Source organism: Drosophila erecta, unplaced genomic scaffold (assembly GCF_003286155.1).
Source record: "Drosophila erecta strain 14021-0224.00,06,07 unplaced genomic scaffold, DereRS2 tig00000055-arrow-pilon, whole genome shotgun sequence".
NCBI lineage: Eukaryota > Metazoa > Arthropoda > Insecta > Diptera > Drosophilidae > Drosophila > Drosophila erecta.
In genome coordinates this window covers 20,986,861-21,058,746 of record NW_020825200.1, presented here as the reverse complement: position 1 = coordinate 21,058,746, position 71,886 = coordinate 20,986,861, and the positions used below count along the sequence as shown (strand labels likewise).

The 71,886-nt window shown below is 38.9% G+C and overlaps 5 protein-coding genes and 1 non-coding gene across 6 annotated transcripts; 4 read left to right on the top strand and 2 right to left on the bottom strand.

Moving 5' to 3' along the window:
- Nucleotides 1-20,444: 20,444 nt before the first annotated feature.
- Nucleotides 20,445-22,018, top strand: LOC6542054 (glutamate-rich WD repeat-containing protein 1). Its single transcript, XM_001970775.3, has one exon. It carries the CDS (start codon nt 20,577-20,579, stop codon nt 21,951-21,953), a length of 1,377 nt encoding a protein of 458 aa, XP_001970811.1. The 5' UTR covers nt 20,445-20,576; the 3' UTR covers nt 21,954-22,018.
- A 934-nt stretch (nt 22,019-22,952) lies between these two features.
- On the top strand, nt 22,953-23,387 carry LOC6542518. The gene is made up of 2 exons (XM_001970774.3): nt 22,953-23,148; nt 23,224-23,387. The coding sequence occupies exons 1-2, from the start codon at nt 23,087-23,089 to the stop codon at nt 23,318-23,320; spliced, it is 159 nt and encodes a 52-aa protein (XP_001970810.1). The 5' UTR covers nt 22,953-23,086; the 3' UTR covers nt 23,321-23,387.
- A 5-nt stretch (nt 23,388-23,392) lies between these two features.
- LOC6542312 (mitochondrial intermediate peptidase) lies at nt 23,393-25,796 on the bottom strand. The gene is made up of 3 exons (XM_001970773.3): nt 25,494-25,796; nt 24,900-25,429; nt 23,393-24,849 (listed from the first exon to the last, which is right to left on the bottom strand). The coding sequence occupies exons 1-3, from the start codon at nt 25,626-25,628 to the stop codon at nt 23,415-23,417; spliced, it is 2,100 nt and encodes a 699-aa protein (XP_001970809.1). The 5' UTR covers nt 25,629-25,796; the 3' UTR covers nt 23,393-23,414.
- A 1,094-nt stretch (nt 25,797-26,890) lies between these two features.
- On the top strand, nt 26,891-40,633 carry LOC6542620 (nuclear pore membrane glycoprotein 210). The gene is made up of 19 exons (XM_001970772.3): nt 26,891-27,118; nt 27,190-28,249; nt 30,103-31,470; nt 31,534-32,284; nt 32,346-32,663; nt 33,121-33,252; nt 33,315-33,514; nt 33,575-33,838; nt 34,043-34,168; nt 34,287-34,392; nt 34,715-34,836; nt 34,891-34,989; nt 35,047-35,280; nt 35,353-35,499; nt 36,660-36,812; nt 38,497-38,632; nt 38,942-38,992; nt 40,049-40,123; nt 40,192-40,633. Exons 1-19 carry the CDS (start codon nt 26,961-26,963, stop codon nt 40,323-40,325), a joined length of 5,634 nt encoding a protein of 1,877 aa, XP_001970808.2. The 5' UTR covers nt 26,891-26,960; the 3' UTR covers nt 40,326-40,633.
- LOC113564155 lies at nt 32,698-32,837 on the top strand. Its single transcript, XR_003407829.1, has one exon.
- Nucleotides 40,634-42,408: 1,775 nt separating the features above from the next.
- On the bottom strand, nt 42,409-51,193 carry LOC6542628 (zinc transporter 8). The gene is made up of 11 exons (XM_001970771.3): nt 50,596-51,193; nt 49,048-49,110; nt 47,663-48,061; nt 47,454-47,591; nt 47,177-47,339; nt 46,805-46,958; nt 44,737-44,988; nt 44,145-44,271; nt 42,943-43,112; nt 42,809-42,879; nt 42,409-42,753 (listed from the first exon to the last, which is right to left on the bottom strand). The coding sequence occupies exons 3-11, from the start codon at nt 47,951-47,953 to the stop codon at nt 42,644-42,646; spliced, it is 1,476 nt and encodes a 491-aa protein (XP_001970807.1). The 5' UTR covers nt 47,954-48,061; nt 49,048-49,110; nt 50,596-51,193; the 3' UTR covers nt 42,409-42,643.
- Between the last annotated feature and the right edge of the window lie 20,693 nt (nt 51,194-71,886).

Sequence of the window (71,886 nt, the reverse complement as noted above, 5' to 3'; positions counted from 1 at the left end):
CGTGTCCCATGACGTGAACACCATTATTATTTCTATTGCTTATGACTTTTATGCACATGCCCACTCATAAGCCTAGAGACATTTGTCATTGCTGGTCCGGCGAATCCATTGTTGTTGATTGTTGAGCCCGACTCTATTCACACTTTCTTTTGGACCGAGTCGGCCAGACCTGGGCATTATTGTGATTTACTTGAACCGCTTTATCGCCGTAATCACAACAAAGTTGTGCGACAAATACAGATGTGGGGACAAACAATAAGAGCGGGAGTTGCGGATGGCAGACAGCTGCTTGGCTCCCAAACAACTAGAAAGTTATTAATCGGAGCTTGATATCATTCCGGGACTCTGACCGGAAGACGGTACGCTGTGGGGTATTCGTTTAGGTCAACTAATTGGGACGTGTTTACACACTATCACAGTGACACGGTCTAAATCTGCGATGCAAATGGGTTTCCTTGCCAATGGCACGCTCGATCATTGAGACATCAAACACAAGTTGACGAAAAGCGAGTATGACGTTTATTTAATTCGGAGTAATGATTTCATCGCTCACCGTGTAATCGATAAGCATCTACAGCAGGGTGCACGGAGGCAAACATAGCCCAGGAAGGGCGAGCACTTGAGATAATCGCCTTAGGGTTGTTTTGGTAGCGGGTGCTACCAGGAGACTGCTACCAGGCTGTTTTACTTTCGCCCCGTTCACCATAAACGATCCTGTAATTCTCGTTGGGCGCGCGCTCGCGATTGTTCTTTATGTGGGCACCCAGGCAGCAGGAGCAGGAGCAGGAGCAGGAGCAGGAGCATGACCAGGACAAAGGCCATTGTTGTTCACGTCGATTATTATCGCGGCAATAAGCAAAACTATTGCCGACACATGTATCCGTTTATTTGTCATGACTTTTTCCCTTATCAGCCGAACCTCGAGTTGTTGTCCCTGGAGTAGTCCCAAAGGCGCTTGAGGGGTGAAGCTACAGTGTCCACCCTCCCAGTGGCAAGCTTTGACATATTGTCTGCTAATCAGTTCCGCCGCAAAAGGTTCGCAACCCGCCCGATGAAATCCTTTAGTACTCCCTTCGGAATACCACAGCCCAAACGAGCAGTCGCTGCAGAGCCACACCGCATAATTTCAATTAGGGTTGTTTGGTCTTTTATACACAAACCCTCAAAATTGAACTCCATCCCAGGAAACAGTTCATATGGCACGGGCGGAGGTTTTGAGCGTTTTAAGGAATATAATCGCCGTGATAACTTCATTTGAAGCTGTGTTCCCAACAGTCCTAGAACGAAAACGCATCCCCGATCCCGTCGTAATGAAGCAAATCAAGTAGTGACCACTTCATTAGTGCAATGTGCAATGAAAAGTTGTAAACAAAGCAACTGTTCACCCTTATACTATACATACAACGGGAGACGCTTGCGTAAAACAGGTAAGCATAGTATATCGGCATGTGACGTGTAAAGTAACTCCTACAACTAACATTTTTTTATATCACCCCGACGCGTGCAGTAATAATAATTTGTATGACAGCGTTGCAAGAAATATTACCCAGCCTTGGGGACAGATAAAGGCAGTTTCTTGTGATTCCGGTACCGCGTACTCGTTCATGTTGTCATTAGAACAAATAGCCAATCTGCTCAATGCGCACAGTCGCATCATAATCTTCGCTTCGAGCATAGGATGATTGTCACAAATTAGAACCCAAGGGACGAAATTATAAAAAATAAAACCAAATTTGGTAACATAGGAAAATGAACAGACCATGGTTCTAGTTCACAGCTTTATGTAATGGCCTTTTGCGTTTGTGCCTGTTCTATTCAATTCCTATGCCAGGACTTCTTTGATTTGACCCTGAAAGAAGAAACCAGTCCGTCTGAAAGGGTTTGTATGAGTCAGAATAAGCAGAAATGCGGTCTGTTGGTCGGTATACTAGATTAGTATAGAAGAAGACTAGTATGTAACAACTAGAAGGTAGCGCTTGCGACTCTATAAAGTAAACATCAGGATCACTACCCAGTCGATATGGCCATGTCCCTATGTCTGGCTGTCCATATGAACGCCTTGATCTCAGGAACTGTCATATTCGTTATTTAATTCTGTCGGGTTCGTTTTTCGCATATCAATATAAACTTTTAAATGTGGCATACTCGCAGATACCCCTCGCAGATCACTTTATGATCAAAAACAAATGAAATTAATAAAAATTAATATTTTCAAAATTTATTCCGACTTTATCCGACTTATATTCTATATGTAAAAGAAAGAAGATTTTTCGAAAAGTTGTATGCAGATAGCTTTAATTCTGAGATACTAGACTGCCTTGAAACAGACAGACAGACATGTCTAGATCATGTCTACTTTATATGACAGGATTTAAATCCTATTCACCTTCCGAAAAAGCAACAATGTCGCGGTTACATTGAGCAAATCCTTTCACCAATCGATATTCTATAAGAAGGAAGCGCTTCCGACCATAGCCGAGTCGAACTGAGCATGTCCGTATGTCCGCCTGTCCGTCCGTCCGTATGAACGCCGCGATCTCAGGAACTTTAAGAGCTTGAAAGATAAGATTAAGCATACAGATTCCAGAAACATAGACGCAGCGCAAGTTTTTTGCCACGCCCACTCTAACACACTATTTTTTTGCAAATCTATAGAAATGTACAAGATATATTCAAAAATAAAAAATATCACATTTTACAAATGTGTGGTCGTGACAGTTTTGGGCGGTTTGTGGCGTTGGAAAATTTTTTTTGGCAAATTTACAAGACATAAAAAAATTAAAAAATTTCACAACTTTTTTTTAACGTGTGGGCGTGACAGTTTTGTGCGGTTTGTGGGCGTTGGAGTGGGCGTGGCAAAAAGTTTTTTTTGGCAAATCTTTAGATCCGTCTATGTGAATATATATACTTTATATGTATTTCAAAGAATGTAGTATACCCCTTTACGCTACTAGTAATTCTAAAAATTTTTTTCAAAGTGTGGGCGTGATAGTTTTGAACGGCTTGTGCGCGTAAGAGTGGGCGTACAACATTTTTCAAGTGTGGGCGTGGCAATATTTGGAAACAAACTTGCGCTGCGCCTATGTTTCTGGAAGTTACTGAGATCGAGGCGTTCATACGGATAGAAGGACAGACGGACGGACAGATAGACATGGCCAGTTCGACTCGTCTATTGGTGCTGATTAAGAATATATATTTTATATGGTCGGAAACGCTTTCTTCTGCATGTTACATACTTTTCAACGAATCTATTATACACATGTACTCTACGAGTAATGGGTATACAAATTTCAACTGGTCTTCAGATTTATTAACAAATACAAACAAAAACAAATTTCAAAGCAATCTAATCCCAGTTTTCTTTTTTGTTAAATTAAATTATTTTATAGCCCAGAAAGAGTAATACCGAAACACATTTTTTCGAAGGGTGAACTTATTTTGTTCCTAATCGAGGCTCAACCTTATTGCCACTAAAATTTGCGTCATTAAAATAAATATGTTTGCCGCTTGAGTGGTATGTGCCCTGGATTGGTAACTGGGGTGGATCCTGACGACTGCTGGGGCATTTGGATTACTGAGTGGTGTCAAATGACACGGCCTGCGTGCTTTAATCCGTGGAAATACCTGCGGCGATGCTGGTTACCAGACCTCCCCCCCCAAACTACGTCAAGGTTATTATACGGTCGCATGCTGGGCCCTAAGGGTGGCGTGTCCAGGATGGCGGCTCGGCTCGGCTCGGCTTGTGCGAAAATTTGTAGAAGTCAAAATCTATCTTTTCAGCAAACAAAAGCCCTAGCGAGGAGTTTGAGTTCAGGTGGCTCATGTTTGCGGAAGCACTTGGGGTGCTTAGCACTGTGCTCTGCGGGTGGGTGGGAGACTCGGCGGCTAGTGACTCAAAAACATGATAGCCCGATTGACGAGAATATTTTGTACACGAGCTCAGACAGGGATTGTGTACTCGTGTTTTTGCAGTTCTCGGCTCTTGATTATGTAAAATCCCGTGCACGTGCTCAAAGCAAAGATTTTTTCAATGAGAACAAGCCGCACGTGTGCCCAAGCCAGCGTGTGCAGCATACGTTGCATTGGCCCACCGCAGCCCTCTGCTCTGTAAAACCGACCCTCGACCCTCGACCCTCCACCTACCGAACCCCCCGGAGACAGGGCTATCAACCGAGATCGGACTTAAGCTCGACGGGGAGTTTGCTTACAGTGCCGTCTGGCTTTTATTCTATTACACAAGTTTATTACGAAAATCCGCCATAATAAACGTGCGTCCGTCAAGTCAAAGAAAGTCCCTCCCACCAATCCGCCCTCCCTCGGCTTTACCCACCTCCGCGTTTCCCATTCCAGGAGCAGTCCAAGTCGTGGTTGCCAGCTAGCGAATTTCAGTATTAGGCAGTCATTAGAGCAGAACGAGCAAGCGGAGCCGAGCTGCGAGGACGAGTAGTTTGGGATACGGCTTGATGTTTGGCGTACGGTGTACGGCACTACGCTATATGGGTGACTGTGAGAGTCTGAGTGCCAAGCAGAGCTCTGCTGGCTGCCTGTTTCGTGTCAAAAGTGTGTAATAAAGCGAAACGCTCCCGCAAATTGAGCCACGCTACTTGAACCTTCAATTATGTGGCCATTGCAGCCTCAGGCTCTCCGCCGTATTTAGGCCTTACACCTCCACCTCCGATTCGACTTGGTCCTTGTGGCCCAGTGCAACATACGTCAGTACTTACCCCGTGGCATTTGCTGCCGATATGCACGCTTTAATTGGAGGGCCTTTGCGTTGTTGGGTGCTTATCAGTGCTGTTTTGCAGATGATTAAATTAAAATAAATCAACTAAAAGGCGTCTGCGATCTTACAGTCCGGTTGCTACAGCTACGTGGCATCAGGTGCACCGCCATTCCATTCAAGAGTTGATGATGAAGAGCGATCAGTACCGCCCAAATGCCCACGACCTAAGCTGACATCGAGGGTATTATCCTCCTGAGTAACGACAGGGAGCAGTGACCCAAGCTGACAAATAAGTTGGTGGAAAATGAAAACGCTGACAAATTTGATAAATGTTTAAATGTTGTCTTTATGTGCTTTGGCAAGTAGAATTGACGGGCCGCATAGAAACTGAGATCTAGGCTTCCGTACAGTCGGAAAGAACATCCTATACTTGCTAATCCAACCAATTCTTCTTTTCGTGGCTAAAAATGGACGTAGAAACAGGACTTAAGAAATTTGATAAACGCGATTGAGCCTCCCGGGAAGACCACGCCAAGAAACTAAATGCTTATCTAGCCGGTTTGATTTCATTGATGGGTTTGCAAATCATATAAATATACATATGCTCTTGATCGGTATCAACAGTATCCAGCATCGGTATCAATATCCATTAATATCCAGCAATAGAAATTAAATAATAAATTTGGATAAACCCGTTAGTCAGCTAGTGGAAGTCAGAACGAGAAAGTTCAATATTCTTTTTGGCATATCAATAGAAATTGACACAAAAATAATATAATGGAAAAAATCAAACATTTTCAAAAGTATGGGCGTGGGAGTTTTAGGCTGTTTGTGGGCGTTAGAGTAGGCGTAGCCAAAATTTTTTTGGAGAGACAAATAATTGAATGAAAAAATCTAAACACATTTTTCGGGGGCCGTGTTGTTGGCATACCGATAAAAATTTGCAAGACAAATAATATAATGAAAATAATCAAAACACTTAAATTTTTGGCGTGGCAGTTTTGGGCGGTTTGTGGTCATTACAGTGGGCGTGGCAACATTTGGAAACAAACTTGTGGTGCGTCTATGTCTCTGGAAGGTGTATGCCTAATCTGTACTTTCCACCTTCTATAGTTTCTGAGATCCGGACGTTCATACGAAGAGGCGGACATAGCCAGTTCGACGCCGCTATTGATCCCGATCAAGAATATATGTATGTACTTTATATGGTCGGAAATGCTTTCTTCCGCCTGTTTTATACTTTTCAACGAATCTAGAATAACCTTTTACTGTACGAGTAGCGGTATAACAAGGGAGTTCGATATATATAGCAGAGTTCTTCGACTAACAGATATCGGATGCACATTTAAGGGGAGTGAAATGGGAGATAGAAATTACTCTATCCCAGATTGCACACGAGCGCCACCTAGCAGTGATTACGTACCGTGTGTGCCTTAAAATCGGTATTTATTAAAAACTAAAGAAAGGTAGTTATTCGGTCAGTTTCTAGTGTTGACCGTCAGGATCAATAATTGAGTCGATCTGGCCATGTATGTACGTCTGTCTGTCAGCCTGTTCGTCCGTCTGCCTCAGGAACTCCAAAAGGATATTCTAGATCAGGATCAATAGCCGAGTCGACTGGCCATGTCCGTATGAACGCCTCGATCTCAGGAACTACAAAAGCTAGAATGTTGAGATTAAGCATGCAGCTTCCAGAGACATATACGCAGCGCAAGTTTGTTTCCAAATGTTGCCACGCCCACTCTAACGCCCACAAACTGCGACGCCCACACTTTTGAAAAATGTGATTTTTTTGTAAATTTTTTTATATATTTTGTAAATTTCTACAGATTTTCCAAAAAACTTTTTGCCACGTCCACTCAACACCCACAAACCGCCAAAAACTATTACAGCCACACGCTTAAGCAATTTTAAAGTTTTTTTTAATTTTATTAATTTGTTCGCAATTTTTACCGATATTCCAGAAAATTTTGAAATTTCTTTTTTACACATCCACTAGCTGAGTAACGGGTATCTGATGGTCGGGGAACTTGATTATAGCATCTTGTTTTTTATTGAATATTGTGTGAAACCAGCGATCGCGAAGATAAAAACGAGATAAAAACACATGCATCGGAAGCAAAAAAACAGAAGTGGATAATAGACGTTCACGGCGACGAACGGGGAATGGTCCAAACTGCATAAAAGAATTATAATTAAAATTTATATCGCGCTCAAAATATATTATATAAGCGTAGTAGTCTTTTTTTAATATTATACGAAATAGTGTGCAAAACTTATTCGATGAATCAAAATAAAATTTTGGGCAGTCTATTTATTGTATTGTAGTGACGTAGGAACATCCTTAACATATACCCTTAGTTCTAGAGTAAAAGGGTATACAAGATTCTTTGAAAAGTAAGTAAGAGGTAGAAGACAGCGAGCCGAGTCGATCTGGCCTTGTCTGTGTGTCCGTCTGTCCGTCCGTGTCTCCTTCTGTCTGTCCTTATGAACGTCGAGATCTCAGGAACTATGAAGGCTAGAAAGTTCAGATTAGACACTCAGATTCCAGATATATACCCGCAAGCTTGTTTCCAAATGTTACCACGCTCACTCTAACGCCCACAAGCCGCCAAAGCTGCCACCCCTAAAATTTTCAAAATGTTTTGGTTTTCCTAATTTTTATATTTGTCTTGCCAATTTCTATTGGCATGCCAAAATTTTCTTGCCACGCCCCCACTTTGAATAATGTGTTGAATTCTTTTCAATCTATTATTTCTCTTTCCAATTTCTAACGATATGCAAACAAATTTTGCCAACGCCTACTCTAAAGCCCACAAGAAGCTCATAATCCACCCACCCATACTTTTGAATTTTGTTAAATTATACCCTTTACTCGTAGAACTAAAGGGTATACTAGATTCGTTAAAGAGTATGATGTAACAGGCAGAAGGAAGAGTTTAGGACCATATAAAGTATATATATGTATGCTTGTTCAGAATCAATAGCCGAGTCGAACTGGCCATGTCCTTATGACCGCCCGTCCGTCCGTCTGTCCGTATGAACGCCTCGATCTCAGGAACTACAAAAGCTAGAATGGTGAGATTAAGCATGCAGCTTCCAAAGACATAGGCGCACCGCAAATGGTGCCACGCCCACTCTAACGCCCACAAACCGCACAAAGCTGCCACGGCCACATATTTTAAAAATGTAATATTTTTTTACCTTTTTATTAGTCTTGTAATTTTTATCGATTTGCCGAAAAACTTTTTGCAACGCCCACTCTACCTCCCACAAACCGCCCAAAACTGCCACGCCCACATTTTTGAAAAATGTTTGGATTTTTTTATTAGTCTTATAAATTTTTATCGATTTGCCAAAAATAGTTTTACCACGCCCACTATACCGCCCACAGGTCGCTTAAAACTATCACGCCCACACTTTGAACAATTTTTTTTTCATTTCTTAATTTTATTCGTAATTTCTACCGATATTCCAGAAAATTATGGCTGAGTAAAACTGAGTGAAAACTGGATGAGTAAGGGGTATCTGATAGTCGGGGAACTCGACTATAGCATTCTATCTTTTTTCATTATTTTTGTAGCCAATTTTAATCGATAAAAAGAATGTTGAACTTTCTCTTTTCCACTTCCACTAGCTGAGTAACGAGTATCTGATAGTCGAGGAACTCGGCTATAGCGTTCTATGTTGTTTTTTTTTTATCAATTTTGTTTTAGTAAATAAGGGTATATAAGCTTTGGCTTCTTTTCTCTTGCTATCGTCTTGCCAACAAACTTGATATTTCTCCATAGCCGAGTAACGAGCTTCTAATCGGCGAGGAAATCGACTATAGCGCTTTTCTTGTTTTCTCAAAAGATTTTAATATTTACAATCAGAAATTATCCGTTCACAAAAGCGAGCCAAGATCAAAACATTATTAGATCTCTTAAGTTCAGACCTAAAAGTTTTGGGAAAGGAGTGTCCCTATAAGGAAGTCACTTAAAAATATTCGGAAAGATAAATATTTATCTGCCCACACAATCATTATCTATTGCAGCGTGCTCAAACGTAAGCTGGGAGAGTCTTTCTCACCATCAGTCTCCCACACCATCACTTGTTATAATTTAACTACCATAGCAGACTTACACTTTTTCGCATATTCTTCTAGTGCGCTTTGTTACTACATATGTGTTATTGCTATTGTTGCTATGCTTCGTTTTCTATGATCTTAGGGTTAGGTATCATAACATGTTGAGTATATTTTATCTTATATAAAAAGGCGACAAGATTGCCAGCGTAAGCTGTCAAAATTTATACATATTCTTAAAGGTAAGATAACAGTTACCTAAACCTGCGCCAACATTGGGGTGTTAATTGTTTTTGATTGGAAGAAAGGGTCTTTGTGAATAAAATAGTTGTCTTCATCCCACCTTCTTCCTAATTGATAGCGAAGGCACAAAGGATTATATTAATCGGAAAACCGAACCTTTTAATTTGAAAGACTTCGTGTTTTCGTTTCCTTACATAGTTGATTTTCATTGATTTATTGATTGACTTGCCGCGCGGCATTAAGTGCGCGCCACTTGAAATTCGGAGCAATGTTGCTTACTGGGATTGAATCAGAAGCCTAGAGTCGCAGCTCGAGACCAAGCCTAGAAAATGGATTCCCAACCAAAGACGAACCCTGTCCCCCAGCAGGCAACCCCAGGGAAAACTATGTTTGGCTTGAGAAAAATTCACCACCCCTTCCCCGCCTGGAACCCAGTCTGCTGGTTGCGTCGTGTCGCTGCGCAATAGCGAAACATAAACAGCAACATCAAATAGAGAGCGAGACTGCAGAACATCTACGGCCAGGGGCTGAGTACGCAGAACTCTCGTGGCAGTCGTCGTCACCACGCCCCATTATGCGATTGGTCCTTGCGGCGTGTAGAAAAGAATAAGCGTAAGATTTTTGTGTGAAAAAATGATCAGAATATGAGAGCAAGCCTTCGACTTTTTCGGCGACAAGGGGTGGCACTGGGTCTGCGATTTGGCCCCTGCACTGGGTGGACGTGGGTGCGGAGCGGGAGGAGGCTGGCCAACTGAAGGCCGTGAGACGTGTGAAGTAACAGTGCGAATGGCAGAAGTTTCGCCCCATTGCCGTAGGTCACAGTACAAACAGTACATACAGGGTGCCGGCCAAGGAGCGAGAACGAATAAGCTGAGCCATACACCACACCGATGTGGAACAATAACAATTCAGCGCTTTGCGTAAAAACGCAACTAATGGCAAGCAGCAACGGTACCCTGCCCATCGATTAAAATAGTTTCCAGCCAGCAACGCGGCTTCCATACAGGTGTATGGATACCTCGTATACGTCAACGCCCCACTTACCCCCATTAAGGAACCAAGACTGCGACAGTATTGCGGGTGGCAGCAACCCCTGCCTCAAGCACTCGACTCATTCCCTTTATCCTTTGTGTGCACCCATTGTTCTTGTCTTCGTTTTGCTTACTAGAAATATTATTTATTGTTTGCTACCTCCACTTCATTTCCGTACGATCTGAAGTATTTACATTTGCTTGAGAGCTTTTTCCAAGGTGGAGAGGCTTCCGAAAATGCTCAACAATAACGAATATGAAATGGGGAAGCCGTGCGAATCGAATCACATGGAAAGTTGAAGTGGACTAAACTATAGGTTTATATAATACACAATAATGAAATAAGGCGGTGAACATGTACACGCAGTATTGAGTTGGGATTATGCAAATTCTTTGGAATCCGTTTCGGATTTCGAACCTGGCTTAGATAGAAACTTATGTGGGTTTTAAGACATATAATAACTGTATAATAATGCCGATCCTTACTTTAAGAAGCTTTTTAATCTAATGGCTCTAGTATTGAAGCTACAAATACAACACCTTGATGAAGGGAATATACTTAATGACGAATCACTGTTTCGAGTTCCCCGACTATCACATACCCGTTACTTAGGTAGTGGAAGTGCGAAAGAGAAATTTCAGCATTTTCTGGAATATCATTAAAAATGGGCAAAATATAGATCAAAATTTACAAAAGTAATAAATAATTGAAAAATATAATAAAAAAAATTTGGAAAGTGTGGGCGTGGCAGTTTTAGGCGGCTTGTGGGCGTTACAGTGCGCGTGGTAACAATTGGAAACACAGCTTGAGCTGCGTCTATATCTGTGGAAGCTGCAAGCCTAATCTCAATATTCAAGCTTTTATAGCTTATGAGATAGAGGCGTTCATGCGGACAGACATTCATAGGGACATAGGGAGATCGACTCGATTGATCCTGATCAAGAATATATACACATCTTCAACAAATCTAGTATACCCTTTTACTGTACGATTAACAGGTATACAAATTGGATTGGGAGTAATATTTTTCCAGTGTAGCTAAAAATACGCATTGGATAAACCTTAAAATGGTCTATTTTAGTGTTCTTGGATCATTTTAAGGTTAGCCGCATCTATTAATATATACATTTTTAATGCTCATACAAAAATTATTAGAATATAACGTACGAAATGAGTAAATTTAGGATAGTGATTTATTAGTGGCTTATTGTCACAACAGTTGCGATCATAACTTTCCCAAGAACTACTTTTATTACAGATATGTTACCAAATATTATAAAAACTAGATAGATTGCAATACAGTTTATTTTACATGTTACAATTACCTCATCTCGTCAAAAAGTGTTTAATATCAGTTGGAAACAACTTGCAAAAGTGATTTCTCTGATATGTAATATATACTTAGTTATTGAAAGAGATTATGGAATTATTTAGTTGTTTTTCCCGCTAAGTCGTAACACAGAATTTTTTTCCTTGAGCGGTATAATGATGGAAACATTTCAGACAGAACGACAGAAAAAAATGTAATTTTTTTTTAAACTGTTACCAATTTTTGATGTATGTTTTTGAGTATTTGCTAGAAAGCCTTTCTAGCGCTTAAGTTCCCAAGATCTCGATGTTTATACGCACAAAGGGTTAAGCCAGATGGACTCAACTAAATATCCTAATGAAGAACAAATTTTCCTTAAAAACTCGAAATCCTTTCAGCTGTTACAGTTTGTGGTCTCGTTATAAGTAATTATTTAGAGTTGGTATCAAGCATGCTTAGAAATATCAAGATATTCTATGCAAGTTTTTCGTGTCCGCTTCAGAACGCTTATTAAAAATTGTTAAATGTAGTGACAGTGGGTATCCGACAGTCGAATGACTCTACTATAGCGGTATTTCTTATTTTTAATCAGTTGGTGTGCACAATCGCGCATTGCACGCGATTAAAACGGCGAGAGCATGTGAAAAGTAATTAGCAATGTAAATGAAATACTGCGCATTCAGTGCAGAGTAAGTGGGTAGGTAGTTGGTCGCATTGCCCAAGTTGACCATGTCGGGAGTCAGATGGAAGCAGAGATGAGCAGAACAGGAGCCCAGGAAGCATTGACACCGACTTCGCAGTATGCCAGCCTTATTAGGGGAAGGGGCGCTTTGGGGCGCCCAAATGAATAAGCAGCAACCAGGTGAGCGAGGCTAAAAATCGTATCGGCAAACAAATTCATTGCGTTTTACACAATTGTCAGCGCGGCATGATAACTAAACGAAATTAAATTGCGACAAATTGCAGAGAGTCGGGCGAAGAGCACGCATACCTCTGGTACCAAAGTGTGGTACTTAATTACAAATTGGCCCTGAGTAGGCCAATAACCCTTCTCACTGGCCAGTAACTTGAACCTGGCCTCGAGCAGGAGCTGCACCACATTCGCATCAAGTGTGACGCGTCGGAAGTGAAATTTTCCGGAGATCTGCTGACAGATTTTGGTCCACTTTCAGATGCACCACACTTCCTCATTGCAGTACATTGTTGTTGTAGCACGACGCCTGGTGCCTGGTTTCATTAATTGGTGCTACTTTAATTAACTTTTAAACCTAAAATAGTCTAATAAAGAAATGCGCATGCCTGTGACCTTGAGTGATTGAGCCCGTCGGTCCTGTCTGGTGAGTCCGCAGCCAATGGATGTGCTATATAGCTACAAGTCGGGGTCTTTGTGTTTGTGTTTCAAATGCTGGTAATTAACTCTTGAAATTTCAAGAGCAGTAGTCAACGTATAAGTATTTTTTCGCTCTCCTCTGACGGGATGTACATCCGGAAGTGAATTGGAGAGGCCGCCTAGCCAGGAGCTCCCAAACATTTTGTGGTTCAACGAACTTGGAGATCGATACAGTGCTTAATAGAACATTCTACATTTAAAATGGCTGCATTTAAAGCGCCTCCCGTGATTATGACATATGCCATACCGATAGTTAAAGGAAAAAATGTTTGCTCACTCGTTTGCTGGTAGCGAAAAAACTTTGCCAATTTCAAGAAACTTGATGACAGGCTAAATATTTCAGGTTATGAATAAATCATTCGTAAAAGGATGAAATCCCGTCCGACAGTCTGACAATCAACAAATACAGCCCACAAACACAAAGGAATTGTAAATGGAAATCAGAACAACAATTGCAGCCTCAACTGCCACTGTAACTCCAACTGCAACTGCAACAATGTACACTCAGCCCGAACGCAATCGCAAATCGAATATGGGCTGCGCAATCGTTTCATTCCTTATGAAGGAGAGTGGGGCTTGGAGTGGACCAAAGTTTGAGCTGGTATATGTTTCGTATACGTACCACTCGCCGTGGATTGCGTGGTGGGGCAAACAATGCGGCAAACAATGGTTGCCGCTGATGCCACTGCAGATGACTCTGGTTGGGCCGGCGGCAGTAACGACAGACAATATATGGCTAACTCCTGTGCCTCCATGGCGAAGCCACCGTTCTCAATCAGCCCTTCATCTTTGCCTCCCCAGGAACCCTCTCTTGCGTTTGTGCGCACAGGCGCACTGGGAAAGAAATGGCGGATTCTGGACCGAGTCCTGGATACATTTTTTGGCTTTGAGTGTATCTATCTGCGAGAACATACAATTCATGACGTTTGAGGGAAAAGCAAAGGGAGATGCTGCCAAACGCAACAAAATCTGAGATGCTGCCAGCCCGTAAAAAATCGCATAAATGAATAGAATTCTTGACCGCGACATGGACTTGTAGCCAGAGCCTACTAAAGGTACCCATGGAGCCAAAGTAATCCCCTGCCACGAACCTGCGCGGTTTGAGTGGAGGCTCGGTGACTACGGCGAGTTCTTTGCCCATGTCCAGCAGCCGCAGCTCTATTGTATCTACCATCCTGTCTGCTCCAAGCACCGAAATGTGTGGACATGTGTCCAGCTCTCGTAAACTACGTCCTACGGCTGTCACCTAAGCGCATATGTATACGCATTTCGCCAGAATTCACTGAAAACGCAACTCGTCCGAAATTACATTAATTTCGTTAACTGCGTCCATTACATACATAACATTTTGTACAAATAATTGCCAATTTAAGCTATACCGATTACGAATATTTCGTTTTGAACAATTTTATTATTTTTCTGTGCATACAGTCTCTGGGTAACCTTTCATCTATTTTCAATTACAAACTTTTTTGCACCAAAGCAATTCCGAAAAGGCTTTTATACCTCCTACTCTTACTTAATCAGAATCACCAGCCGAGTTTATTTAGCCATTAAAACAGTAGTGAAGAGCCTTGACTTTTGGACACCCGTTATTCGCTCAATCAATTTTAGGCAGATATTAGATATTAGATATTAACAAGATAGAATGCTATAATCGAGTTACCCGACGAACAGATACCCGTTACTCAGCTAGTGGAAGTGCAACGAGAAAATTAAACATTTTCTGGAATATCGGTAGAAATTGGGGGAAAAAAAATAATAATTGGAAAAAAAAACTTAAAAATTTGTTAAACGTGTGGGCGTGAGAGTTTTGTGCGGTTTGTGGGCATGGCAAAAAGTTGTTTGGCAAATCTATAGAAATTTACAAGATATATTCAAAAATAAAAAATATCTCATATTTCAAAAGTGGGGGCGTGACAGTTTTGGGCGGTTTGTGGGCGTTAGAGTGGGCGTGACAACATTTGGAAACAAAGCTGGAAGCTGCATCCTTAATCTCAATATTCTAGTTTTTGTTCCTGAGATCGAGGCGTTCATACGGACAGACGGACGGACATGGCCAAGTCGACTCGGCTATGGATCCTGATCAAGAATATATATACTATATATGGTCGGAAACGTTTCCTTCTGCCTGTTACATACTTTTCAACGAATCTAGTAAAAGGGTATACTCCACGAGTATTCAAATGACACCAGATTATGTTCTACCTATTATCTATTGGCAACAATGTGATTGATTGAGCAGTATATAAGCAAATGTTCGCGATTTTTAGGCAGTTTTGCTAAGAAAAAATGCAGGCCTTAAGTACACGTTGATCCCTTTTCTACCTAACAGCCAGTTAGTTTTTATGTAGATATTCAACTAAATACATTGACACATTTGTGCCAAAGAGCTAGAGACTTGTATTAAGAACCGGGCGGAATCAGTAACTATAATTTAATACAAAGCCCCCATGCCTGGGCAGAAATACAAACATACCCTGCCGTTGGCAAGCCGCCACAAGAATGCAGAAATGCTTCTCATTGCCGGTGTCAACTACTCGGTTTGTGCGGCACTGGAAATGTAAGCATCGAGGCTGCTCTTTCAGAAGCACCAACGACAACAATGGCGTTGACTTGCACCATCCACATGGAAGCAGCAAACGAATCCTACGCAAAAGAAACCCATCTACCAAGCCGAGCGAAATACCTGTAGGCCGGTTGCGGCGCAGACATGAAGCAGCTTACCAATTGAACACCGCAAAAGTCGCCTCGTCCGCAGTGCTCACAGAGGAGATATCAAATGCATTGATAAGTCAGAAGGAACCTTGGGACGTGGCACAGGCATAATCATTCGACCTCAGCGCGGTCTTCAATTCCCCTGAAAAGTGCAAAACATCGGCGCATGTGGAAAAGTGGGGGCTCTGTAGTGGTAGCTGGTCTGTCGTTCGGTGGCCATTATGTTGCAGCTCCTTGGGGATGCGGCGAAAGCAGCAACATAAAAACACAGGGAACCTTAGCGTCAGCCACTTCAATGGACGAATGACGATGGTTGTTGCTCAGGTAGATAAATTCGTAATACAACCAAAACGTCTACAATTCCTCGGATCTGGAGCTGGGCTGGAGGCTGGAGGCTGGAGACTGGAGACTGGGGCCTGGACCGCACCATTGTCCGCTGTCTGGGCTGTCCCTCAGTGAGCCGTCGACATGTTGCTGAGCCGCACAGAGGCCAGCACTTTTGGGGCATTTTGTACTGCTTGTGTTCCTGCGGCTTATCCAGCGCTTTCAACGCCCTGCGTTCAACGCAGGCAGCCAGTTCAATCCGTTCATATTCTGGTTTACGAACAAAAACCGCAACTGCCACAGCAGCATCACTCATGGTCCACGCCCTCTGCGAGGGCCGGACAAATCCGATATGGCATTTGCGACTGGAGTCCTGCAATTATTACCTTCGCTGGCCGTATCGACTGGTCAAAGGCTGATTGCGCAATCGGTTTTTGAAAAATTGTCATAAAAATTAAGGAATTCTCCATCCGATAGATCCGTCCTCCACCTGTCAACTCCTAAAACTACACGATTTCCAAGCATTCTGAGAGGACTGCATAGTTGTGTTTGCTCATTACACAAAGGGGTCGCTTCCGCCAACCACATTTATATTTGCACAGTTCTCGAGCGAAAATGAAACAACAAATAGGTACGGCAATTACCATTACCCCAATGCCCACAGAATGTTTTAGGGGAAACCACAATTTCACACTGTAGAAACAATAAAAACAATAATCATCGACGCGACTTAGAGGTGTGCTTCCTTTGTAACTGCACCTGCTGCAGAAGGGGCTTATCAATTTCAGCATTTTGTAGCTGGTGAAGGGATCCGCGAGGTGCTCTAGATGCACAAGCTTATCGAAGGGTCAGATACAAAGTACGAGCCTTTCGGCGACACCGAAAAACCAACAGAAGTGAAATCGTTGTTAGATTGGAATTTCGACCCAATTAGGAAATTCTTGAATAAGCGGGAACAAATATTGACTGCTATGACTCTTTCTGCTGAAAAATGCGAACCCTTCGGGGGAAAAGATACAACTTCAAATACAACTTCTTTGACAGCCAAACACACATGAAATATATTGGTTTGTCTGCGATGAGAAAACTAATTGAGAATGACAATAGTGGCCATATTTTTGCTTAAAACTGTAAGAAGTAAACGCTTTTTTTCGCCGTTGCTGCGGAAAGAGGATTGGGCTTTCGGTTTTGGGCAGAGATAAAAATGCACCAACGATGGCGATTATTTCTTTAGGTCTCCAGACCGATACCAGAGCGGTAAGTGGCCTTGTAGATTTCAATTCCGAAAAAGCCAGAAAATTCACTACGGCCTGCAATTATTTATCCTCCTTAGGCTCCTTTTTGCAAGATATTAAAGGTGCCGACGCCAATGTAGTAGACACTTTTGATTTGCTATTTGCAGAATTGCATTGTATAAAATAAAAAACAGCAGTTATATCCGTTACTCGTAGAGATTCGTTGAAAACTACATATGTACCAAATGGAAGCTTTTCAGACCCTATTCAATTTACATATAAAGGGTGTTTTTCTGATATAAAAGTTTAAGTTGGCATTACTGTTCAAGATGGCGACCGATTTAACAGCTGTCAGTGACTTATGCTCAGTGTAGTTTGGCAATTCATCATGAATAGACTCACACCTGAACAAAGTTTGCTTATAGTGAAATCTTATTTTGTAAATAAATAATAGCGGAATATTTATCGCGCACTAAGTCCATTTTATCGTCCATTATCAGATTAACCATGGACCGTTTTCGCATCATGTTTCTCTTAATGATAACTCACATACCCAGAGACACAGGAGCACAGAAATTGTGTGCATAGGAATCTGAGTCCATCCACTTTATGATAGATTTTGCGAAGGGATCTTGATTTGTGTGCTTAACAAATCCAACTCGTGCAAGAACTGAAGCCAAACGATCATCAAGCAACGCGTAACAAGGCGTCAACAAAGGAAATTGCCTCATTTGGAGTGAATCCTCATTTGATTTCTCAAGTGTATGTCGAAACACCGTACCATCCAGAGAAACTGATGGTTAGGTACGCTTTATGGGCTGGTGGAATCATTGGTCCTTTATTCTTCATTTCGATGATGGCCAGAAAGTTACATTCATGATTACTAACTTTTTCATTCCTGAACTTAACAACCATGATGTCCAGGAGCTGTGGTTCTAACAAGACGGCGCGACATGTCACACAGCTCGTGTAAGAATCGATTTATTGAAAGACACTTTTGGTGACCGCCTAATTTCACGTTTTGAACCTGTGAATCGACCTCCCAGATCTTGGTCTATGCGCATAAGCCACATGTGCTTAATCATTTGACTACATAGGATACCTCGGATGAACATATGTATATGAGCTTAAAAGTTGTGATAAGGCAGGTTCTAGCAAAATTAACGCAAATTTGCTTCATAAGATTGCCCCAGTAAAATATCCACAGCCGGCTCTACTGTCTTATCAACGATTATGAAACTGCGTATACTAGATTCGTTGAAAAGTATGTAAAAGGTAGAAGGAAGCGTTTCCGAAGTGTCTATATTCTTGATCAGGATCAATAGCCAAGTCGATCTGGCCATGTTCGTCTGACCGTCCGTCTGTTAATCTGTCCGCCTAATTTTTAATTTTTTCTGTTAAAATTGTTTAATTTTATTATTTTATTTCCCAATTTCTAATGGTATTCCAGAAATGTTGAAATGTTGAGTATCTGAGTATTTATTTATTTGATGCGTATTTTATTATTTATGAGTATTATCCGTTTTCCGTTTTCTAGGGATTTGGATATAGGGATTATGCGAGGGTAAAAAATTTACCCGACGCTAGGGGACTATCGTGTCCATCTTCCAAAAACTCTTTAACTGCATAGCGGGTATCTGATAGCCGAGAAACTCGTACATTTTTAAGACGGACCTGGCCAAATCAACTCGGCTAGGGAACTTAACCAAAAATGTAAATACTTTATAGGATCGTATACGCTTCCTTCTACCTTGTACATGCTTTTTGAATAATCGAGTATACTCTTTTACTCTACGAGTAACTGATATAAAACCTACAAAATACACAACATTTCGAGAAATGTAATCTGAAAATATGTAATTTCATTATTGTTTTTCTATAAAAATATTAATAGTCTCGCATCGCATTAGCTAAAAAGTTGTCGAACTAGATAAATATGTAATTATGCATAGGTATGGCAACTTAATTCAAACTATTTTTCAGCTTATAAAATAATCAACACGTATGTATGTTTTCTTATTGAGTGAATACAGCCATTGCTTTTATCCCAATTAACAAGAAAGGGATATATTTTTCAACTACTTATATATCGATACATATACTATCTGAACTTGTAAGAGGTTTAAAATTAGTTAATTTGTTTTTGAAAAAAACTTTAAATTTAAATTTATATTTAAGAAAATTATTGTTGCGGGATTGGTTTTTAAAGAAGAGCTGTTCCCGCCGAAATCATAGGTTACCATGAGTACCAAGAGTACCATGGGTACCAAGAGCCACTAAGTGAAATGCCCACCTACATATTACAAGCCGAGGGAAAAAGTGTACTTATACCCACAAACTTTTCCTAAATAACGTAACTTTCGTAATTAGCTAATAAAAGAGAAAATATTTGCCATATTTTATAAATTTTTTGCAGTTGAAACCTTTTTCCTTTCAAGTAAGATTTATTTAAGCACTCGTTTTGCCGCGGAGTCGTAAATACGACAAGTAAAGTATAATAGCTGCGAATTTTCTAATCCAGACAATAAAAACATCAACAATTTAATAGCTAACTTCTACTAATTAATATAACTCGTATATTCTAATTAGAAGGAACATTAATTTATTGATGTAGATTAGTTTCTTTGTATTTTTGCCTATTGTATATCGATGTATCGATTGACGCAGGCTCCTGTGTAAAAACTCATTTAAGCGATATGGCAACGTTAAGAAATTTAAAGTAAACAGTATTGTAAACATAATTTTATATTTCAGTGAATTTGAATTTGGTTTGCCCCAAACCTAATAAAATTCAAATATATACTGTAAGATGCGTTATTTAAACAAATAAATAAGTAAAATCAGAATTTGACAACATGAAGACAGAGTAATTTTGTGCATACAAATCTAGGAATAATTCAAACAATCGAAAAGTTAAATGCCATACTGTCTGGCGGACATGTTACTACAATTTTTACATTTACATTTACATTTTTGCTGTGTAGGGTTGGAAATGCTTTGTTTTACATATTATTCTACACCGAATCTATTAAACCAGTTTACTCTAATAGTAGCATGTATAATAAGTAGAGAAACCTCGAATTCGAATTTTGAACCATTTCATTGGTCATTGGCGTTACCGGAAGTTAAAAATAATTTGTATAATTAGACATATAACATGTTTTACTGTTATAGCAAATATGAACTTTCTGTTTTACACAACATACAATGCTCTTTTTCATCAATTACTGCTGTGTTTAAACTCAGAAGGAATGAAGGAGCTCAGGCTCCAATGCTTTATGATATGAAATAACTTAGTTTATCTTTATTTAAGGCGAATTTTTAGGAAGAAATATACTTTTTAAGTTATGTGCTTCGTTACACATTTTAATATATAAATGATAAAAAAAAAGTATTTTGTGGGTACAAATGGTATAATTGGTAAATAATTCTGCGGTCACATTAAAACTTAAACACCTTCAGTCACTCTTAATTTTAAAACCACATGTGCGCTCAGTTAAACAATATAGTTTTGTGAATCCAAAGCATAGATAGCTATGGACAATGAAAGCGAAAATTGTAGTATGGAAGTGGTGGAGCCCGAGGACGCGGAGAGCGACATGAGCTCAAACAGCGGTAGTGACGAAGAAGATGATAACGCTGAGCCCAAGGTCCCCAAAGAGGTTTACTTGCCCGGAACGAAATTGGCCGACGATGAGGAACTGGTCTGCGATGAGAGTGCATACGTGATGCTGCACCAAGCTTCTACAGGAGCTCCCTGCCTGAGCTTCGATGTTATACCTGACGAGTTGGGTACGGGACGGCAGTCGTTTCCGATGACGGCTTACATTGTGGCCGGCACTCAAGCTTCCCGTGCCCATGTTAACAACCTTATTGTGATGAAAATGAGCAACTTGCACAAGACGCAGGACGATGACGGCGATGAAGACGAAGACGAGGAGTTGGAAGACTACCAAGACGACGTGGCTGACAGGGAGGAGCTTAAGAAGCCGCAGATGACATGCGCCCTGATTAAGCACCAAGGGTGCGTTAATCGCGTCCGTGCCCGCCGCTTGGGCAACTCGGTTTACGCCGCCTCATGGAGCGAGCTTGGTCGTGTCAACATCTGGGACCTAACCCAGCCCTTGCAGGCCGTCGAGGACGCTCAGATGGCCAAGCAGTATGAACAAAGCGAATTACGTCCGGTGTTTACTTTCGGTGGCCACCAGCAGGAAGGCTTCGCCATCGACTGGAGTCCTAGTTCAGATGGTGTGCTGGCGACAGGCGACTGTCGGCGAGACATACACGTGTGGACACCGGTGGAAGACGGAACATGGAAAGTGGACCAACGTCCACTAGTGGGCCACTCACAGTCAGTTGAAGATCTGCAATGGAGTCCAAACGAACGTAGCGTGCTCGCGTCCTGTTCGGTGGACAAAACCATCCGCATTTGGGACTGCCGCGCGGCGCCTCAGAAAGCATGTATGCTGACATGCCAGGATGCTCACCAGAGCGACGTAAACGTGATTTCGTGGAATCGCACCGAGCCTTTTATCGCCAGTGGCGGTGACGACGGCTACCTCCACATTTGGGACCTACGTCAGTTTCAAAACAAAAAGCCTATTGCCACTTTTAAGCACCATACGGACCACATCACTACTGTTGAATGGAGTCCCGGCGAAGCTACCGTACTGGCGTCAGGTGGCGACGATGACCAAATTGCTTTGTGGGATTTGGCTGTAGAGAAGGACAACGATCAGGCGGTGGACACGGCGCAAAACGAAGACGTCCTAAGCAAGTTGCCCCCACAACTTCTTTTTATTCACCAGGGGCAAAAGGAGATTAAAGAGCTACACTGGCACCCTCAACTACCGGGCGTCCTGCTTTCTACAGCCCACAGTGGCTTTAACATCTTTCGCACAATCAGTGTCTAACTACGCAGGTCTTCTATTATACTGTTACATAACGCTACAAAATAAAAACGAAACAAAAATTAAAATTTGGATTTCAAGCATTTTTGTTGGACTTCTTGAAACAAAATTGACCTAAGAAAAGATTCACGACACTGTAGACAAGACAGGCTTGGGCAGACGCGTTTGGTCATTGATTATGAATTACATACGCACGTGAATGGAAATCTTTTTTTATTTTTTTTATAAATCTGCATGCTTGCTCTTAGCATTCTGCCTTGTAATGTTCCTAATATCTAAGAGTTAACGGGAAATTAACTAGGAAGGGACGGATAGACTGGACAAATCGACTCGTCTAGAGATCCTCATCTGGTCTACCTACTCTACAAGAAACGGATATAACTAGTTCTTCTGCAAACGGTGTAGGAAATTGAAAAAAGGATACACCCAGTTTCCAAAATATATGAACAAATCAAACAATATACTGTTATCAGATAGACTTTTTTATAAACGGGTGGAAAACATTGTAAATCGCGCTACGATTTTTTTTGTCATTTACGCAAACTGGAAGGTTTCCAACGAATACGTTACAATAATACATACTTTGGGAGAAAAATAGAAGAATGTTTGAAGTGTTCATGGTCCATGCCTAAAGCACAAAAGTGACAAAAATTAGATAATTTAATAAATTATGTAAGATATATAAAATTATATGTACAAAATATACTCCCTTTTGATTTTTTTTAATGTAATTAATACGTCAGTCTTTAAATTTTTGTTCAGAAATGGTAGTTTTTTGGTAAATTTGTTCAGAAAACATAAAAAAAAAATTGAATTACGTGGAAAAAATATCGCGTACTAATTGTTGCATGGGACAGTAAAGTTAAATTTACGTTCATAAAAAGAAGAATGTAAGTCACAAGATTTCGACTAAAACCACTTGGCGGCAATTTTAAGACATTTTGCAATTTCAAATGTTTTGCGCCATGTACAGATGCTGCCACTCAGTTGAATAGAAAAGTCACAAAAAATACCGAATGGAAAGCATAGCGTTCAGGGCTGAACCTTTCGTTCACAACTGTCAGCATTTCCTCGTGCGCAAAGCAGTATAACGAAATCGAGCTGAAAATAACAATATCCGAAGAAATTCGATCAAAATGGTAAAGTCTTCGAACCCCCTGAACATCGTGCGCAGCATCTACAACAACGAGTTTCAATGGTGAGCGCGCATACACTCATCTTAATTGCAATGAATTGGACTTTATGTAATCGGTACAATTGATTTCCCATGCAGGATGCTGGTCAAGAGCTACGGACTGTTCTTCTTGGGAGTGCGTTTGGCCAAGGAGTTCGTGGGTGTCGAGCTGATGCCTGCGGTGGGGCCAGCATAAGAATACTACCAATATTTAAAAATTCCAAAACGGCAATTAAAGTTAACTTAGTATAATACAAGAAGAGGTAGATAATGTTTTATGATTTTTTGTATTAACTTCTGCTGATTATCAGGTCTTTAATTTTTGACTCGTCGGCGTCAATTTCTGTGATAAGACTATCGGCCAAAACGCTGGGGGTCATCTCGCGCTGCAGAAAGTTGGCCACCAGCTTACGGCTGGGAACTGCTCCTCCGTGGGCAAGAATTTCGGCGCGATATTTCTCACCAGCCTGCCGATTGAATGGGTTGGCTTCAAAGTACGTCTGCCAGATCCACGAAGCGATTGTTTTCGAAACAAGGTAGGCGTAATACTTGGCTCCGTAGCCCACTAGGTGGGAAAAGCGCAGCTGCCACGCAGTGTTCTCTACGTAGGGAAGGCCGTAGTAATGATCCTGTACTGAGCGTAGGGTGTCTGTGCTGCTTCCGCCATGTCGCGCCGATGTTCCGTGATATTCCTGATCAAGCGCTGAGTAAAACACCTGAAGTTGGGTCTCGCTTGCAGCGAACAGGTTCTTGGAAGCACACAGACGCCTAAGCATATCCTCGGAAATGGGTTCGTGGGTCTGAAAGTGTCGGGCGAAGGTTCGCAACACACGGGGATCGCCCGCAAAATACTCCATGAGCACACTGGGAACCTCAGCGAAGTCCGTGGAACAGCGCGTTCCTGTCACATGCTGGTGCTCGGTGCGAGCTAGCATCGAGTGCATTGCGTGGCCCATTTCGTGAAATAGGTTATCCAATCGCGCTGGTGACAGCAGCGTCGGTCCACTCCAACGTGGTTGCGCTAGACCTAGCATTACAACTACCACGGGAAGCTGGTAGGAGCCATCCGGCATACGCTTGCCGCCCTGGATGGTAAAGTGGCAGTCCTGATTTGGCTTGCCCACTCTCTCATAGAAGTCGCAGTAAATGTAGCCCAGCAGTCCTTCCCTCTCGTGGACAACGGCAAGCTTGTAGATGTCGTTGTGCCAGGCCTCGCCCGGCTTTAAATCTGTGTTCTGCAAACGGATGCCGTAAAGCGCATGCAGCAAGTTGTCCAGACCTTCCATGCAACCGCCAAGGGAGAAATATGGTAGGAACTCGTTGGCATGCTCTTCAAATAGTTGCCGTCTCAGCTGGTTGGTATAATAAGGCGTATCCCAAACTTCGGTTCTTGCATCCGCCTTCCCCCCTTCACGGCGTTTCATTTGTGACATCCGGGCGAAATCGGAATCAGCGCGTGGTCGCAGCTTTTCTGACAGCTCGTTGATAAAATCTCGGACTACCTCGGGTTTCTCCATCGTGCTACCTTTAAGGGCCCGGTGACCATATGTATCGAATCCACAGCTGCGCGCCAGTTCATGCCGGCAAAGCAGCAGGTCTCGAAGAAGATCCTCCTGGCTCTTTGACGGCTGCAGGTACAACCGGTAGGCAGCCTCCCGCATCTGGACGTTCTCTGCGTTTGTGCACAGTCCAGTGATAATTACATTTTCTCCGGAGGTAGGAAAGCTGAAAAAATATTTTTAGTATAGCCCAGAATGGCTTATATATGAACTTACTAGTTACGAAAGGACTCTGGGACTTGGCTGCGTGGTAGAACACTAGGTTGCACGGCTCCACTCATAAACTTCTGGCCTAGCTGAAGAATATAGTCATTTAGCCGCACAACACGCATACGTTCCTCCTCGGGCAAATGGATCCCACACTGCTCGAAGTCGAATAGAAACAAACGTGCCACATGCCTGTCTACTTCGCTGGTGGGCAGCTTGTCCCCATGATCCACTACTTGGCTTAAGGCCTTATAGATGGGCTTATGCGTGTTAAGGCTCTCGACCATTCCGCAAATGCTTATGCAGGCCTGCTCTGCTGCCTGTGTGTATCTGCTGTGAGGATGCGCAATCCGTACAAACTCTGCGAGATCCGCCACTTTGCACAATGTGTCAGAAAGTTCGTCAAAAATGTCGACCATCTTCCGACGTCGTTGATCGGAGATGGCCTCCGAGATCAGCTCCTGCGTCCGGCTTTCCACATTGTCTCGCAGAAGAAAGAAGCCCTCAAAACTCCGCAGCTCGGGCATGCCAAAGAGGCCCTAAGGGAAAAAGGCCATGTATGCCTAGTCAGAGGTCCTGGGATTTACAGACTTGGGCTCTTACAACATCGTCGTGGGTGAAGTTAATCCGCCTAGCCGGAGGCGCATTAAACGCCGTAGCCAGCGGCGTCCACGTAGAGACTCTGCGGCTACAATTCCTCGATCGCCAGCGCAGCAAGGTTCGACTAAATTCTAGCATGGCTCTTCCCAAATGACGGATCACTTAAATTGCTTATTTATAACGAAATGGTTATATGTGAAGTCAGCTGTCGGCGAAGTCATCTGGTTGCCAGACGTTTTGCTTTTCTTTTACCGACAGACAAACACAGCACTTAACTGCGTGTGCAGCCCTATAGCGTAGAGTTGTGTTAATACTATTTTCCAGAGTTGTCTGCAGTATTAACTAGGGCGCTCTAATTTTGAATCTTACTAATTTCCAAAATACCGTTAGTTAAAAAGCCTTTGTCTTACGTTAAGCTGCCAATTAAATTGTGCTACTAGAAGGTGAAAGGAATATAGTGACCTGCGAGAAAAGATTTGGCAGAGTAACAGGGCTAATACAGTCCTTCCCATAGTCATTCATCCTAAATCGCTTCCAAATGTTTGGACATTTCCAAAAGGCGGACTAACTGGCCTTTAATATGAGTAAAGGGCTATACTAGAGTCGTTGAAAAGTATGTAACAGGTAAAAAGAAACGTTTGGTCCTATCAAGTATACATACATATATTCATGATCAGAATCAATAGCCAATTCGATATGGCCACTTCTGTCTGTCCATCCATTTGTCCGTATAAACGCCTCGATCTGGGGAATTATAAAAACTAGAAAGTTGATAATAAGCTTGCCCAAAACTGCCACGAGACAGCTTGCCAATTTCTATTGGTATACCAAGAATACTTTGGCCACGACCTTTCTAACGCCCACAAACCGACCAAAACTGTTACGCCCACACTTAAAAATTTGTTTTTTTTCATGTTTTGAGTAAAGGGTATCTGATAGGCGCGGAACTTGAATATAGCGTACTCTCTTGTTTTAAATAATTTTTCAAATACATATGCGCCATGCAACCCAAATTCTTTTGTTGGACATTAAAAATAGTATTCTAAAACTTATAAAAGTACTAAAAGTTCGGAGCTAGCCATGTCATGTGTCGCTTTATTAAATTGTCTATGCTAGCTTAATAAAAATAGTATTCTTAAGTAAGATAGAGTTGCAGGGGAATTAAAAAAATATATTATTTTATGAACTATTTACAAAACAAAAAATGCGTATTAAGCTTGTATCCACAGTATAAATAAATAGTATGCTGTTATCTATAATAATTAAGTTTTTTTCGTTTAGCCTAAAATACAACACGAAGCATATAAACTTTTTTCATAAAATATATAAAACACTTAGTCCTGAATTTATTCTCAAGAAATTCCTTACGATATAATTTATCGATAGTTCACACTTCCGATATAGTCACTGTTTTCCATCCCCATCAGTTAACTATTAGCAGCTCTATCCGCGCGTGGTCCGTTTGCCGGCATGATGCGATCTATTCTTTGCATGATTTTGCTGATTTTGGCAAGAAATCACCATACTGAGGCAGATAGGTTGAACCACCCGCGTGTGCTACTGCCAATATTTGAAGAAAAGGCTATTAACTTTACCCTGGAAGTCGACGAGCCGAACTGCTACAAATGGTAAATCGGCGTCATTCGACCTGCCTCCTTTTAAACTAATAGAACTACTACTAATATGCTAAACTCTGCAGGTCGTCATCACGCCAAGATTTGATATCTGTCATGCCAATTTACAAGGGCTTCAGCGAGTGTGCATACCAGGCGGTGGTGACTGTCCGCACTCACGATCGTCGGAGGAACACTGCAATTGTCTTTGCTGAGGAAGTGCACACAGGCGAGATGCTGCGATCCGACGTGATTGTGGATGTCATTGCCAGTCTAAATGTGCGCACCGCCACCCGACAACTTTACCTTGAGGAGGCGCCCGCCATGTTTGAGCTGCACGCCTTTGATGAGCAAGGTAACGAGTTTTTTACCTTGGAGGGAATTGAGTTTGACTGGGAGATTTTGGAACCTGGTAGCAATAAGCCCACCGCAATGCGCTACCTCACGTTCACGGACAGTCCCTACCACACTGTGCCGCCCACCCTGGAAAAATTTGAAGCTGACGGCAAAAAGGGGCACATGATCCTCCTTGAGGGCGTTAATACTGGCACCGCCAAGGTGACCATCGGCATGCCTCAAGCCGAGTACAAGCATGTGCGTCCAGTCGAGGTGTACATCAGCGTTCTTGCAAACATTATAATAGAGCCCTCGGAGGTCACCATTATGGCCGGAGACTCGGTCTCATTCCGCATTCTGCAGCTAAAGATGGACCGACTACACGTAATAGACAACAATCAGTATTATCTGGAGGCGGAGGACTCCAGCATTGCACACCTTCGCGGCAACAGTGCCACCGGAGCATTGCTGGGTCGCACCCAGATTTTTTTGCGAGATCGCAACATGGCGGACTCTGATAAAGTCCAAAAGGGCCCCAGCGCTTTATTGACTGTTGCATATCCGAATAGGTTGTCCATCAGTCTGTTGCCCCATCTCAATTGGGTGACAGTGCAAGGCGAGAAACACGTTATAGTTTTGGATCTTTTTGCTGCCGACGGTCAGAAGATTACAATGGGCACCAAGTATTCGATCAACTCAGAGGTAGATGAGTCCTTTTTCGCCATTGCTGACCGTACTCGCAACGGAAGCCGCCTTTTCGGTCAAGCAAAAAAAGAGGGCATCACTCAGGTGTATGGCTCATTTAAAGACGTAAGTTTATAACTAAACTATTTCTTAAGGATTAGGAACATGTAATATAACAGTTGGGTAATATGGTTATATTTTGAGCCCCATCAAGTAGACATCCACATCCTTTTCAAAAAACATGTACATGAACATAGTTAAGCACTCAGTAATATAGTAGTGGTTTGTATGCCCATCTGTGGAACCGTGATAATGATTTCAATGCCCGCTATTTTTTTGTGATCAGATTTGAAGTTGAGTATTGTTATAGACATTTATTAAGTCCCATCAATATGATTTACTAAAAGTTTTATTTTGTATCATAGTAATTATTTATGGAATTATGTTGAATGTAGTAATATTAATAGAGCAATATTTTATTTTAATGATAGGTAAAAGTGCATCTTTTTCGTGAATTTTTGTGCATTTTTTTAAAACGTTATAGCGGGTTAAAGGTTTACTATCCGTATATCTGTCCAGGTACCTTAAACTTAGATTCTACTGAGAAGTACACAATGCTAGTTTGTTCAAAAATATTGACGTCGATGTGTTGTGCGACTGATACCCACGGGAATTAAATGATTCCTCAAATATTCCTCCTCATTCTATATCACCCAACTTATTAAAAGCATTGTTTTTTCAAAAGTTTAGTTTAGATATACTAGAAAAATAACCAAATTTAATTTTACTCGAAAGTCGCAAATCTTCACTTATTAGCTCAGCATTCTTGCGGTTACATTTAACTGCCAAACTTTTTGACATATCGATTGAAATTGGCAAGAACAATAATATTAAAAAGACAAAATGCTATAGTCCAGTAGGACAAGATGGGCATGACAGCCTTTTGGCGTTGAAAGGGGCGAGGTTAACATGTTTTTCCATATCGATAGAAATTGACAAGACAACAAATAACATACCAAATTTTTTGAAAGTTGAAAATAGTAATAATAATAAATATACCGTTTAATTACCGTTTGTTTAATTAAACATACTGAACGATTTAAAAATCAAATGATAATCGCACATTGAACATTCAGTTCTGATATAAACCCTTATGGCGAAAATTCACTCATTCGTCACGCTTTTTACAACCTGGCCGGGTGGACAAGTAAATATATTGATAAAGCGGGCCAAATAAGTTGTTATAACAATATATTTTTATTAATGCTATACTTATATAGTAGTCTTCAAGTTGTAACCGGACAATCACAGCCAATTTTAATTGTTTTGTGTATATACACACCCTGTACCGCTTATTCCCTATGTAGACTGCCATCCATAGTTATATGTTTATTCGTTTATTCTTTTTATATCATAAGTACTTGTGTTAATACCAGTTGTATTAATACAAGTTACTCGTATAGTAAAATGGTATACTAGATTCGCTGTAACAGTTAGAAGGAAGCGTTTCCGACCATATGAAGTATATATATTCTTGATCAGGATCAATAGCCGAGTCGATCCGGCCATGCCCGTCTGTCCGTCCGTCTGTCCGTATGAACGCCTGGATCTCAGTAACTACTAAAGCTAGAATATTGAGATGCATGCAGCTTCCAGAGACATGGACGCAGCGCAAGTTTGCTAAATGACGTTGCCACACTTTTAAAAAATGTTTCGATATTTTTTAATTTTTTATGTTTTGTAAATTTATATCGATTTGCCAAAAAACTTTTTGCCAAGACCATTCTAGCGCTCACAAACCGCCTAAAACGGCCACGCCCAAACTTTTAAACAATTTTTGTTTTATTATTTTTTCCCCCGTTTCTACCGATATTCCAGGAAATGTTAAAATTTCTCGTTCGCACTTCTATTTGAGCAACGGGTATCTGATAGTTGGGGAACGCGACTAAAACATTCTCTCTTGTTTTCGTTTGTTGCAGCTGTCGGTACAAGCTGAGCTTCAGATCTTTGAGGAGCTTCAGTTAATGCCAACCAAGGTGGTGTTGCCCTACGATCCGAACAGTGTGAAACCTTTAAAGATGCAGTTTTATGCAGCTGGCGGAGATAACAACTACGCTTGGTTCTCTGGAAATCCCCAGGTGCTTCAGATTGACCCCCAGGGCCTAGCGACAACTGAAATTCGCGACGGGAAATCTGCTTACGTGAACCAGGAGGTGCTGAAAGATGGTAGTAAACTGACCGCCCACACCACCGTCAAGGTGGCTCTATCGAAGAACCCGAAAGTTTATCGTCTGGCACAGATCTACTTTCTTCCCCCTGAGCGCCTTCAGATTACGCGCAGCAACTTTGAGACCGCCCTGAAGGACTTCGTACACGTGCATGTGGGCGTATACGCTCAAATTAACAATACAGAGGTTCCCTACACAAGTTGCGGCAATCTTCACTTCCAACTAGACTTCAGCGAGCCCATTCTGCAATTGGAGAGTAATGACGGCGTGGAGGCTGCTAATGGGGCGTGTCATGTGCTGCGGCTGCGGGCCATCGGTGTGGGCACCACCTCGCTACGCGTCTCTTATATGTATCTGGACAAAGTGCTTTACGATATTATTGATCTGTACGTCTTTGAGCCCTTAGTTGTGTTAAATCCCGTAGAAAACGAGGTGGTTCTTCCCGTCGGGTCATCCCGTAATATAATTTATACTAATGGACCACAGCGCAGTTTTACTGTGGCAGCAGAAATCACAAAATCTACCGATTTTGACGAAAAAATATTGAAAGTGTCTGAGCTAGAGTTCGACACACAAAATTTTATAACCGCGTTCACTGTGTTGTGTCGTGAGCTGGGCGAAACGCAGTTCACTTACCGAGTGCATAATACCCTTTCCACCACTAGCTTTGCGGTATATCCATCAGAAGTGACCACAAAGGTGCATTGCGTCCGCCCTCGCTTCTTAAAGCTCTACGCTCGCCATAACCTGCGTGACTCCTGCCCCCTGGAGAAGCGTAACTCGTTATTATTCCTGAAAGACCCAGAGAACAAGATTGAAATTGAAATCGATGTACAAGATTCAAATAATCGTAGGCTTATGAATATCAGTTCACTGAGGCTTGACTGGGAGTTTGCCGCTAGTGAAGAGCGATACCAGAAGAACATTATCCCGCACCGTCAGATTTCTGAATTGGAATTCAATCATGGAGTTACCCTGCCGAGTCGCGATCTTCTTGTCCTAACATTGAGTGAGGTGACGACCAACTTCCGCATTAAGGGAACGGTGACCCAGTATAACGACAAACTACTTGCCCAACAGGGTATTCACGCGGAGCGTCCTCCATTTGGAATCAAAAATGTGGGTTATCCTCTTCAAAGTTAATTATCCCTAAATAGTTTATGTTTTATCCTTTAATTGCAGCCTCAGACGGGATTGGTATACACTCCTCTGATTGAAAATGAAATTAGGTTCCACACGGTTAATAGCACGTTGTTGCCAAAAGATTTCGTGAGTATTTTCCTGGCTTCGGGTTATAACGAGCGTATACCAATCGCTCAGGGCAGCGGTTACTTGCAGCTTGAGCTCTCCGAGGAGGGCATTGTTCAAGTTGAATACAATGAAAAGACACGAATCCTAGTGCTGACGCCACTGCGTCTTGGCCATGTTCGTCTTGAGTTGACCGACCGTTGTTTAGTAAACGAACCCAGCCATTTATCGATCTCTGTTGTTGGAATCGGGGCTATTAAAGTAGCTAGCATGGACCGGCTAGAACGCACTACTAGAATCGAAGCTATCGTTAGGCTTTTTGATACCAACGAAAACCTCTTGCTCGTGGACCGGAGTAAACTTAGTGCGTACGATTTATCTGAGGTCGTCTTAGACCAAAGTGTGCTAAGCGTACGCCTAGGAGAGCAGGAAAATTTAGGACCCGGAGAGATCCGCTACACCATTACGGGCAACCAAGTCGGCGAAACCAAAATATTATTTAAGTCTGGGAAAGGCATTCATAAGGTGGAAAGCGAGCCTATAAATATTCAAGTTTTCGCTCCAATTCGTCTCTTTCCGCGCGACTCAACACTAGTGGTTGGCAGCAGCATACAGGTCTACTACCAAGGAGGACCGCAGCCAAATACTAACATGATATTCACAGTGGAGAAGGAGCAAATAGCAAGTGAGTTTTTTTTTGTGTATCAATTTTAAATTAGATAATCTTTTTTGACCTTTATTCGCAGCTATAATTTCTACTGTTGTTATGGCCCATAAGCTGGGGACCACCAAAATCGTTGGCAAGTGTCTTCTAAAAAACCCTGTCACAGGAAAGGACGAGGTGGTCTCGCAGGACTCGGTGGAGGTAAACGTAGTGGCCCTCAAGGGGGTACAGATTCGAACGCCTTTGGTTCGCATTCATAGCGGAGCCGTAATGCCAGCCACCTTATGGGGTCTTCCTGATTTGTCGCCCATGGTCCTGGGTACCCTGCAAAACACTAAAATTTCCTGGAAAGTAAGCCAACCGCAGGTGGTTGAGATATTTAACGTATTTACTGCTGCAGGTGAGTGTACTTCTAGCTATTCTTTAGTTAACATAAACGTGCTCCGATACCGCTGTAGAGATAAGAGACTGTTGCTCTATGGCCACCAAGTGCACGGATAACAAATTCAAAATGTTCTTCGATGAGCCTGCCTGATTGAGTTTCAAAGCATGCACAGATACGGGACATACAAGCCATGAAATGATTGTTAAACTTGACACGACTAGATACAACAAGAGGACAATGAGATACTCAGGTGAACAGACATACGGACAACTCTCGGACAAAATTGCGGACCAATTCTCTTCTCTTATAGTTTAGGACAGACCGTTGTTCTGACCTCTGCAATTTGGTACAATAGCACAGAACAAATAGTAATGCATGACGCCAGTTTATTTGCTATTATTGCATTAGATTGCTATTAGATGCAAAACTAGCGCTTGCCCAATAAAAAACTCAACAAGCTTTAATTTTGCAGGAATAGAGTACCAGAGTGGTGATTTGATATCAGTTAGAGTTAAAGCCCTCAATCCCGGAAAGGTTAAAATCACAGCATCGGTCATTTTGGCAGACGGGACAATACTGCCACCAGCTACAGTGGAGCTATTAGGTACGTACAAGCTCACACGGCCACTTATGTCTGTACAATAAGAATTAAAAACTTAATTGCAGTTTTTAAAACACTGGAGCTGTTAACACCGAAAGCCATTAAAATGGATTCCATTTTGGCTGCGCCGCGAAGCACTCTTCAGCTTAAATCTAATATGGATGATGTAGTCTATAAACTGGACGATCGAACTAATGGCATCGTTAATGTAACACCAGATGGCCATGTACACACAAAGGACTCTCTTGGCCGTGATCTGATAATTGTGAGAACTTGCGTTTCGAACCGTACACGGGTAGACTTGAATTTTATATTTCTGATTTAGGCGACGACAATGGACCAATCCCTACCCATAGGAATTGAAGTAAAAAATGTGCAATACATTTTAATAACGCTGATGCCAATCCTTAAATTTAGAGAGCTTGAACACAAGATTCCTCGTGGAATGAACTTTGTATTTAAAGTGTCGCTTCACGACAATTTAGGCAACGAGTTCTCACACAACATCGAGGATGCCAACGGACTACGATATGAACTCGGCACCAAAGATGATGTTGATGTCCAGATAGATAATAATCTGACGTTTGCGGTAAGTTTTGTTAAGTTAAATGAGTCACATCATTGTAATGTCAAATTGTAAACCCGCCTCCAAGTAGTTAAAGAAACCCCATTTTTGCATCTCCGATTTGCCAAACAGTGGAAATGAATTTTGTTTTTTATTTTCTATGGAAGGTACGGCTAGTTGTGTCTTTTATAGCTAATACTTTCCTGTTCTTTCCTGTTATTCGTATAGTTGAACTTGATGCGGGAGACCAACAATGTCATTGCCATCGGTCTAAGGGACTCAACGGGTGTCAAGCACTCCATGGACTTCATAAAGCTGTCTGTTGTCGAGTCAGACATTTTATTTCCTACCAAGGTAATATTAAGTGAGAAAATGTTTCACAAATTAAGTGCTGCTTCTTTCTTACTAATAAACTCTCTTATGGAACAACCGTCGCCTCATTGGCTTTCACAAAACTTTATCCTACCGGCAGACAATTTTCTCTGTAGGCGACATCATATGTTTCGAATCACCTTTAACGTTGTCATCGACTTGGAGAAGCTCGAATGAGCAGATGGTTTACATCAATAAACAAACAGGTGAATAATTTACTTTCTCTTTACTTTTATCAATTGTTTTTTTTTCTATAATATGTCTTTGTTGCCAGAGTTGCCAGAAAAATGTACAAATTTCTCTTTCACTTCCACTAGCTGACTAACGGGTATCTGATAGTCGGCAAAATTGACTATAGAGTTTTCTCTCGTTATAATATTATACATCTGTAGAAAATTAGTTTTTGCCGTATTTATTTATCTAAATGACTTTTTTAATACTATATAGATGATCGCTATATTTATATGCTCGTAATTTATAAAGTATTTGTACTTAGATACATCGTTTATACCCTCTTCTCTATTACAGGCATTGCCCAGGTGTTAAGTCATCGGCTGAAACCGGGAGAAAAGATTGAGATCACCAATGGGGACGAAATAAAACGCGGAGGATTTATAAAGTATGACTTGGAAGTTCGTGAATCGGATACGGTATTACTTTTATTCTTACCTTTTTTCAAGCATTTTAACCAATATTTTACACAGATTTTGTTTGTGAAATCATTGGACACATTCAGCGGGCCGGAGTATCGGGGTCAACTAGTTATTCGCAACCACTTGCAGTCCGAAAAGTATAGTAACCTTGTAAGGCCTTTCGTTAAATATTCTTTCCTGGTCCTGATATATGCTTCTATTCGGTAGATCGCACAAAATGTTTCAAGGTGTGCCAACAAATTGGGAAGCTTGCCAGTAAATGTATTTTCCTGTCGCCTGGCGGCCAAGGATGCACTAGGTCGCCAGTTACTAAAAATGTACAAAGTTGATGCAATGTTTGATGCTAGCATCGGGCAGTACTCTTGTCGCCTAGAGTTGCTCACCAGTTTTATTGAGTTATTGGCTATTGTCAAGACAAACGATGTTTACTTGGAGCTCGAGGTAAGTTCCATTTGCTTTAAACTAATTTCTGTTCAACTTGTAACCAGTGTAAGTTGTTCATTCTTTGAACAGGCAGTCGTGACCAAAGGAGTTTCCGATAAAATGTCATTGAAATTAGTACCCGGCATCAAAGTTTTTCCTGAATCAGTGCGTGTCACCGATCTAAAGCCACATGAGATTCATGTTAGTGGACTAGACAAGGCGTTGCTCAAGGTTCAGGTGAGTCAAATTTTCAATAAAATTTCAAGAGCGCCACAACGATAACACCGTGTGCAAATAACTCGTATGTCGCTGTGCATTTGCATATTCTAACGTCTTTGGTAAGGGGTATATATTAGATTTGTTGAAAAGTATCAAGTAAAATGTCCGTCCTCCTGTCTGTCCGTATCAACTTCGAGATCTCTAAAAAATAAATGGGTAAATTTGCATGCATAATAACATCTAACTAGTGCAAAATTGTTTCAAAAGATTGTCACGTCTACAAGCAGCCCCGCTCACACTTTTAAAAGGCTTTGTCTGAAGTTTACAATTTGTTTTGTTTTTTCTATATACCAAAAAAAAAGTTAGTCCCTCCCACTCTAACATTTAACAGTTAAGTTAATTTTAACAGTTTAAGTAATTAAGGTAAACCATAGCCAATGACGTCAACGAGTCGTACACAATAAATGACATTGCCGCTAGGTAAAGCTCGTGGACAATCTTCATTTTCCTCACATTTAGCTGAGTAACGGGTATCTCTCATGTTGTCTGTTATCCATACCAGGAGATTTTTCCCCCTGCCTTTTCATTAACTGTCCTTACACGCATTAGGTGCGTCTCACATATCCTATGACAGTGTTCCAAAAAATTTAAATGTATATATGTATATTTAAATTTTGTTGAAAAATAAAAATATAGATGTTTTCTCGGTTTTCCAAAAAAATGTTTCAATATTTAAAAAAAATGTTTCAATATTTCTAGATATTAGATAGTAGAGTCTGTAGTGAATCTGTAATCTAAGTCAGGGACCGCAATAAAAGCTGTGAAAGTTGATAAAAGATATGCAGGTTGTGGAGATGTAGAGCTATTGCAGGTTTGTTTGAGAGAGAAAAAAGACAATTAAAGCAACATTGTTTTCCTGCATATTTGCCATATGCGTCCTCAAGCGGCTTTAACCTTTAGAACCCAACAGAAATGTTCACTCACAACATTTTCTCCCCGCTCATTTTTTTGTACCCAACAATTGGCTGTACCCGAAAACGTACACTTTGCATTTGTCTGGCGGTCACTCTCAGAAAAAGTATATGTATGTTTCTCGCATGTAGTGCTAGAAGTGTTTCTTCTTGTTTAATTTTAAAATAACTATTTTTATATTCTTTTCGTGTGGAATATCGATAAAGGTCAAGCCTTCGGATTCAAAATACTTTGCTGTGGACTTTATCGAGCATGGACATGGTCTAAGCAAATATCGTTTAAAACTTTTCGAGGATTTTCCGCTGGAGGAACACTTCTACATTTTAGTAATGTCGCCGGAGACGAAACAAAGCATCGAGGTAAGTCTTTATACCCATTAGTCGTATAGTAAATTTTTTGTTGATTACTTTGCTTTATTAATTGGATCTTCTAAGAAATTATGATATAAAAATAATATAATATATACAACATTCTTTTGAGCAGTATCGGTAGCAAACACGCGAATTGTGGGTCATGTGGTTAGAATGTGAAGTTAATTTTCTTATGTACTTTTGTGTTTGTTAAGTAATCCCTTCTCTGGCGGATATGATGTTTAGATCTGATTGATATTGATTGGTTGAATACGGAATTGTGGAATAGGACCTTGTAGTCTAGATAGAGGTATAACCGAGAGTTGATGAAGATTATTAGGCTTAAGCTTAATATGTGTTTCTTTTGGCATCGATGTGCCCGCGCGAAGTGAACCTTCGGTGGAAGGGCACTTCCAGATTAGTACCTCATTTGATTCCATTCAAAAAGTTGACTTTGTTGAATTTTTTTTTTAACCGCGATAACATCGTTTGCCCACCCTTAGGAATATTAAAAAAATGTTTGTTTAAAACAATAAAAATCATTTGCCAACCCTTTAAAAAAGTTTTTATTCTTTTCCAAACCATAAAAATAAATATTTTCGTTTGCCCACCTCTTAAAACTAAATATTATTAAATATTAAAAAAAACTGTTGCCCACCCGTCAAAAATAATTGTTGTCGTTTGCCCTTTTTATATCTTTATATCTTTAAAACTGGACGTGGGAAAAAAAAAAAAATAATTGGTGGGCAACCGATAGGCGAAGAATTCCAGCTTTCAAATTTAAAAATTTGATTTTACCGAACCCTGGAAAGTACCCGAACCCGAGCGTAATTATCATCCTGGGGATTTCTGCAGACTCGGTTGATTTTTTAGGTTTTTTGCTAGCTTATCGATTTCTGAAAAATATGTAACAGGTAAAAGGAAGAGTATAATCCTATTCAGATTACAGAGACATAGACGCAATCCAAGCTTCCTTATGTTGCTACGCCCACTATAACACCCAAAAACCGGCCAAAAATGACGCCCACATTTTTGAAAAATGTTCTGATATTTTTTCATGTTTTTATTCGTCTGGTAAATTCCTATCGATACTGATAACAAATACCTTTTATTTTAGAATACACTAAATTTAAACTCTTTTCAAGACGTCAAACAGAAAGATGACCCAAAAAACGAGGGCACTTTTCTGTTGAATTTTTCAAACTCAGTCTTGCATATAATAAGTAAGCAAATAAAGGTCAAAGCAAAAGGAAAGAACAGAAAGAAAAGCATTTGGAACAATGTGAGAGAACAAAATGTAAGATAAGGTTTTTATATCAATTCCCTTGAGCGGCACTACATTAAGAATACACAAGTATGTACATATAACACCACATTAACTATATTTGCCTTACCAATATTCCTTTAACGATCCATAACTCCCAAATCATTTAAAGAAATGTAACGTATGTATAAGCCTTTGGATCGCATATGCCACGACCACAAACGGAAAAATGCAAATTAATTTATGAAAATCGTTTTATATAAAATTTATTTAGACAAGGTGGCAACGGGAATGCCATTTTCGAAAACGCACAGTAAAGAATATCAGCTAAATTAAATTTATTAAACGAGAAGTTCAATCGTTTCATTAAGCAATGTTTAATTATTATTGACTTCTCAGATAACTAATTAATCATTATTTTTATTACAGGTGCCCATTGTTGGCAATACCATGCTGGCCCACAAATGCACTGACCGCCCATATGGCGGTCCGCTGGTGTATCGGATTCTGGAGAATTTGGGCTTCGTGCTGACTACCACTGTTATAATAATCATTTCCATATGGGGTAAGTCGCGACACAAGGTTCACCTTAGTTCGTTGTACCTCTGAAAATAGTGCGGAACATGGAAAAAGCTAGTGAAACTGTTTTTATCGCTGATTTTTGCAAGCTCTGAACATTTTTAAACCATCCCATGTTTTCAAGCCTGTCAGGCTTAAAGCTCGACAAAGCCATTTGTTAAAAATTCCAATTTTGTTTTTGTAATCAGAAAATTTGATTTGGATTTATTTGGGAATATGTTGTCTGTTGTACTTGCACTTTTTAATGTACTTTAATTACACAAACCTTGTAATGTTTTTATTACGTCTATTGCAGTATACGTGTATTGTTTTCAAACTCAGGGCGTCACGCAAGTTAACTTCGATGGTAAGTACTATTCTACCGTTTACTCGTAAAGTAAAGGGGTATACTATATTAATTGAATATTATTTATTATTTCCAACACTGTGAAGTATTTAATTGCCCTAGGAGCGGTTAAGATCGGAAATATCTAAAAATATAATGCTCTTGCTTATGTTAGTAAGCCACAATGATTAGCCTGCAGTTCCGCAATTCATTGATCTCAATAACAACAGCGCGCTATCACTCTCCTAAAAATGTAATCAGATGAGCACGTGATGAATATTTGATTAATCGAATTGAGATATTCGTTTTTATATTTCTTTGTAAACAAGGAGTTGGGAATTTTGAATATATAAAAACAACTATTGTGTAAAAAAAGGAGTTAGGAATTTGAAACTTTTATAAACAACTATGGACAAAAAACAATTCCTCCAGGAGATTTTCGAATATGTCAGGACAGTGAGCCAAAAGGTTAAAGGCATTGTTAAAACCTGGGTTTATTAGAATCGTCCGCACTTTATGCAGCTGCATAGAAATTTCATGTTATTGAAAGCAAAAAAAACATCCAAAGAAATGTTCTAGTGGTCGAAATTATCTAGTCGATTCTATGCCCAAAAGGCTTAAAGTTTAAAGTGGTTGTTGAAAATACGGGGGCGGAAAATGAAAAAAACATTTTTTATGTGTGGGCGTGCCAGTTTTTGGTGGTTTGTGGGCAATTGATTGATCGTGAGCTAGCGTAAGAATATAACTGTACAGGACTAATAAAAAATATCAAAACAAATTTTAAATGTGTGAGCGTTGTAGTTTTTCGCGGTTTGTGGCCGTTAGAGTGGGCGTGACATCAGTTAACAAAGTGCGCTGCGTCTATGTCTCTGGAATCATTCAGTGCATAAACTCACATTTGGATTAGTATTAAAGAATTTAAATAATATTAAAGAATTGTGTAGTATAGCTATTAATAATAATTAAGTTAATTTATGTCATTAATAATATTCATAGCAATTTCAATTTGGTGTTTTGTTTTTGAATATTAATTCTGCCCAGAACAATATAAGTAAACTTCAATTCCTCTAATTACAGCATTCAAGAAAAAAAAGTCGATGACAGAGCAGACTGCTTCTCCCAGATTGTTGCATCAAGACGATACAGTTGGCGGTGAGTTTAACTAGGCCAGTTGTAGCACAGTACTTTTTACTTTTTTTCATTTCGTTTTATATTGCTAGATTCCTTTAACGTGCGGAACTTTTCTTCGGGTCGACGAAGTCAACAATCGGATTCTTTGTCGGAGGCGTATATATATGGACACCCTCAACTAAACTCTCCGAACAGATCAGGTAGCTCAACTCGATTTAGTTAGTTGAATACCTGAATAACAGACTGTCAGCAATCCGACTCGGGGTTTTTTGTGAAATATTATAAGATAAACTCAAGCTTTTTTAATATTTGTATGTGGCTTATGTATCTTAAGTTCCTTTCATCTAGACGTCAGGAAATAAGTTTATAGGATAAGTCATTATTTGTTATGGTTTAGAAGGAAATAAAAATATAGAGTGAGATTGCAACAACAGGAAGTTACCAAATATTATCATACAGATAAGTTAATGTTTTTTCTGTTTCCGCAAAAACATAGTTTTAAATAAACATCAATTAAAAAGAAAAATATAAGAAAATGCGTTCAAAAGGTGAATATAATTGTTGATGACAGTCTACGTAATGGCAATGAGGTACGGGAAGTGGTGCGCAAGGAGACTAGTGCCGTAAAACTGAAAATTTATATATGGATAAAAAAGTATTTCAAGACTGTAAACTGTATGTTATATTTGTAACATAGGCATACTAGTGCTAATTCTGAAAAAGGACTTGGATCGAGCGAAAGGGAATCCGATGCTCAGGCACCATTTATTTGGTCTTCCTTTTAGAGTCATGCCGCTTTCATTTTATTGTACAGCTCAACCTGAAAAAGTTTTGATTAGTGATTTTTTGGAAAACTTGCCACCTAGAATCCAGTCCCCTCAGTCCCTTAAAACTTAACGTGATATTAATAAATTATTGGAAAGGATGCAAATCATAGTTTATGATATTTTGAATAAAATAAACTCAAATAAAAACTCAAAAATAGAAAAATTTTGTTATTAAAACAAGATAGAATGCAACAGTCGAGTGCCCCGACTATCAGATAACCGTTACTCAGCTAGTGGAAGTGCAAAAGAGAAATTTCAGAATATTCTGGAATATCGGTAAAAATTAGAACAAAAATAATAAAATGAAAAGAGAGTTTTGGGCGGCTTGTGGGCGTTAGAGTGGGCGTAGCAAAATGTTGTTTGGAAAATCTGTGGAAACTTACAATATACATATACATATGTATAAAAAAATGAAAAAATATCAACATTTTTCAAAAGTGGCCGTGACAGTTTTGTTCGGATTGTGGGTGTTATAGTGGGTTGGCAACATTTGGAAACAAACTTGCGCTGCATCTATGTCTCTGGAAGCTGCATGCATCTCAATATTCTAGCTTTTGTAGTTACTGAGATCGAGGCGTTCATACGGATCGACTCGGCTATTGATCCTGATCAAGAATATATATACTTTATATTGTCGGAAACGTTTTCTTCTGCCTGTTATATACTTTTCAACGAATCTAGTATACCGTTATACTCTACGAGTAACGGGTATAAAAACAGCGAAGCTGGAATAGGACTAATATTATATACATAAAATATGTATACATTGCAAGGTTTATAAGGTTCTACTTTTTACATTTTAAGAATCTCAATGTTAAATAAAATTATTTCAGGAATAAAAAATCCAAAATTCATTTTGAAAACAACAAATTGAAAATAATAGTTTTTTCTAAATGTGTAATTTCTGCAAGGCTATATAAGCTGGCTCCCATTTTCGTTTTTACGATAGATTCAACGTAGGTATCTATTTAAATAAGTTACATTTTTGAGTTTTATCTATGTTACTAAATATTTGGGTATCGCAACTATTATCAGCGCAATTTTATTTTGAAATTTATGTCATTTTATATTTTTTATTAAAGAAGGCAAAGAAAAGGTGAATCTCAGGAAAAGATAAAAAAGTATTTTATGGCAGTACTTTTATTCAAAAGCAGAGTAAAATGTAAGAGTAAGGTAGGCAAAATTAAATCACTCAACTTTGGGGAACGATGCCAGCTAAATTATTATTAATTATAATCATTTGACGCATTCTGTCAACTTTCGCAATTTTCATGAAAAAAAGCGTGAGCACTCTTATTTTATTTTACTACTTACGGTTCAAACAGCCTTACCATATTCAATGACGATATTTGTCAGCAGATTAATACATTTTTAATTTTATGATTTCAACTGTTGGAACTCGAATGTGGAGCTACTTTTTTCAAAGGGGAATTTGGTACGTTTCGGGTCAGATTAAATAAATTAATTCTAAAAGTGAAATTAAATTCTTTTCTAAAGTGTATTTGGTGCGTTTCGGTTCAGATCGAATAAATTAATTCTAAAAGTCAAATAAAATACTTTCTTTGGGGTAATTTCACTGAATGCTTAACAATAAATGCTATTATACACAAGCAATCTATAAGCAATAAATACAAAGTAAAAAAACATGGTTTGATAAAACGGCTAAATGGCTTCGATTCTTTTGTGGATCAGAAGTTAATTGCATTAATAACGACTACTCAGTTTTAGGTTCTATTTGAATAGTTGCATGCTTGACGTTATATTTTGGGCCAGAGACGAGCTTCGTGGCCGTCTGCAGTACTACATTGCCGTCAGCTCGAGAGTCTGAAACGTATTAGAAACTAATGAAACTGTACCTGTACACATTTTAGGGACTCACCTGTAACGAGATGCACCATCAGAACCCTTTGCTGGGTGGTTTGTTGCCACACGTTTAGGTGGTGCACAGATCTGGAAAGCGAAACACATTTTTAATATAAGGTGACCTTTGGAGGACTTGGGTTGTCAACTGACCTGACACCTTCGAGGCTGCCCAGCTCCAAATACAGGGTGCGCATATTAAGGTTTTGTGGAACTGCATTCACGATGATGCCCATAGACTCCCGAAACAGACGCAGGGTAGTCATTAATACAATAATTGAAAAAATGAGAGTACACAGTGGATCAGCATATTTGGCACCTGGCTGAAATATTCGTAATATTACAATACATAACAGTAGCAGATACAAATTTTATTTAAAATAATGTATAAGCACATCAAAGCCACTGTTTCTGAGCTCACAACTTTTAAGTTTATTAAATACTCGAGGAAAATGGAAATGGCAAGCAGAAATACGAGAGTTTACGAGATGCAAAGGTGACTATTACATATGTATATAGCGAGTAGCTCCACTACTCATCACAATTTAAAACAAGAGAGCACGCTTAGTCGAGTTCCTCGACTATCAGATACCCGTTACTTATAAACAGAATATTATTTTTATACCCCTTACTCGTAGAACAATAATGTAAAATGAAGAAGAAGCGTGTCCGACCCTATAATATACATATTTAATATTGATGAGGGTCAACATTCGAATTGATTTGGCCATGTCCGTCTATCTGTCCGTATGAACGGCCGGATCTCAGAAAGTTACGATTAAGCAAAAAATGTTGAACTTTCTCGTTCGTGCTCCCACTATCTGAGTACACGTATCTCGACAATCTCGACTATATCGTTCTTTCTGTTTTTTTGTTTTAAATTGAAAATTCAATGAACACCTCGGAACTATGAAAATGAGAATAGAATAAGAAGCCTCACAACATTGCCATCCCTACCAGAACTCCTAAAACGCTTAAGAATATAAAGAGATTTTATGTTCAAATTAAAATTCATCTTAAAAAAATGAACTAAAAGTTTATTAAAAAGATCCGTCGACTGCATTCAATTCAATTAGTTTGCTACAACACTCGCTTTAGTGTTTGTATTTCGTGTTAGTGTTTGTTATATCTCGCAATTCCTTTAGCTGAGTTCAGAATTATGATTATTAGTTAAAAATCGCGGTAGTCGGGTCTAGCGCTCTCTTGTTTTCTTCAAAGTCTGGTATGTAATCCTTTTAGTATTTGAAATATCTTTCTTTGGTCTATCACTCCAAAAATCACACCACCAAAGCATATTTAAAATGTTCTTCTCACTAAATAAGTGACACGCATAAAGATGTACAGAACAAACTTACATAAACTTTAATTAGGACGGCGGCCAAAAAAACGCCAATGCTCTGCACTAGGTCTCCAATCACATGAATCATTGCGGCACGCAGGTTTAGGTTTTTCTCCTCGTGCGCCAGCTGCATGTTTGAAGTCCTGCAGAGAGAAAAAGCAGTGAGAGGCAAATATAAATTATCAGCTGTCATTCAATTTAATGTCATTTCAGCTTAAATGATCTTACGTTAATTACTGTTAATAATAAAAAGATACGACAACCGCACATGCAAGTGTCGAATTACCCGACTATCAAATAGTTATTTATTTAGTCTACAAATGCGTTTGAAGGCAGTAGACAGCCGGAAAATCTTTTGAATACCCATCCACGTCACTATCCGCAAATTTTGTATAAGCAACTATGAGCAATAATAAAACTAACAAAAATGTTAATCAACGAGTAACCCGTATATACATACGTGTAAGTATGTACACAGACTAGGGCTTGCGGTGTTGCTTTTGCCTAATACTAGTGGAACGAGAGTTGTATAGCGTTCACCGCAGGAATTAAAAATTCTATTCAGTCAATACTTATTTCTTTATTACTCTGTATATATTTTTACTTACCCAGCCTGATGTGCTTTTTCCCCATTTGTACTAAAAATCGTATGCTCGTTTGAATTTATTTCTTTACTTATTGAATGTTCCTCTTCCGCTGTTAAAGAGCTTTGACTTCCGCTCGCCGTAAGCATGTAGGAGTTGGAACGTGTTTGTGATGGACAATTATTTGGCTCATGTCCGTTTCCGTGACTATGGCTGTGACTGTGGCCATGTCCATTCCCGCTGACGAACCAGGATCCATGCAAAACAAACATCATTCTGTGTAAAAAAAAATAATAATTTGTAAATCTAATTAACAGAAAAAACAAGATAGAATTCTATAGTCGAGTTCCCCGGCCACCAGATACTCGGTGCTTAAATAAAAATTAAAAATTTTTCAAAGGTGTGAGCGAACAGGTTTGGACGGTTTGTAGGCGTTAAAATGGACTTGGCAAAAAGTTTTTAGGCAAATCGAAAGAACTCTACAAGACTAATAAAAAAGGAAATAAGAGAGAATGCTATAGTCGAGATACCACTTACTACCAGATACCAGATAATAAAATGAAAAAAAAATTAAAATTTCTTTAAACGTGTGGCCGTGACAGTTTTGGGTGGTTTGTGGGCGTTGGAGTGGGCGTGGAAAAAAGTTTTGAGCAGATTTATAGAAATTTCCAAGTTATACAAAAAATTAAAAAAGTTTACAACATTTTTCAAAAGTGTGGGCGTGGCAATTTTATGCGATATGTGGGCGTTAGAGTGGGCGGATCAAAATTTGGAAGCAAACTTGAGCTGCGTCTATGTCTCTGAAAGCTGCATGCTTAATTTCAAAATTTTAGTTCATACGGACAGACCGACATGGCCAGATCGACTCGGCTATTGATCCCGATCAAGAATATATGTATATACATCATATGGTCGGAAATGCTTCCTTCTGCCTGTTACATACTTTTTAACGAATCTAAGATACCCTTTTACTCTACGGGTAACGGGTATAGCAAGAGAGAATGCTATAGTCGAGTTCCCCGACTATAAGCTGTGGAAGTGCGAACGATAAATTTCAATATTTCCTGAAATATCGGTGGGAATTGGGAAAAAAAAACAAGATACAAAATTCTATAATCGAGTTCTCCGACTATGAGATACCTGTTACTAACGAGAAATTACAAAATTTCCTGGAATATCGATAGAAATTAGGAGAACAAGTGAGTGAGAGTTTTGTTTGATTTGTTGGCGTTAGAGTGGGCGTGGCAAAAAGAATTTTGGCAAATCTATAGAAATTTACAAGATACATAAAAAATATCACATTTTTTAAAAGTGCAGCTTCCTGAGACATAGACGCAGCCCAGGTTTGTCTCCAAATGTAGCCACGCCTACTCTAACGCCCACAAACAGCACAAAACTGTTACGTCCACACTTTTGAAAAATGTTTTTATATTTTTTCAGTTTTGAAAATATCTTATAAATTTGTACAGATTTACCAAAATACTTTTATGCCCGCAAACCGCCCAAATCTTTCACGCTCAGAATTTTGAAAAATGTTTTGATATTTTTTCATTTTTGAATATACATGTCTTGTAAATTTCAATAGGTTTGCCAAAAAATTTTTTGCCACGCCCACTTTAACGCCAACAAATCGAACCAAACTCTCACGCCCAAATTTTAAAAAATGTTTTTTTTTCATTTTTTTTTTTAATATTATCATTTATTGTTTTTCCTAATTTCTATCGATAAGCCGGAAAAATGTTGAAATTTCTCATTCCCACTTCCAATTGCTGAGTAACGGGTATCTGGTAGTAGATGAACTTTAAGCGTTTTTAAATTAAGGGCATAGTCATTGATATTCCTAAAGATAATCCTAAATACCTAAAAGGTATTTGGTGAAATAAGATACATATATATAATAATATACGGACGTTATTGAGATGTCTTTATAGGAGTTTATAATTTATGGACCTTTTCAGAAACCTACACGCCCGGCCTTAACTTATATGAAAATCAGAGTCATTTTGTCTTTCGCTAGCATTATGGAAAGGGATAGTACATACAATTTTCATACAAATATTAATATTTATGTGAGATTCTTGTCTACACTTACACGATATTTATGGCAATGCCAATGCCTGAAATGAGCATCATCATATCGGCATTTAGTTCAAAGTCCTGGGAGTAGATCCTCTGAATAGCCACAACCACAAGCAGGAAAGTTACGAACCAGATTCCCAAGATAGATGCCACAGCTCCGATAACCTCTGAAAACATATACAGGAGAAAAAAAGAACAATCTGAATAATGCTCTCAAATTCTTGCCCAAATCAAATGACGATCTGATGATAATCTGATGGCATTGTCTGTTGACATACAGATATTTCAAAACAGCGGTCAAAGCGCACATTAACGCATGGATTTATATGGGCCACATGCACATGGTACTCTCATTAGAATGGTGTGAAGGCAATTGACTACTTACCAAAGCGTTTGTACCCAAAGGACATACGCTCGTCGGGCGGGCGACTCCCTATCCATATGGCGACTAGACCGATGACGAAACTAATGCAATCAGATGCCAAATGGGCGGCATCCGTCATTATGGCCAGACTTCCGGCTATATAGCCGCCAAGAAATTCAATGATCTGCGGTCGCCGTCAAATTTGTAGGTCGAGTTGCAGGGCATGAAATGTGTCATAATTAAATCAGTAATTCGTGCCCACACCTACACATTTGAGGAGTAGGGTGCTCCTTCTTACCATAAATACACAACACAGGGAAACTGCGAGCATAATTTTATATTTGGCCTCCTGTGCAGATTTGCTTTTTGGGTTGGCCCCGAACCCTGGTTGATGATTGCAGCACTCATGCTGCATATCAATCTCCGTTTCCGAGTTCTGCAATGGGCCGCACAATTTGCTTATAATAATTTATGTATATTTGAAAGTCGTTTAGTTGTTCCATTTACCTGGTTCCTCGCACCGTCGCCACAGTCGCCCAACAGTGGCACCTCCCAGGTTTGCTCCTGTGGAACTCGGACGACATTTGACCCAATTATCACCACCTCCCTATCCACGTTGTTGTATACTTTGTAATATCTGTCTTCGTAATCTGGCAGCCGATCATTTCTAATACCTGGATCCTGTTGCAGGTCCGTATTTTGATGATTATCATCAAAATAAGCCGGGAAACCCCCTTCAGAGTCGTCATCGTGAGAGTTGGGTAAGAATGCATTGTCAAGCTTTTGATATTTTGACATGGTATTTGGTGTCAATTGGTAAACTATACTATTATTATTTCAGTTGATCCTCGTGCGTGAGCTGCATTGAGTAAACACATAACAAAACACCACAAATTTTCAGAATTCCTGCAATGTCGTAGAATTTTTTAAAAACTTAGCATAGCCAATAAAGTAGGACAGTCCTGAGCAATAAATATAATGCCGCTTACACTGGCGCTGGTATACAATCTCTACTTGCATCTCGCTTTCATTATTATCTATGTATCGGAGTAAAATGAAACCCGACTATAGTCGAGTTCCTCGACTATCAGATACCCGTTAATCAGCTAATGGAAATTTAATTTATCTGGTATAAATAACAATAAAAAAATTTGTTTAACATTTTCCGAAAGTCTGAGCGTGGCAATTTTGGGCGGTTTGTGTGCATTACAGTGGGCGTTGCAACATTTGGACAAACAAACTTGCGTCGCATCCCTGGAGTTTACATGGTTTTAAAGTTCCTGAGACCGAGGCGTTCATATGGACGTTCAGACGGACATGGCCATATCGACTCGGTTAGAGATCCTGATCAAGAATATATAATATTTGTCGGAAACGCTTCCTCCTGCCTTTTACATACTTTTCAACGAATCTAGTACAGCCTTTTTCCCTACCAAAAAGGGGCATAATAAATGTTAAAGCAAATAAGATTCCATGAAGAACCTACAGTGAAGCACACAATTTTTAAGTGTAAAAGTAAAAAAGACGAAATTCCATAATGTAATAAAAAAGTGAACAAAATGTTATAAAGATTTCGGAACGGAAACTCGAAGTAGATTTTTAAATAAAATTCACAAACACTGATCATTGTAAGTCAAGTGGAAATTTGGAAGCCCGACGAAATCGAAAACCTTTTAGTAACTAAGAACAAGCTGGCCAAAACTGCCGAAGACTAATAATTTACAAACAAATTACAAGACCCCCAAATTTTAATATTTTATTTTATTTTTATATAATTTCTTTAATGGTAATAAAAACACGAATTATTAACATATTAAAATTGATATGTTAATAAAAAATAGGATAATTTGTGATGGATTGTCATGGATACGTTGATGAGTATACTGATGTACTGGTACTAAGCAGCTGAATAATAGGCAATGGAATTGCTTTCATGTTTTGCTGATGTGTTAGTGCTGAAAGGAAGATGGAAAATGGTTGGAGAGTTTGGAGAAAGTGGAAAGTACTTATAACTAAAATTATGAAAATTACTCAGAATTTTTTTAAATTATAAATTGTGAGAACGTGATGAATGAGTCTATTCTTTGTATGCTCGTAGAGTAACTCTTGTGATGCCTAAGTTGTGCAATTTTTTTCAACACTTTTGAAATGGTTTTAATATTTAAAAAAATTTTTTATTGGTCTTGCCAATTTCTATTGGTGTGACACAAATATTTTTTGCCACTCCCACTCTAAAGCCCACAAGCCGCCCAAAGCTGCCACGCCCAAATTTTTGAGCACTGTTTTGTTTTTATTTTCAGTTTATTAATTGTCTTTCCAATTTGTATCTACATGCTAAAATGTTTTTAACGCCCACTCTAACTTCCCAAGTGCAATGCTTAACTTCCAAAATGCAACGCTTAAATTTTTGAAAAATGGGTTGAAATTTTTTATTTTATTATTTGTTTTGCCAATTTTTATCGGTATTTTTTTGCCACGCAAACTCTTAAGCCCACAAAGACCACACTTTTTGCTTTGATTTTCATGTCAGGACCTACAGACTTTAAGATACCCTTTACTTGGCTAGTGCGAGATCATTTGTTTTGACAGTGTCTAACAATATGTCAAAAATGTAACGCCTACAAACCGCAAAACAAACAATCTAAAATTTCTAGTAATCCAGACATTTTCCGACTGTTCTTATTGCAGCTACATATATGATAAGTTTTCAGACGTTTATCAAATTAAAACGGTGTCAGAATACAGGAACAGAACGAATTAGTAGGCTTTATGACCAGAAACAATTATTTTTAGTTATTTCTCAAATGACTGCTATATGGCACAGTGTCAGGTCCGTTTCATGCAGATTGCTTAACAACTGATACTGATCAAGAATGTATATGTATACTTTATATGATCGTAAATGTCTCCTTTATTACAGAATGGTGATTCAAGTCAATTGATTTTCCTACAACTGCCGCCCATTATGTTAAAACTTATTTATCAATTTAGATTTTAATCTTTATAAGACTTGAGATTGCTTAATTGTTTGCTTTCCATTTATACCAGTTTCCGAGTTAAGTGTTTTGGCCACCCTTTTTGGCAGATTTGTATATCAGTTTTTCGAGAAGTAAAGGTGTATATTAGAAGAATATGACAGGTACATATGTACGTATGTATAAACACATATTTATACAAAAATACATGTCGCTATCTATTTCCGAAGACATAAATGTACATATTTAAATTGATTTGCTGAGTAAAGGCTAAGCAGATTTCTCTCTCGGTTCTAAATAAGTAGCTATGTAATGTAGCATTTAGCATTTAAAAATGTAGCATTTTTATTTAGAATTAGACTCACTAACCAGAGAGTTTAACATTTGCAACAAGCCTTTACAATTAAACTGCAAATTTAAAAGTAAAGTAAAGAAAACAAATGCCGGCGGAGAACGTGCACTGACCTTATCAGCAGGTTTGACTTTGGCAATGCGTAATGTTTTCGACAGCGGCTCTCTTTCTCACATATCTTTCTACTCAGCTGCTGATGTTGCACATAGCTATATACATACATTTGTATGGATGTACGTTCCGAGATATCAAAGCGAAGCGCCCGTTCGTTGTAGTTGTAGGGTTACTCTCCCTCATATATTACACTGAAAAACTGGCGCTGGGCTCAGTTGAGTTTAACTGCGTTAAATAGTGCTATTTCAAGCAATTTTATTTGAAACTTTTCAAAACATTGACATTTTAAGTTTTTGAGTCGAATCGCATTTTGTAAATCTTCTAGTTCCCAGCCATATGCGCTTTTCACGGACCTTGAAAACAGAAGATATACACGTACAAAATTCTCAGTTGCGGGACTACACTGTTCCGCTGCCGTGCACTATCAGCTAGCGTTTGGTGGGGGAATTTACATTGCCCGTTTCTGCTCTCTACACGGCCCTACTCGCTGTAATTATTTTAGATTTCTGATCGTCAGCGATTGTTCACTTCCCGGCACTCCCGGCGACGCGTGAAGTTCAACTAACAGCGGTGGCGGCGTCGCCTTCTCAGTTGGCTTGTGGGCAGAGCGAGCGGGAGCACTCGAGTGGGGGCATTTCTCTCTTGAGTGGCGACGCTTGAGTGGCTCTTAAAGGATCCTCATAGTGGCTTTTGTTCGTTAATCAGAATAAGAGAGAAGAGTCGAGTTGCTCGACTATTAGAAGTAGCAGATACCTGTAACTCGGCTAAGAGGTAAGATAAAGACATGTACATCCGTTATTAGGAAAGGGACTGCTTTCTTGACTAAAGCGGTTACATTTCATACATACAACTTCTAAGCTTCACGTTGCAGTCCGCGTGGGGGGTTTTGTGCGTTACAGTGGGTCTTTGATACAATCTATATTTTGATACAATCTATACAATTTACAGTCTTCATGTTTAATATCAACTTGTACACGGCCACTTCGATTGATTTAGAATAAGAATATGTTCGAAATTGTTATACAAATGAATTTTCCTATGAATTTCTGACGTATTCCCTAGGAACTCCTGAGAAACTTTTTTTTTTTAATATTCCCAAGCTTCTATCAACACTTTCTATAAAGTTACAGTTTACGCAGCGGCAAGGGCGCGGAAAACGACCTGAAGGCACCCGAACTTTAGGAATTTTATATCAAATCATTTAAATTGTTTTTCTAAATTAATTAACCTTTAAAAGATGTGTACATTAGTGTAAATGTACAATCAAGTCAACGTTATCTACACTTTTGTACATACGTGATCATAGCCGTAACTCAAAGAGTAAAAGTTAATCTTCAAAAAAAGTTTCAAGATAACGTTTCTGGCGCTGTAAAATATGTACATCTGTATGTACATTCTTTATGACGAGCTTCGATATTGGACAGCTATAAAATCGACACACTTGTGCCTGATTTCTTATCGTTCGGTATCAAGTTCATCCACAGTGACGCAGTATTAGCAAACACTCTTGAAATGTGTAGTACAATAAACGACTTTTAAAAATAAGAAGGTACATTGTAGTCAGATATAAATGGTACCAAGGGATATTCGTATTCATATATATGGGTAATTCCGTGAAAAGGACAACCGAAGTTAAAAAATACAATGCTTATTAATGTACACTCAGAGAATAAGCCGTTCTCAACGATTTTGATTTTTGTATTTTCGATCTCAAAATCTAGCCAAGTCCAAATTATGCTCAGCAATCGAGATCACCATTCTTAGGTTGCAAATGATTATCGATGCTAGGAATATGTCTTCTCGCTTCGAGACGAACCGATCTCGGTATCAAAAAGAACCGATCTCTGATATCAATCCCAATTACTAATGCAAAATAGAAATGATTATTTGTGATTTTTTATATAAACTCTAAAAACACTAAGACCTTGACGCTGTTTCCTCCGGTAAGATTTTCTGGACTTAAGAAAACTGGCTCTTCACGAAACTGTAAATATTTATGTGCATAAAAAGTGTAAGCTGATGTGTACATACATATGTATGTACTCCATTTGCAAATTTAAGTACATGTTAGGTGGGTCAGGACTTTTTCTAGCTCGAACTTAATAGGACGAGACTACAGTTGCTCGTCGCGTTCTTCGCACTGCAATTTACTTAACTTTTTGCACAAAAGATCAAGAAAATCTAAAGCTTCCCCATAACATCGAAATAGGATTTTAGTCCCATTTTTCTCTCTCTCTCTCTCCCTCTCTCTACTTTTTGTTTTTTTAGTCTTTCCCTCATGTCCCAATTCTGAAATTATTGAAGATATTATCAAGAGTTTTTCTCATGCGAACGATTAAGGCCACTGAGTGCGCTAAGCACATCCGATATGTTTTTCACATTTATATGATAGCTAACAGATATATACATATATTATATGATATATACACAAATTTTAGGTTTACTCATAGTACATTATAAAATAAACGTCAAAGAAAAAAATAAAAAAATATCAAAACAATTTTTAAAAGTGTGGGCGTGGCAGTTTTTCACGGTTTGTGGGTGGGTTAGAGTGGGCGTTGCAACATCATTTACCAAACTTTGTTTTAGAAAAGTGCACCTTAACTTTAGAAGAAATCACCTTCAAATGCAAGGGTTTGCCACATCCATTGCAGAAAACTTTTCTTTCCCCGACACCCTCTTCGTAACGATGATCGTGTGCTCCACAATTCCAACAAATAAGTGTTACTGCAGAAATGTCCTGTTCAATTTCTACTTCTTGTTCAGATTCTTCTTCAGTAGAAGTACGAGGGATGACTAACTCGCGAACTTGCAATCGATTCCCATGCCGAATACTTGGTCTTATGATATTTGTTCCTAGAGACTGCAAGAATATGTGACGAACTATGTGACGCAAATGGGAAATACTAAATATCGGAACGTGTAATATTTCATGTGGAATTCCAGTTAACAAATGGGCTCTCAAGACTTCTAACAACGCTGGTTCTGTCATTGGAGTCGAAAGTTTACTCGCAATAAAAAGTATTTCGTCATAAAACTTATCAAACGTTTCCAATGGTTTTTGTTTCCTTTGAGACACCGCCGTACGGATTTCTAAGTCACTTCGACCATCCTAAAAATGAGCTTAAAGAGCTGCACTTAACTGCTCCCAAGTAACTAGCGAGACGCTTTTATGAATCCGCCAAAACCACTCCGAAGCACTGCCTTCAAACAGGATATTTGCGTACCGCGCTAGCACTTGTAGATTGCCATCCAATGATTGGATTGCAAGAGCTTCCACTCTGTATACACAATCGTCTACAGACAAGGGGCTTACCTGAAAATCGTATCTTCCAATTAGATATGATTTGACTTATTCGATCATACCCAAGCTCTGTCGAATGCTGGGAGATCCAGGAAAAAGGGTATTCGCTCTAGTGCTTGCAGACTGCGTTTCTGGAGCTTGTGCAGCTAATGATGGGCGATGGATATCTTAAACAGCTGTTGAAATGTTTGGAGTCCTGTCGTTCGTTGTGATCAGGGAACATTCTGACTTGATAACCTCCGAATGCCTCCTTCTATTGCCACCGGCAACTGAGACATGGCTTGTGCCATTTGGCTAATTTGTGCCATAGTTTGTGTCAAAGGTATATTTAATTCAGCTATTCCATCCTGCATACGGCCAACATCCTCTGCGTCGCTATTGGAAATTGACGTATCTGCGCTGGGTGCTGTGTTTTCTTGTTCTGCTGACCTATTAGCACGAGCCTCATCCATGCCCTGCGATCGTAATCTCATGTCTGGGGCTTCTCTCTGCGCTGTAGCCAACTCCTCGGCCAATGAAGGTGCTGGATTTTGCAGTTATTCTCCGTAGACCGACAGACAGTTCTTGTTCCCTGGCGAGTATTAAAACAGACTAGGTGGAACTTGTTCTTGCACCTCGTCCGAAACGCTTGGGGTTGATACTCAATATTTCTGACACAAGTCCCACAAATGATATTACTATCTTGACATTTTCGACTTCCATGCTAAGTTGAGAAGTAGACACACTCTGAGACACTGTTACTGTTCCTTCCCACCGGGTATATCGATTGAGTGAATTAGCTTAACTCATCCTAATAGGATTACCTTGTTGGTTAACTGTAGATCTAGTCCACTAATAAGTCACCTTCTAACAAGAACATCTATTAGTTTGCATGACCAAATGACCGTTTGCATAACCCCTGTGATGATAAAACTTATTACTAGTTTATCATCAAGTACCTTATATAAGGGCCTTAATAAAGACTAATTTTATAGCGAAGGCAAGAGCCAGCTAGCGGTGTTAATTCTATGTTTGATTTTAATGTATCAAATGTATAATGTATGGCTAAAAGCCATAATTTATATTAAGATTTTAAAAATGGAACTATGTTTGATTTAATTTATTGCAAACATCAGGCTCCACTACGTTGGGCGCCATCCTTAATATTATTATCTGTAACATATAAAGTTGACGTTTTCGAAGAGAGCGGATGTTATTTAGCTAATGCATTTCCGGCTGTGAGATTAAGTTCTGCTAGCTAAGCTCTCCGGCGATGACAATAATTATTTAAAATAAATTCGCGTTCTAATAAAAGTGGAGAAAAGGGGGGAGTTCTAGGCTTCACTGCTTCGACCGAAAACAACCAGACAGCCCTCGAAAGTTTTATCTTGATTGGGCCACGGCATTCCAATACTTCTGGATTTAAACAATTTTAATTGATTATTCCATTTTCAAATTCCTTTATTTATTGTACAAATAAACATATTTAGCTTCTTTCAGCTTCATTGCGAACATATAAAAGTTTTAAAAGAGTCTATCAAGCTTATAATTTAAATAAAGTAACTTGAGAGTGGAGATATTTACTACTCATATAAAAATTCCAAGTTATAATACAAGAAATGTAGTTTCGAGAAAGGAGAGTCGAATATAATACAAGCATGTGCATAAACTCGTTATTTTAACCGTAGAATGAGAGAAATGTAAATATTACGAGATATTTCAAAAATAAAGCTTCCATTTCATTACGTTAAGCTTTACCCGTACTCTGATTCAAATTAGTTGAATGAGCTTTCGTTTTGCTCTACTCATTTCATATAATGGGTTTTCAATAACTCACTCGGCTGCAATTCCCACGTGGAAAGATCTTTCGCGGCGAGCTGCAAGCGTTGCATACGTTTTCTGCAAATAAAGCTGGATACAGATACCAAAAGAATAGAAGGTTTTGCCCTGCATCAGTGCAGTTCTCGAGTTTTGTTTTGATTTCCCTTTTCGCAATGGCCCTATACCATTTATCTAGATTATACTGAAGACTGATATTCTGCATATAATAATTTTAAAACACTACCGAACTTTATTATAATTAACGTAGAAAATAATACTACTAGTTTTTATTTTATAATTCATATTTTTCTCAGTTCTCGGGAGCATCGTGCACCGGAAAATTCAAATAAGACTAACGAAAATTATTGAAATTATTTCGGCATTTTTAGCTTATAATTTTGGGCCGTCTATTACTTTCGTCTTTTTAAATTTCCATTTTTTAAATACGTTTGTACTTGGAAAGTGACTATTTCTGCTTTGGGTATTTACACTGGCGACACGACACGAAATTTTTCTCAGTGTAGTGCTTGTTTTTGGTAATATCACTCTTAGGCTGCCGATACACAGTATTATAAAAAACAAGATAAAAAAAGTGTTTTTTTTGGCAAATCTATAGAAATTTACAAGATATATTCAAAAATATCATTATAATTTTCATAATTTTGGGCCTGACAGCTTTGGGCGGTTTGTGGGCGTGGCAAAAAGTTTTGGGGCAAATCTGAAGAAATTTATAAAATATATCCAAAAATGAAAAAATATCACAACATTTTTTAAAAGTGGCCGTGCCAGTTTTGGGCGGTTTGTGGGAAGTAGACTTGCACTGCGTCTATGGGTCTGGAAGCTGCATGCTTAATCTCAACATTCTAGCTTTTGTAGTTCCTGAGATCGAGGCGTTCATACGGACAGATGGACGGACAGACGGGCATGGCCGGATCGACTCGGCTATTGATCTTGATCAAGAATATACAGGGTGCGCTATGAAAGTAATGCGCATGGTTTCATTGTCACGTAACTACCTGTCGTAGCACGCTCGGACCTGTCTGAAAATTTGGGGCGGAGTCTCTCCTTTCCAACGCGCTCGGTCTCAGTTCGCTCTGAGCAATAGAAGTGGTAGGATGTGTCGTAGAGCGAAGTCATTTTTTCTGTTGTGTCACGGTGCGATGGAGCGTTCGCAGGAACAGCGGTACGCCATAAAGTTTTGTGTGTGACTTGGCAAAAATGCATCGGAAACTTATCAAATGCTTCGAGAGGCCTTTAAGGAGGAGTGCATTTCGAGATCTCAGTGTGGAAGGTGGCACAAGGCCTTCAAGGAGGGTCGAGATGAGGTCACCGACGATCCACGTTTCGTTGACATACCTTTTACCAAAGACATTACTCTAGGAGTAAAGGGTATAAATACATGTTGCTGCTGCTGTTGCGACTGCCTCTACTGGAGCTGTTGCTGCTGATCTTGCTGCTGCTTCCGCTGCTGCTGCATGTAGGGATGCTGCCGATGGGGCTGCAGCCGATGGGGCTGCTGTCGTTCTAGCTGTCGGTAATGCTATTGTTGCTGGAGCTGCTCATGGGGCTGCTGCTGCTGGAGCTAATGATGGGGCTGCTGCCAGCAGGACTGCTTCTGCTGGAATGGCTGTGGCAACGGTTCTGCAGTGGCGGTTACTGCTGTAGGGGCTTCGCTGGACGATGATGAAGAAGCTCCTCGTGGTCTATATAATATAATATATTACATATAGCGATTCCTCGATCGCTCTCCAATGCTCACGTGGAGCTCCCTCGTCGGTGCAATCAATGGCGAAAATTTCTAATATAAAAGAGATGGACGCATGATGCGGTGGGTCTTATATACCCTCTGGAAGAGTGGTTTTCTCTTCCGGTTCTTTTTGGACCTCTCTGCTCTATTTTTACAGCGATCAGATGTTTTGTTTTAGCAATTTGCAGAAACTAATTAATCGTATCTAAAGCTTTATCTAATATGCGTGGGCAGTTCCCTAAAGGTCATTAGATATTATATGCATGCATTTTAGGCTGCTGCAGCGACAAGCACAATTATTATTAAAATTACACAAAATTAAACAGTCAGAATATTCATCCTAGTTGTTCCGATTCCGAAATTGAGTCACACAAATTATATAGAATATCATGTGTCCAAGTACCAAAATAAGTCCGGTGACGAAGGTGTTTCAAAATACCAATAGGATAAGAGAATTTTGGTGATCAGCAAAAATTATAAATGCTACAAAAACTATGCTGAAATACGGCTACTGGTCAGATTGGTCCTTGGATTATTGGACACAAAGGCATCTATTACCGTCGTAGGCGAAGACTGGCTGAATAAATCATTAAAAGACGAAAAAACAAAAAAAAAAATAGGTCGCATGCCAGTGGAATACGAAGGAAAAATGAACGATATATAAATTTACATCATACCCCTGCTTCGTCAATTTGGGTCGTTTTTCAAATGTTGCCTTCTGACGCGCACATTAATTTATTGTCAGACAATCAAAAAATGTTCTTGTATCGCCGCTGAAAGAAAAGCTACTTTACAAGGAAGTTTACCGTATGTTACAATTGGGCGTTATCGATGAGTTTGATAGACTTTGGTCTTCGCCAGTTGTGTTGGTGCAGAAAGCGCGAAATGTTCGTCTCTGTCGAAATCGATGGTGTTCTTAGTAGGCTTCCCAAAGCAAATTTCATTTCTAGCCTTGATCTCAAAGAAGCCAGCGATAAGACTTCACCACGCCGGGAAAGCCAGTACAAGATAATGTCATTCGTTCTTATCAGCGCTTCGCAAGCAATGACTATATGATGGATAAAGTAATACCTGCCGGGCTTAGAAATGAAGTTTTTGTGTACCTCGATGACTTGCTCATCATTTCAAACAGCTTTGATAACCATTTAAAGGTTCTAGGTTCAGTGGCCGGTTGTGTTAGGGCAGCAGGTCTAACCTTAAACGTGGAAAAGGTCATGTTTACATGAGAAGTGTACAATATCAGGGTCACATTGTGGGAGAAGGTGTAGTGCGAACTGACTCTATAAAATTTCGGCTATGACCAATTTTCCATTGCGGAAGGCTTTGAAAGCACTCAGGAGATTTTTGGACATGGTGGGATCACATTAGAAAATTATTAGAACATTATTCTAATGTCTTTGGTCAGATAGTAGCGGAAATTCATCTGTCATTTTGCGGCAGTATCAGTGCTTTTCAAAAGTTCAAAGAGAAACTGTGCTCCGCTCCAGTATTGCGTAGACCTGAATTTAGCAAACCATTTTATATTTATTGTGACTGATAAAGAAGTTGCAGCCCTAGATGCTAGTCACGGTTTGCTCGTGGACTTGAAATCGCCTCATTTTCAAGACAAAGAATACTAAGAGCTGGTATGGCGGGTAAAAGTCAATAAAGATAAGCTTCCGGATCTAAAGGTTCTAGACGGGGTGATTTATTAAAGAACAGAGCATGCTTCAGCCGAGCTGATTCACGACAATTTTTGCTCGAAGTTGTCGGTACCCCAAATATTAGTTACGGAGGTCCAAAAGAATGCGTACAATGATCCTTCGCGTCGCACGGCGGTGTTCATAAAACCTTAGAGAGGGTAAGACCAAAGACATTAGACATTGTACGGTGAAGGTTGTAAAGGAGCATATTCGAGGATGTAGCACCTGCAAGATGACAAAGGAACCTATCATTACGTTGTGTCTTCCGATGGGAGTCCAGCCAGACTCTCACAGAGCTTTTAGAAACTATAAGTGGATTTTCTTGGACCCTATCAACGTTCGAGGAGTGGCAATATAGGAATATTTTGCTAAAGATCACTTTAGCAAATTTGTGTTTTTCAAGGCGGTGAAGAAGTAGAAGACAGCTGACTTAATAGTAAAATACTTACAACAAGACCTGTTTCATACCTTCGGGGTTCCGAACACACTTGGAGTCGACAATGGGTCACAGATCCGGTCAGAAGTATTCAAAAAGCAGCTCAGGGAATATAAGATTTCCCATACGCTCGCCTCGGTGTATTCTCCTCAAGCGAATGCGTCGGAGCGGGTAAATCACTCAGTGATTGCAGCTTTCCGTTTATATATTATGTAGGCAGCGATTAGAGAGACTGGAATAAACAGCTTTGCAGTATTTGTTGTGATCTAGGTTCGAGTGCTTGAGTTTCGTAGTTTTGTAGCGCTTGCACCAATGAAAACAAGATAGAATGCTATAGTCGAGTTCCCCGACTATTAGATACCCGTTACTCAGCTACTGGGGAAGTGCGAATGAGAAATTTCATAATTTTCTGGAACATCGGTAGAAACTGCGAAAAAAATTAAAAAAATGGGAGTCACCTTTTGCCTCTGAATACATAGGAAAACAGTCAAAAGGAATGTATTTCTGATAAGCAGCGCTCTCTTGCTATAACTATTCATCCATACTTATCCTAGTCGGTCCACTGTTAAATGGCCTTAATCGCTTTATTGGTTGGATGGGCACATGGGAACTGAAATTAGGTGCTGATTGTTGATCAAATGCATTATTTCGATGGATATTACAAATTGGTCGAGTCTAAAGTTTGCATATCGGCTGGTTGAAAATTATTGTTAGGCGTTGCGTATCTTCTGCTGTTGTTATTAGTTGTTAGTTTGGTTAGTATTGTGATTAAAAAACTTTTGTGGCTTATCAGAGATATTTGGTTTTTGGATAGGTGTACTTGTATGATTTATTTGGTCATACACGCCTTTCTTTTGTAAAATATAAGTAATCGAAAATCTGGTATGTTGGGGGTGTTTATTCTTATATAGAGTGTGTGGGTAATTTTTTAGTAAGGGATTCTTTAGATATATTTTTTTTTCTTTAAGATATTGTTTTAATTCAAGCTTACGGTAAGTGTTTGTCTGTGGTTTTCTGCTTGCTCCAGGAATGCTCATACACTGCCTCTGAATGGGGTCTTCCGAAATTCCCCAAAAAAAACGTGGTCAATTCGGCTCACAGATTCAATTCACAGATACCCGTTACTCAGCTCACAGATACCCGTTACTCAGCTAGTGGAAGTGCTAACGAGAAATTTCAAAATTGTGGGCGTGGCAACATTTGAAAACAAACTTTCGCTGCGCCTATGTCTCTGGAAGCTGCATGCTCAACATTCTAGCTTTTGTAGTTCCTGAGATCAAGGCATTTATACGGACAGACGAACAGGGCCAGTCGACTTGGCTCTTGATCCTGATCCAAAATATACACGTATATACTTCAAATGCTCGGAAAAGTTTCCGTCTGCCTGTTACATACTTTTCAACGAATCTAGTATACTCCTTTACCGGTATAATTACAGCTTTACGCAAGTGAATTTTAGTTAAGTGAATTTTAGTTAGTGAATAAATCAAAAAAACCTCCTCAGACTTAAGGGCAGACGCAATTATGACTCCACCTTCCGTCCTGGAGTTTTAACCAATTCTCTGTAAATACTATTGGGATAATACTATTTGCTTTCATTTTGCACGCTCTTGCATTTTGATAATAGATATAATGAGGTTAGATATTAGTTGGACAGACGGACATGGCCAGATCGACTCTGCTAGTGATCCTGTTAAATACTTTTCAACGAATCTAGTATACTCATGTTCTCTACCAGTAACGGGTAGATCCAAAAAATCTAGTATATATATACAAATATATTTTCATATATAACAAAATTACAAGTTTAGAAAATAAATAGAAATAGGTTTAAACGTTTGTATATACTTTACGAGTAACGGGTAAGTACATATATACAAACGAGTTAACGAGTGCATTTTTTTGATGTCATACCAGTTTTGAAATCCCTTCTATAACTTTAATACCTGATGTGATAGTCGAGGAAATAAACTAAAGCGTTTTATTTTCCTTTTACTCAAAAGTCCTTTAAAATTAACATTTTTCTGGCATTAAAAAGGAGGGGCAGATAATTTTCATAATATTCAAATAAATTCTATTGTAAAAAATGTAAGCCGGAAGAAGTTCCGGCTGATGTTGCTGATTCGCTTTCAACCGTCTCGTTTATTTCCGTTCTGTGCGAGTAAAGAGCATGCACAACAATGAAAAGTAGAATTCAAAATCATACCGGAATCAGAGCCAGTCAGAGGATGTTTTTGTTAGCCGAAAAATTGCATATAGTAATTTGGTCTTGCATTACAGTGACTTCCTTGTTTGAGTGTTACAATATAAAATCTTTAAATGGCCATATCATGGCCAGAATAATTGCTATAGCTAATGACAAGGTTAGGAATGTTAGGACAAGTGAGAAAGCCAATACAGACTTTAATTCTTTTTTTTTACGTAACGAAAAATAATTTGGTAATTAATTATTTAATTTATAAAAAAATAATAAATAAAAAATAATATATAGACTTATTTTCTACAAAGTTTTACATGAAAAATCTTTAACTCTTTAACAGTTAAATAATTGAATAATATAATACTCGTACGAGGCCCAACACCTATTAATTTGAACAATTTTTTTTCCAGTGCGCAATGTTTCATGTTTCAATACTACAGATTTCACGTACCAAGTTCCTTGGTTGATTTCCAATACAATATACGATGTGTATCAACTGGTAGAGTCAGGTGACAAGAAAAAACCAAGTGAACGCTGCAGTCGAGGACTTCGACTATCAGATACCCGTTAATCGGCTACTGGGAGTTGTAGTGTACGTAGTCCGAAGAGTTTTAACTAACCGGTCGTTTAATGATGGGTGGTAATTACTCCCTTCGCTAGGGATGCATACTCTTGCTAGGCTCGGGTCTAGCTCGCCGTAGGTCGGGGTTTTTTTAGGTTAGGGCAGTACGGCGACACGCTACTACATTTAATAAGTGCGACTCATTCAAAGCAATATCAAATATGGAATATTAATTATTTAAGGAAATTGATACTACGGATGCACGCCGGATGTGAAGATAAGCTCCAGATTCTGATAGTTATTGGGAATTTCGGATGTTAATAATTCCCCAATTCTTTACCTGCCCTACCATGACAATGCTACCTAAAATATCTACATTGTCCCTTGGCCAAGTTCAAATTAACGCTTCCGCATATTTAAGTACGTGCTCAACAAAGTACTCGAATAACAATTAAAACTATTTATTCCCAATTCATTATTTTCATCTTATATTCAATCATAATTCCATTTATACATATCAATTTAGTTGCAGCTGATCCATTAAATTCTCATTCTAATAAATCTTGAGCTTTTAAAGTTAGAGAAGGATTATACGTTAGAATCCTTCTAGTCATTATACGAATCCTTCTAGACATCCTCTAACTTTGGATTTTCATTTATATTTAGTAAAAAGTAAGTAGTTATAAGTATTTTAATATTAATTAGAAAGCATAGTTCTATGATTTTTATATAAATGCATGTTCTTTTAATTTTCACGATCGAGCATTATTTTATAGAAGTTTCTATAAGGTATTTATTTTTGTTTTTAGGTATGCTGTACTCACGACCTTAAAATATCCGTTCCATGATGCGCGTAAAGTTGACCTGTAGGTCAAACTATAAAAGATTCTAATTTTTAAACTGTTATTCGAAAGCCCAAATTCCAGTCGATCTGCGAGTATTTAGCTCATTAATGAGTCACAAATATAAATAAAAATCAACAATCGAAACAAAAGAATGAAACACAACTGCAGCACTGCAGCGATAAGACCTTAGCAGCGATGCTTGCGCTGCGATAAGATAGAGTCACTAATCGGGCCCTCCGCTGGCCAGATGAGGTGGACCCCACGGCTTGACGGTGATGATTTCCAACTATACTAAAGCCCAGTCCAAAACTTTCGCACAGCTGAATAATTCCAATGATATTTCCAATTCCTTACAATACAGTTGGACAGTTCGCACGCGGCATTCGGAAGTTTGCGTAACTTTTTGGCTGGAGGTTATGTCTGGGAACAAAGGGCGAGTTGCGATGCGTCTATGTGGCTGGAGTCTGCATTCCTAATCTCAACTTTCTAGCTTTTATAGTTCCTGAGATCTCGCGGTCGACAGTTTCTCCAAATTCTATCGATATGATTAAAAATAATGTCGTAACGGGTATCTAATAGTCGAGGAACTCGACTATAACGTTCCCTCTGGTTATAAATATGTAATTACTGGTATATATAATATGTAAGCTTCGGGTTGCCGATGTTAGCTTCCTTTCTTGTTCACTTTGAAGTTCCTTAAAAAATATATTATAACACAATTGAACAATTCGAAAAAGGGCTTTTTACCAGGGGAAAACCACCAAACGAGGTGTATTTTGTGTTTATCAAATAACAATACCCCAACTATTTTCACCGCAGAACATTTTTTTTGTAAGCTGTCTGTCACTTTCCTTTGTGTATATAATTTTGAAAAGAACATTTTTTAGACACTTTAGACAACACTATTTTAAACAAACTAAATAAATAAAGCAAAATTTCTTATAAATAATAAAATAAATTATTATATATATATTTCAAAAAATGTTAAAGTTTGTGAACTTTATCTGAAATAAATATATATTTATTAATAACATACATAAGTAAATGCATTTATGTCGCATATAAACATTTGTCAACTTGCGTTACATATTTCCTAAGCAGTGAGAACGTCTAACGTGCTATTGGGCGAAATATAATTCTCATTTTTGAAATTGCCAATTGCCATCCCATCAATCGTATTTGCTAAACAGAAACCGAACATTTCAAAATAAACGTGAAATCCATAAGCAATTAAAACAGCATTTACAGGTTGGTAATAAAAATATTGTTCTGGCCGCTGCTTGCTTCAGTATTTATAACTGCAGGGATTCCCATTCCATAAACCGTTTCTTATTTTTACACATAAAGTGAGGAGGTATATGAGATTCGTAAAAAGTTAAATAAACCGTTCCCGAACCAATAAAGTACATATTTCCCACGGCCTATCCGGATGAGCTTCGAGATCTGATGAACACCCTAAACGCCCTAAACCCGCCCACTGTTTCGAACGTTTTTGGTTTTAATATTTTCTAGCCAGTTTTAATTTTTTCATTGCACTACCATTAGCTGAGTAACGGGTATCTGATAGTCGAGAAATGGGACTATAGCGTCATCTCTCTCTTTTTATACCCGTTACTGAAGTAAAAGGGTATACTAGATTCGTTGAAAAATATGTAACAGGTAGAAGAAAGCATTTCCGACCATATAAAGTACATATATATTCTGAATCAGAATCAATAATTGAGTCGAACTGGCCATGAACGCCTCGATCTGATGATCTACAAAAGCCAGAATGTTGAGATTAAGCATGCCCCTTCCAGAGACATAGACAGTAGCAAGTTTATTTCCAAATGTTGCTGCGCCCCCTTTACCCACGTACAATCCGCACAAAATGTTGATTTTAAAAAAAAATTTTGTTTTCGTTTTTTTACCTATATTCCAGGAAATGAAGAAATTTCTCGTTCGCTCTTCCATTAGCTGAGTAACGGGTATCTAATAGTCGGGGAACTCGACTATAGCATTCTATGTTGTTTGTGTCTGCACACATTTTGTTTTTAATTTTTCCTCTTTATTCATTTTATTTTGCGTAAAATACGTTCTACCATACACATCAAACGCTGCTCTCTGCGATGGCGTGCAATACTCATGCCACAGCCCTTGATGTATAGCTTGGGCAATATCAGCATTTTATTCTGCGTTCTCGTCAGTTTCCGCTGCTGCCACTGCTGTTATTTGAAGCAGAGGCGGCGGTGGCATCCGCCATCATCATCATTGCTGGCATTTTGTGCGCACTGACCCGCTTTTTGTGCTTTTCCCATTACATTCGGCTTGCCATTCCTGCCCATACCATTCATACCGCTACCCTGCTAACTTATTTATAGTATAACTGTTTCATAGTTGGCTCGCGGGCATGAACTATCTGCCAGTCGGTCTATGTGCAACTCCAACGCATGAGAATGGGTGATATGGTGGGTTCTGCACAAAATCTGTTTTGCCATGTAGTTTTCATGTTGAACGCGCTCAAAATTAATGGTCACACATATGAACATACCCACATACACCAGCCGCTGGGTTTCTGAAATAGAAACGAACGTTATCGTTACAAATGTCCTTTCCGTTGTCTGTCAGCATAACTACAACTCGCGGACTAGCCCAGTCTTAGTGTCAATGTTTTTTCGGTTATCGGTTCCCTCTCTTCCCCTTGACTGCGGTTCTTTGTTTTTTTTTTATATTATGTAGTCCTACGAGGCATTTCCATTTCAGCACTCAGATCCAGCCCCGGATTCGAATGAAACACCCTAGGTCGCATGCAGAACGCTTCCAACCGACATCCAACATACTAACATAATATTATTTTGTGCCCTAATTTTATTGGTATCTCGTTTAACTTGGTATGTACAGAAACCTAAAACTAAAATCTTTATATAAGCTTTAACATTTAATAATTATTACATTCTGCTGAAGGGCGTGTGGTGTCGCCTACAGATTATACTCCTTTGTTAATCCAAAGGAACAATTCAACTGATAATTCAAATATGGATTGTGCTCTTTAAATATGAGATCTGTCGTGATTAAATGATTAAGTAAACTCACTTTAAAATGCTTAGAAGGGTAAAATGGTAGTAACAAAATTCTGCACCGACTATCAGATAGCCGTTAGTTAGCTAGTGAAAGTGCAAATGAGAAATTTCATAATTTCCTGGAATATCGGTGGAAATTGCGTAAAAAAATTCTGGAAATTTTTTGAAACGTGCGGTCGTGACTGTTTAGGGCGGTTTGTGGGTGGTAGAAACGGTAGTAAAACGATTTTTGACAAATCGGTAGACAAATGTAAAAAAATATCACATTTTTAAAAAATGTGGGCGTGACAGTTTTGTGCGGTATGTGGGCGTGGCAACATTTGGAAATAAAATTGCTCTGCGTCTGTCTCTGAAAGCTCTGCATGCTTAATCTCATTCTAGCTTTCTAGTTCCTGATATCGAGGCGTTCATACGGACAGACGGACATGGCCAGATCGACTCTGCTATTGATCCTGATCAAGAAAAAAAAAAAATATATATATATAGTGACATATCCTTAGGATCCCTTTGACTTAAGCATATGCCTACTGAGCATATACACAGTATAACCAACACACCCCACACTACCCATTATGTACCCAATCAACACCAGATAAAAACCAGACTGTCATATGAATACAGGATGTAACTGAGACAAATCACCCACTGTTAGACGAAACATTCCTTGTCTAAACCCATAATGGTCACGTTCCCACGTTCAAAGTTCGGAATCGCAAACTCGAAAACAAAAGTTTTAAATTTCAAATAAACAAAATCGTAAGATTCTAAGAGCACTTGTATCCAAGAGCGAATGCACTTGAAGTCAAGAGAAATGCAAATAACTCCAAAGCTCTCTCTAAATCCTAAAATCGAAAGTCCATATTTGAAAAGCTCTAAACCGAGGCTTGAACATCAATCAATCTAGATCAATAAGTTGAGTTTAGTTTGAGACCTAAATACAATCGGTCGGTGTTCTCCTCAAAACAAATTGTAATATTTCGGTAAGTTAAAATAATATTTTTTCTTACATACGGAAATTACCAATGTGTAATGTGTGCTATCCAGGATTAGCGAATTAAAAAACAGTGATTCTAAAGAAAATTATTTTTGAGATCCGCAAAAGAATCTAAGTGAAAGGTAGTATTCCAAAGCCAAAAAAATCCTTTGTGGTCAGTGACATGCGCAAAACTATTTTAAAATCCCGTGCGCTCGGAAACAAAGTTTAAGCTACACTTTTAATTCCAAAAAACATAAGCCAAATAGATTCTGTCCATAAAATTTTTGTGATATTAAGCAAAACCAAAATCCAAACCAAATAAAACTCTGCAATAAAAAAACTTTGTGGGCTTAAACAAAAATCCAGATCAAGTCTAAAACAAATTCTGTGCATTAAAAAACCTTAAGACTTAACAAAATGGCAGTTCCACAACTCTCGGAGACCCATCTAAACCAATTATTAAATCAAATCAAAGAATTTAATCATTACGATGGTACCCCTGGCAAGCTGTCCGGATTTGTTACCCAAGTCGAGTACTTGCTTAACTTATATCCCACCCATGATGCCAGGCAGGCACATATTATCTACGGAGCCGTAAAACGTCTACTGATGGATGCAGCATTGGAGGTAGTCATCCAAGAAAGGGCAACATCATGGATGGACATGAAGACAGCATTATCGATGGCCTTCAAAGATCACAGTTGGAAGACACTCCATATTCCGGAAGCATCAGTAAGTTCATCGAGAAGTTAGAATTACAATACTGGAACATGTATGATAAATTAGAATTAGAAAGTGACCCTATCGATAAAACAAACTACACTGAAATGTTAAAAATAACGATTAAAGCTGTTCTAGATCGAAAGTTGCCGGATAGAATTTACATGTCTTTGGGACGTAGAGACATAAGTACCATTTTTAAATTAAAACAGGCGGTAATGGATCTTGGCCTCTATGACGCCAATCCAGAACCTGAACGTTTCAATAAATCAGATGGAAACAGACGCAGGAACAGGGGAAGTCCTAATCAAAGCAATAACCAACGATATTACAACAACAGATATAACAATTATGGTATCTATTATCCTGCAGCAAATCAAAATTATAGCATGCCAACTCAAAATCTAAATCAGGGTACGACAAATCGAAATCAGTATTCCAATCGTCCCATACCTCCTAACCAACGAGGAAATTATTATACATTTAGAAGGGATTTTACACAGGGCAGACAGAATAATCCTTTGAACTTTCAGCCACAAAATAATTCCCTTAATTTTCAACCGGTCAGGGACCAGTGAAAAGACAACGTGAGAGTCAGAGCGGTCAAAGTAGAATGGACGTAAATTTTCATCAAACTGATACTCAAACGACATAGGAGGACGAACCAGTCCCTATGTCTGAATGAATTACTATAACAATCTTTACAAGGGAATGATCGACACAGGTTCTTCCAGCAACATCATGCGGGGTTAAAGGAAAAACAAGAAAATCTGACGGTGTATACAATAAATGGGCCAATAAAATTAAAGAAAAGTATCATGAAATTCTACATCCACAATTTTTCTGATAATTATGATCTCCTGTTAGGTCGAAAGTATCTAGAAGATACTAAAGCAATCTTTTGCTCCAATGCAGAAAATCTATCCAATAAAATCAAAGGTTAAGACCGCTCCTAATACCGAACAAAACTTCAAAACAACAAAAGAAAGAGACTGCATTAGCAAAATGCCTCGACTCAAATGTTGTTATTGAACCAGTGGATAGTGATGCAGTGCATCCTGATCCCAAGTCCGTTGACGACGACATAGTCAGCTTTGCAATCGACAAGGAACTACGCGAATGTAGAAAAATATAAATTGAAAGTGGAGATAATGACACTACAAATGTAAGCCATTTCTTTCAGAAATAGAAAATCAAAATAGTCTACAAAGAAATGACAATTGAGTTCGCTAAGAATCTCATTAAGGAATAAGTATGCACCAAGAAAAGCGCAGTATATTTCCCTAATGATCATTTTTTTGATTTTCCAGAGGGCATTAACTGAAATCATAAGCCCAAACAACTTCACAAAATTGTTGAGATGTACTAGGAGTTAACTGATACACTAACGTATGCCGAATTTAAGGATCTAAACCTAAAAGGCACAAAGAAGACCTACATCCAGGTATAGAAAAAAACATTAATTGGCTTAAAGAAGAATACTATTACCCGGATAGTCAAAAACTAATCCAAGCAACGCTAGAAATATTAAATGCTAGAGAGAAATATGTAATAGATTTTTATCTAACGGGAAATCAGATCTTGCTATCTTGTATTGATTTTATCGAAATTTGCATCATTAGTTGAAGTGAATAGTAGAGATTGGCTAGAAACAAAAAGAGCCATCATGAAGATATTCAATGATATGGGAAAACCACAAGAAATAAAGGCACATGAAGATTCTGCATTTATGTCCATAGACAAAACAAAACTGTCTAAGATCTGAAGGCGTAAATACTTCGGTCACAACAAGCAAAAATGGCGTATCAGACATCGAGAGATTTCACAACACCGTAAACGAAAAATTAAGAATCATTGGTAATGAACAAAATATTGCGGATGCACAAGATTTGAAACGATATTATACCTCTATAATCATAAGACAAAACACAACACTACCAAACGATCACCGCCAGATATCTTTTTATACGCAGGAAGTCTAGACTTTAACGTTCAACAAAACAAAATCGATAAGATTGAACAACTAAATAAGAGAAGACATGAGTTTGAAGTTGATACAAAATATAGACAGATCCCACTTGTAAAGATTAAAATTACTAATCCGTTTAAGAAAATAGGGCGGGTTGAAAAGGTAGGCGGTAAACATTTTAAGGAAACAAATCGCGGTAGGAAAATCGTGCACTACAAATCAAAGTTTAAGAAACAAAAGAAGATTAACAAAAGTAAATAAGATAATTCCAGACCAGTCGAAGAAGCGTAAAGGATGCAGCATTCTTCCTTATGCTTATATGTATGATCCATCTTGTGACCATGGTCCAATGCGGCAATATAGAAGTAAACCTACTCAGTGCGAAAAACGGATACCTTATATTTCAAACAGGAACGATACAAATCCCTACAAGCGACGAATATCATTGCTGAAGTTTAAACATGACAAAGACAATGCTAATGCTCGAAAACATACTAGAAGAAGCAAGAAATTTCTCCAATGTACCCAAAGAACAGTATTTAGTGGAAAAGCTAAGGCGAGAAATCAATGGTTTAAGAATAATTAAGAGGAGGAATAGTGGTCTTTTAAACGTAGTAGGAGCAGCATAAAAGTACTTATTTGACACTTTAGTCCTAGACGATAAAGATGAGCTCGAAAAAAAATTAATAACTTAATAAATGCAGTACAGAAACATGAGCTAGATATGATAATAGATGTAATCAATGGCGGGATTGACGTCAATCAATATTAACAAGCTGGGAGTAAAGAAGGAAAGGGATCAACAGATATCAATATTCATTTGTAAACTACAACAATTCACGGAGAACATAGAAGACATTGAATAAGGAATGCAATTAACAAGACTGGGTATTTTTAACCCAAAACTACTAAAACATGATTACTTAAAACAAAAAAAATCCGAAAAAATTTTGAAAATTAAAACATCAACATGGCTCAGAACAGACATGAATGAAATTTTGATTATTTCCCATGCCCCTAGCAAAATCGCTAAAGTTCCATTACTCCAAAAAGTCCCCTACCCAGATGAAATTAAATAAATTCTAACCGAGCAAGTATTCGATAAGTTTTATGTATTCAATAATCAGGTATATCACAAAGATACAGAAACTCATAAGAACTTCCAAATTAATCACATTGAACCAAATATTTTGATCACTTGGAATTTACCAAAGACAACAATAAATCGAAATTGTATTAATAAACAAATCATAATATTGGGAAATAATATTAAAAAAATTAAAAATTGTACAATGAACTTATAATTTCGAATAATTTGGCAGATTTTACTCATACAATTTATATAACCAATAACGTTACAAAACTAGAGACTATGGCGTTTTTGCAAACTAGCGAAATAATAAATTCCCACGTAAAATAATTATTACAATATATTAAAAATTCTATGTACCAAAACATTTCCATTTACATTTATTAACCTATAATAACTTATTGTACCTAGGATATAAGTTTAGAAATATACCTAAGCTAATCATTGTAAAATACTGTAAACAAAAAGAAGACCATCCGCACCCTGAAAATAACTAGAATATTCGAACTGAAAACACTGTTATTCAATCAGAAAATAATATTATGTTATATCCAAATTTAGTGACCTGAGGACAGGCCACTTAAGTCCCTTAGACTTAAGAATATGCCTACTGAGCATATACACAGTATAACCAACACACCCCACACTACCCATTATGTACCCAATCAATACCAGATAAAAACCAGACTGTCATATGAATACAGGATGTAACTGAGACAAATCACCCACTGTTAGACGAAACATTCCTTGTCTAAACCCATAATGGTCACGTGGCCACGTTCAAAGTTCGGATTCGCAAACTCGAAAACAAAAGTTTTAAATTTCAAATAAACAAAATCGTAAGAATCTAAGAGCACTTGTATCCAAGAGCGAAGACACTTAAATCCAAGAGAACTAACT

Coding starts and splice junctions, on each gene's coding strand:
- LOC6542054 (XM_001970775.3), top strand. CDS start 20,577: ATGGACAATGAAAGCGAAAATTGTAGTATGGAAGTGGTGGAGCCCGAG.
- LOC6542518 (XM_001970774.3), top strand. CDS start 23,087: ATGGTAAAGTCTTCGAACCCCCTGAACATCGTGCGCAGCATCTACAAC. Junction 23,149..23,223: donor TACAACAACGAGTTTCAATG/GTGAGCGCGCAT, acceptor TTTCCCATGCAG/GATGCTGGTCAAGAGCTACG.
- LOC6542312 (XM_001970773.3), bottom strand. CDS start 25,628: ATGCTAGAATTTAGTCGAACCTTGCTGCGCTGGCGATCGAGGAATTGT. Junction 25,430..25,493: donor ACTTCACCCACGACGATGTT/GTAAGAGCCCAA, acceptor TTTTTCCCTTAG/GGCCTCTTTGGCATGCCCGA. Junction 24,850..24,899: donor CCAGAGTCCTTTCGTAACTA/GTAAGTTCATAT, acceptor ATATTTTTTCAG/CTTTCCTACCTCCGGAGAAA.
- LOC6542620 (XM_001970772.3), top strand. CDS start 26,961: ATGATGCGATCTATTCTTTGCATGATTTTGCTGATTTTGGCAAGAAAT. Junction 35,500..36,659: donor AGGCGTTGCTCAAGGTTCAG/GTGAGTCAAATT, acceptor ATATCGATAAAG/GTCAAGCCTTCGGATTCAAA. Junction 40,124..40,191: donor TCAAGACGATACAGTTGGCG/GTGAGTTTAACT, acceptor TTATATTGCTAG/ATTCCTTTAACGTGCGGAAC.
- LOC6542628 (XM_001970771.3), bottom strand. CDS start 47,953: ATGTCAAAATATCAAAAGCTTGACAATGCATTCTTACCCAACTCTCAC. Junction 47,340..47,453: donor CCCTGTGTTGTGTATTTATG/GTAAGAAGGAGC, acceptor CGGCGACCGCAG/ATCATTGAATTTCTTGGCGG. Junction 42,754..42,808: donor GATGGTGCATCTCGTTACAG/GTGAGTCCCTAA, acceptor AATACGTTTCAG/ACTCTCGAGCTGACGGCAAT.